Raw genomic sequence first — 72,089 nt, 5'->3', positions numbered from 1 at the left:
ATTATGCAAACAAGTAACTTAAATACTACCTGTGAGCTCAAGTCATTCTAATGAATTCAAAAGAATGCCACATATGAATCTAGTTGTGATGCCATTGCTCTGTCTACTTACAGTTACTGTTAAATAAAGATGACCAGTCGTTTCTGAGATCAATACTAATATGTATGATATATTTCAGTAACCATTTGGAACAATTTAGCATGATGTATAACAATAGAGAAATTGATTACAGTTTTTGCCCGTTGCTTGAACACATTTGGCAAAACGTCGCTCATTGTGCCAAAACTCTAAACACAAGTAAACACGACACAACACTGGGAAATATACCATACACATCTGTGCCAAAATGAAACTCCACTCCCAAAACCTAAACTCTGCTGTCAAAACCTAACATTCCTCTGTCAAAATGTAACTCTGTTGACAAAATGACACATACTTGCATCATATGCAAACACTTACAGATCAGGGGGAACACACTAGTCTTCTTTACATAAAACACTGCAGTCCTTGATTTCCATTGTTTATTCAGAAGGCACATTTACAGGAGACACATTTCCAAACAACCAAAAACGCAAATAGACCTACTCAATAGTGTACATCGCAGTACCATGAATTCAGATAAAGCAAAAAAAAAAAAAAACCACAACACAATAATACTGCAATAGAAAAAACACTATACTGTAAACACAAAAAACCATGACAATTGTGCATAAGTGGGCTCATGGATCCCGCCGTCTGTTGGGGTCTGGCCACAGGACCTCATCAACATCGCAAGCAATGTCCTCTCCCGCTAGGCACCGGGGAAAATATCCTCTTGCATGTCGAAACCATCCATGGATTGCTGTCACCTGAATGTCGCCGCAGGCCTGTTCCATTGCCTGCAGAAGAGGCATGCGGGCATGTGGTTGGCGGTCATATACACGTCATCTCCAAGCCTAAAAAAACCCTCAATAGGGTTTAAAAATGGTGAGTAAGGGGGCAAGTATACCACTTCAAATTGATTGTGGTTGGAGAACCAGGCCTGGACCAGAGCAGCCCGATGGAAACTGACATGATCCCATATCACCACAAACCTGGGCTGATCTGGTCTGTTCTGTACAACTATATCATGGAGAGCATCTAGAAATGTGAGTATGTGTTGGCTATTGTATGGACCTAGTATTGCATGATGGTGCAGAAGCCCTCGAAGGCATATGGCGGCACATAATGTGATGTTTCCCCCGCGCTGCCCTGGGACGTGCACAATTGCCCTTTGGCCAATTACATTACGACCCCGTCGTCTTGTTTTGCTCAGGTCGAATCCAGCTTCATCAATGAAAATGTATTCATGAGGCTGTGCAGCTCCATCCATGGCCAAGATTCTCTGAAAAAAAGGGGAACATGTCACTGTACTACAGTGCTACACATACGGCACCCTCACCCCATCACACAGGTACCTGTGTAGCTCTCAGAATAGATCCATGTGGTACTGATATGGTACATATTCAGCTGCTACTGGACTTCACCAATACTCTATTGTAAATGTAAGGGACAGTTACACGTACCCGTACATATTCAGCTCGAAGTCCTTTGACCCTGTCACTGTTCCTCTCGAATGGGACTCTGTAGAGCTGCTTCATGGTGATGCTGTGTTTACCCAAGATGCGTCTGATGGTGGTGATGCTCACATGGTCTATGTTGCTGAACACTCGCTTGTCTGCAAGTATTTTCCGTCGTAGCTGGTGGAGACGGATGGCATTGTCTGCCCTCACTAGGTCCACAACGGCAAGTTCCTGCTGTTGTGTGAACAGGCGTTGCCGTCCTCCCCCAGAAGGTCTTCGGGTCATTCTGGAGAAATACAACCACATATTGTCATCGGTTTGCTTATTTTTCTTACAGTACTTTACTGTATGTACTGTGTCATCCACTGTACAACACTGTACTTCAATATAAGGAATCAGCCACTTTGGCTGCAAAAGGAGCATTAGCACCCCGTACACTTGATATGGTAATGTGATATACTGTAGAACAGTGCTATGAAACCATCTGAGTAGAGCAGAAGGTATGGAGGTGAAGACATACCTGTTTTCTAGTCGGAATGTTCGTATTACAGATGCCACTGTGAAGCGGCTTAGATGTGGGTGGACTCTCTGCCCAGCTTCCCTCATAGTCAGGCCATGGTTGATGACATGGTCCACCAAAGTTGCTCTTATTTCATCAGAAATATGGGTCCGTTCATGGCCTCTTTGGCCTTCTCCTCCTCTTCCTCCTCCTCCTCTACCTCTTCCTCTTCCTCTTGCTCTCCCTCCATCCATGCTTGCAAAGTTCTTGAAATGGCTACGCTGAGGGCTTTTTGTAGTTGGCTAATTGGTGTTCGGTTTTGCAAGTACGTGCCTTCAGGTGTGTATTTGAGTGGTTGCAATTATCCGATGTGTTTTGTATTTTGGATACATGTGTTTTCCGAATGGCACCCTGAAATTTCATTTTGTGAGCGAAGTGTCTTATGTATGAAATAGAGTGTAGCATGCAGGACCATGTGTGTTGCATAAAGGGGTAGGTGTGTTGCATAAAGGAGTAGGAGTGTTGCATAATTGGTACTGGGGTGCAAAGCAGCGCTTTTGTTTAAGGTATGGGTACATGTGTTTGAGGTATGGTAACAAAAGCTTCATGTTGTGTTACTTTAGTCTGAGCATGGGTTTATAGTGTTCAAGCAACGGGCAAAAACTGTAATGTATTAGATTAGACACTGATGACCTATCATGGCAGAACAGAATCCCAGTGGTGATAGTATTTAGGATAAGTACACCCCAGAAATTAGATGCTGGTGGTGGTGAAGATAAAGACTGAAGCTTGGATGCAGCTCTGAGTGACTTGGGTGAGGTGGAGATGAGGAGGAGAAGGGAGAATGCCTGAGAGCACAGTTTTATAGAGTGGAAGCTGACTGGCTCAAAGAAGATGATTGAACAAGACTAATGATGTCAATATTGAGATTGACAGCGTGGGAAAATGTAAAGGAGCTAAAACCTGTGAAAGCAGGCAAATGAGTGATTTCTGATCTTTCTTACTGAACTTACGGATAAGCTTCATTTTAATAATGCAAAAGGCATGCAACTGGATGAATCACTGACATAAATTAAAAGTGTCAAACAGATAAATCGTGTTGTAGCCTGTTCATGAAAATAACAAGAGAAAGAGGAGAAACAGTGTTTCTTTTAGAATATAATATATCTATTGCAGGTGAGAAAACAGAATACCTTTTATCTTCTTAACATATTGGATATTGAACATGTACTGGCATGAGCTCCAGCACCCCCATGATCCTGAATTGGATAACCGGCAGTGGATGGATGGATGTTTAGCCTGAAAATAAATGCATTAAATAACGCAATCAAAGTCTGTATTTCTGCTGTCTTACCCTACCTGGCATGATTTCAACATACATTTATTAATTTTTTGTGGTCTCAGTATCAGAGTTTATTTGATTAATTTTTTTATTTTTATTTTTGTAAACTGGCAAAATAACACAAATTTTTACATGCACATGTAGTTTGCCTGCCTGCAGCGACAGATTGTGTGGAGCGAGGATGAGGACCCAAAAGCAGACATTGGAGGCAGGACTAGACTTAACAAAACTGAGCCATTTATTTTAGGCGGCACAAAAGCAAGCAAAAGTCAGCGGGAGTAGAAACACATGAGAACACAGCAGGAACAAATTAGACATAATGAGACAGGGGTTGGTAAAACTAAACACACTGAACACTGGACGAGAGACTATTAAAATAAAAGAGAACATGACACGCAGACTCAGACCAGGGCAAGGACATGTACGCTAGGCAACAGGACAGGGAACAGACGGACATGAAAGCACATTCTCCCTGCGTAAACTTGAACCTAAATGATCTTAAGAATCCAAAGAATTGTAAATTCATAAGAAAACTCAAAATGCTTGGTCAAATACCCAGAGCCATGCCAAAGTTACATCTTTCTAGTAATACAGTTCAACATCTGACTTGTTTTTCTGTGACTTACATTAATCGTTTTAAGAAATGTTTATGGTCACTGTTAAACTTAAAATATAGTGTGACTCTTTTACTTCAAAAACCTTTTGTTCCATACATTTAAAACAGAATTGATTTAAAAACTGGGCTTTGTCTATTCATTCATCCATTTACAAGATTACTATATATGTAATTAAATAAATGCCCACATTGTGTAATCACTTTGTTACAGTTTGAGTGATTAAAATATGCTGTTTTTTTCTTACCTGGTGGTATTTGAGCCATTGAGATTCTGTTTTTCATTTGCTCGGTCATTAGAATTTAGCTTGTGGTCCCAACAGCATTGATTCTTTTAATGCTGTAATGTTTGGATGAGTAGACTCCTCAATAGAATTGCAGCTGCTCAGTGTTGACCTTGTACCAATCAATCGTCACAAACGACCTCAGTGGTCACACTACTCATTGAGCAGCTCTCTGTTCTGGACAAGATGGCAGGGAAGAATAGTTCTGGTGATCTTGTATAATTGTCACAGATCTAATCACTAAAATAACCCTTTCTCCCCACAATATTTTTCATTTGAAATGTGTTTGAAATCTAAGTACTAAATGGACAAAAATATGCACATTTAAATAAGAAGTTTATTACTTTGACAGTGACATGTCTGAGTCCTGCGACAGACAGTTGATCTGTCCAGGGTGTACCCTCCCTCTGGTAGCTAGGATATGCTCCTGCCCCCCACCATGGATGGGTAATCTGATTACTTTTTTCAAGTAACAAGTAATGTAAGGGATTACTACTGCAAAAAGGGTAATTAGATTACTGTTGCTTTCCCGTAAGCACGCGTTACTAAAACCGTGATTTTTTTGTGGGAGTGTCTCATGACAATGACGTAAGCGAGTGTGACGTTCGTGGCAACAGCTGTGTGCAGATCAACAACAACTCGATAATAAATCGAGTGCAGGAGTGAGTATGAGGTGCAGCGTTTAAAGCATGGAAGTACTGACCTTACTTTGAGTTTGATTCTGTAAAAAGTGACGTGTGGGAAGAAAACTTCTTTTTACAGTGAAAAAAACCCTTAACTTCCGAGCAAACACCGAGTGCGCTACGACAGAACGTGAAATTCACAGAGAAACTCGCTGATTCTTCCACTGACCGCTGCGGCACACCTGCACCATTATTATTTATATAGCACTTTAAAAACACACCTGGTAGACCAAAGTGCTGTACAATACTAACTCCACACAGAAAGACCCCAGCCTGATGTTGGAGTTGAACTCAGGACCTTCTTGCTGTGCGGCAGCAGTGCTAACCACCGTGCCACCGTACTGCAGTAGGTTATATCACCACCTAAATGACACCGTACAAAATAATATTTCATTTTATGTGCTGGAATGTGCAGAAAAAATAGAATTGGGCTGAAAGATCTATCGCTTTATTACCTTTTCAGGTTGTAAATGGTGTTTTTAAAAAATAACTAAGTAATTAATTACTTTTGAAAATAAGTAATCAGTAAAGTAACGTGATTACTTTTGAAAATAAGTAATCAGTAATTAGTTACTATTACTTTTTTCAAGTAACTGGACCAACACAGCACCCCACCCCCCAAACCCCAACCCTGATAAGGACAAACAAAAGACAATGGATGTATAAATATCATATTCATGCATATTACAAGGGTAAAAATGAAAAATTTGATCCACATCAGAGTGAAATACAAGTTAATTTTCAAAAAGGATTTCTGAAGAGGTGAGCACTTAAGGGTTAAGTGGAAAAAATATTTTGAATCATTCTATGTGGAGTAGACATGTGCATCATATGGCTCTATTGTGTTTCTTTCATACAGTGTCTTTGTGCAACTCGTACATGTGTGAGGTTGTCTGTGGACGTCAGTCAAAATCAAGTGCCAGTATGAATTTGTAGACCTCCCCACAACAAACCCGTCAAACCAGCAGAGTCATCTGGCAATGGCGTGTCCAGCGGGGTGGCCTGGGGGGGCACAGGCCACCCCCCCAACCAGACTGGCCACCCCAGGTGCCACCCCAAAGGTAAAACAATAAAATTCAATCAAATGTACGATTATGACCTGCAGTCTATCTGGGTCAGATATAAACTAAGTTTAGGAGTAGTTTATTTTCGTTGTGCTGACTTTTTACCGTCAGTTGCAATAACTCGTACTGCGTACTAGCCAGCTTGATGGAGTTTTTAGGTGGGTGGGTTCTATGATGTTACTGATAGTGAACTTTATTTTATTCATAAGGTTAGTTAGTAGAGTTGCCAACGGCTCCTTAAAAAAATGGGATGGTCCCTCGTTCAGAGAAAATATTACACGTTTCATATTGAGCTGAGAAGAGACGCAGTTTGTCCCGAACTTTAGCTAGAATGAAAAAAGACACAAAGGTGGATTTATTCTGTCGTTACGCTGCACAGCTGCCTCTTCTTCTCTCATTCTCTCCCCCTGCCTCTCCTGTTTCTACTTCAATCATGAAACTGATCAATGATCAGCTGATCGGCTTTTCTCTCTCATTTATTTATCGCCCACTTTGCGCCAGAAAGAGGAAACCAGCAGATGTCGCACTAAACAACAGCAGCACGTTTAAGCTTGATCAGCTATTGTTAGAATTTATTTAATATTAATTTCTAGTATCAGCTGATGTTTGCTGGAGCCACAGCTGTAAAACTGCTGGTCATGATGTTGGTTTGTATATGTGGTGAGAGGGAAACATGAAGATGAAACCAGGAGATGTCCTTACTGAATCATCAGAGCTGAACAGGTGATGGAGAAACAGGTTTACCTTTTAGGTGACATGAATGAGTTGAAGGGAAGTTATGAACTGTTTCTGAGAGACAAATAACACCAGGATCCTTTTCTAAGCAGCTGAGCTGGTAACTGTGCAGAGGTGGATCTAGGAAATTTTTGCCAGGGGGCCAGGTAGGGCATTAACAAGGAAAGGGGGGCACAAAGAAATACTTTTCTTTCTTATTCTCATTTAAAATATCTCGCTTTTATTAAATAATTATCTAAATCTTACAACCAAAGTTTTTATCTGACGTAAAATGTATAGAAATCATACATATACCAACAAGACTGTACATCACTGTCACAACAGCATTTGTTTTCATTCAAAGTCTTTATGGCTTTAATACCTTTAATACCAGTCTCTAGTCAAAATGCCAGATTTTCTGTCCCGGTCCAGCCCTGCAGGTTAATACTGGCAGTGTCACCATGCCAGCTGACTATATTTCATCATCAGCCAGTGTTGTTCTTTATCAATATTACCAAAGTTTACCATAAGGCAGCATAGAAAGTATTTACTTGCTTTCAGGTTTTATTCAAATATTAGTCTTTTCAGTTGTTTCCCCACTTTTTTCCTGTTTCAAAATCAAACACCAGTTTGTGAGAAGATTATCTTCTTTTTTTAACAGGCAGATAAAGTTTTGCATTGGAACTGGCTAATTTGTCAATTGTTTGTTACAAATGTTCGTATTTTAATATTAAAAAATGTTTTTGCCAAAACATATGTGCACTACATGTCAGTAAAAATACTATGCAAATATTGATGTCCTTGAATGCTGAGTAAACACTGACAAAGCACTGATTGTATCTCTTGTACTTTATCAACGCAGTATCTAAAAACTTTGCACCGTAGTGGTTAAAATCTCATTCTAATAAGAGTTAAAAGCGCATTCGGTTATTAGGTTTATAGGGTTATTGAATTATGGTTAATGGTTGGTAGAATTTTTTTTAAACATTATCTGCCAATTACATCTGCCACCCTTCTCCAAATCTGTGCCCCTACCTGGCCCCCCCAACAAAAATTTTCTAGACACGCCACTGTCATCTGGATTAAGATCAAGCTCCACAGCTCCAAAGCTTCACAGCTCTATTGTACTTTTAACATTTCTAGTTTAAAAGAAGAGTTAGACACAAAGAATTACACTGGAATTGCAGTAAAACTAAGAAAGATTGAGTCTTTTTAAGAGCTACAGGGGCTCTTTTGCACCATCAGTTTTTTTTAATGGGTGATTTGAACTGCTACTCATGAGAAAACATATGTTGAAAAGCAGCATATGCTGTCTTGCCAATTTGTCATTTTTGATTTGAGGCAGCTATGGAGGATTAAAGGAAAAGAAAATGCAGTTTCACCAACAGTGAAAGAAGAAAACGAGATTAACGGAGCTGTGCAGTCAGCACAACATCAAACTGTCATGCAGCTGAAATGAAAAAATACATCAAACCAACTGGGTCCTCCACTGAAAATAGTACTATACAGTAACGTAATTATGAATGTTGTTGGAGAGGATTCACGTACAGCTGGCTGGTGTACAAAGCAGCAGTGCTGACCGTTTGGGAACCTTTTGGGGGATGAAGTACCCAAAAACTGTAATGGCTCAAATGACAGCTTGAGGCTGTCAAGCCAATCCAGAAATCACTCTCTTCTCCATCTTCCAGAGACCCTGTGTCTTCATTAGGGAAATTACATTTTGGATTTTCTGAATATTATTATATGTGTTTTATTCCTTGCAATAGTGGCTTTATTAAGCTATAAATTGAACCCATTGTACCTTTTAAAAAAAAAAAATTAGTTTCTCTTCAAAATGTAATGCTTAGGTTTTTTAATTATCAGATCCAATGTGTGCACCACAAACTACTGTTTACAATCCTGTACAAACTATCAGAGCAATGTGACCCAATTTTGAACTCGTAACAGTGTATATAAAGGTGAAAAGATTCAGCTGATGAAGAACCTCAACTTGGCACATAGAATACAGACCATTAGACAATCAGAGGAGTTCCCAGTAAAGGTGAACTTGCAAGTTCTAGATTTAAATGGAAAAACACAAACTGGAAGCCATGACAACCAAGTGAAAACAAATGTGGCAAGACAAAGCAAACCAGAGATGAAAAGCCAAGTCAAGTCAAGTCAAGTTGGCTTTATTGTCACTTCAACCATATACAGTTTAACAGTACACAGTGAGGCGAAACAACGTTCCTCCAGGAACCAAGGTGCTGCATGCAACATAAATTTACAACATAAATTAACAGAAAACACTAAACTAGCTAACTAAGAGGCCTAGTTAGCTGGCTAGCAGAGACAAGACAGACTGACCTAACATAAATTACAACATAAATTAACAAAAAAACTAACAAAAAAAAACTAACTATCTAACTATCTAAGGAAGACTTTTTTTTTTGTTATCAGACAGCAGACAACAAAGTGCACGTGCAAATGTGCAAACAAGAGCAGCAAAATGACAGAATGATACAAAAACACAATGTAACATAATACAGTTTTTGCCCGTTGCTTGAACACCATGAACCCATGCCTAGACTAAAGTAACACAAGTTGAAGCTTTTGTTACCATACCTCAAACACATGTACCCCTACCTTAAACAAAAGCGCTGCTTTGCACCCCAGTTCCAATTATGCAACACACCTACTCCTTTATGCAACACACCTACCCCTTTATGCAACACACATGGTCCTGCATGCTACACTCCATTTCATATATAAGACACTTCGCTCACAAAATGAAATTTCAGGGTGCCATTCGGAAAACACATGTATCCAAAATACAAAACACATCGGGTAATTGCAACCACTCAAATACACACCTGAAGGCACTTACTTGCAAAACCGAACACCAATTAGCCAACTACAAAAAGCCCTCAGCGTAGCCATTTCAAGAACTTTGCAAGCATGGATGGAGGGAGAGCAAGAGGAAGAGGAAGAGGTAGAGGAGGAGGAGGAAGAGGAGGAGGAGGCCGAAGAGGCCATGCACGGACCCATATTTCTGATGAAATAAGAGCAACTTTGGTGGACCATGTCATCAACCATGGCCTGACTATGAGGGAAGCTGGGCAGAGAGTCCACCCACATCTAAGCCGCTTCACAGTGGCATCTGTAATACGAACATTCCGACTAGAAAACAGGTATGTCTTCACCTCCATACCTTCTGCTCTACTCAGATGGTTTTATAGCACTGTTCTACAGTATATCACATTACCATATCAAGTGTACGGGGTGCTAATGCTCCTTTTGCAGCCAAAGTGGCTGATTCCTTATATTGAAGTACAGTGTTGTACAGTGGATGACACAGTACATACAGTAAAGTACTGTAAGAAAAATAAGCAAACCGATGACAATATGTGGTTGTATTTCTCCAGAATGACTCGAAGACCTTCTGGGGGAGGACGGCAACGCCTGTTCACACAACAGCAGGAACTTGCCGTTGTGGACCTAGTGAGGGCAGACAATGCCATCCGTCTCCACCAGCTACGACGGAAAATACTTGCAGGCAGGCGAGTGTTCAGCAACATAGACCATGTGAGCATCACCACCATCAGACGCATCTTGGGTAAACACAGCATCACCATGAAGCAGCTCTACAGAGTCCCATTCGAGAGGAACAGTGACAGGGTCAAAGGACTTCGAGCTGAATATGTACGGGTACGTGTAACTGTCCCTTACATTTACAATAGAGTATTGGTGAAGTCCAGTAGCAGCTGAATATGTACCATATCAGTACCACATGGATCTATTCTGAGAGCTACACAGGTACCTGTGTGATGGGGTGAGGGTGCCGTATGTGTAGCACTGTAGTACAGTGATATGTTCCCCTTTTTTTCAGAGAATCTTGGCCATGGATGGAGCTGCACAGCCTCATGAATACATTTTCATTGATGAAGCTGGATTCGACCTGAGCAAAACAAGACGACGGGGTCGTAATGTAATTGGCCAAAGGGCAATTGTGCACGTCCCAGGGCAGCGCGGGGGAAACATCACATTATGTGCCGCCATATGCCTTCGAGGGCTTCTGCACCATCATGCAATACTAGGTCCATACAATAGCCAACACATACTCACATTTCTAGATGCTCTCCATGATATAGTTGTACAGAACAGACCAGATCAGCCCAGGTTTGTGGTGATATGGGATAATGTCAGTTTCCATCGGGCTGCTCTGGTCCAGGCCTGGTTCTCCAACCACAATCAATTTGAAGTGGTATACTTGCCCCCTTACTCACCATTTTTGAACCCTATAGAGGAATTTTTTTCGGCTTGGAGATGGCGAGTATATGACCGCCAACCACATGCCCGCATGCCTCTTCTGCAGGCAATGGAACAGGCCTGCGGCGACATTCAGGTGACAGCAATCCATGGATGGTTTCGACATGCAAGAGGATATTTTCCCCGGTGCCTAGCGGGAGAGGACATTGCTTGCGATGTTGATGAGGTCCTGTGGCCAGACCCCAACAGACGGCGGGATCCATGAGCCCACTTATGCACAATTGTCATGGTTTTTTGTGTTTACAGTATAGTGTTTTTTCTATTGCAGTATTATTGTGTTGTTGTTTTTTTTTTTTGCTTTATCTGAATTCATGGTACTGCAATGTACAATATTGAGTAGGTCTATTTGCGTTTTTGGTTGTTTGAAAATGTGTCTCCTGTAAATGTGCCTTCTGAATAAACAATGGAAATCAAGGACTGCAGTGTTTTATATAAAGAAGACTAGTGTGTTCCCCCTGATCTGTCAGTGTTTGCATATGATGCAAGTATGTGTCATTTTGTCAACAGAGTTACATTTTGACAAAGGAATGTCAGGTTTTGACAGCAGAGTTTAGGTTTTGGGAGTAGAGTTTCAATTTGGCACAGATGTGAATGGTATATTTCCCAGTGTTGTGTCATGTGTACTTGTGTGTACAGTTTTGGCACAGAGAGCGGAGTTTTGCAAAATGTGTTCAAGCAGTGGGCAAAAACTGTAATAAGGTTTTGTGATGATGAGTTGAGGTAGTGGAGGAACAGTAAACATTCCTTAGTGTAGCAGCAAAAATTAGGAAGTACAGAAGTTAGTGCAAAAAGTCCAGTAATAATATTGTGCAAAAGAGCATTTACAGGTTGGTGTGTACGATGGTTTGGTGGTGTAGGTCAGTGTGTTTGCGCTTGTGTTGATTAGTCAGTCCAGTCTCAATGTTTTGAGGTAGTTGAGTTAACCTGAGTGATAATGTTTGTGTGTGTGTGTGTGTGTGTGTGTGTGTGTGTGTGTGTGTGTGTGTGTTTATCAGTCAGTCCCTTTTTGCTGAGGAGACGGATGGCTTGTGGAAAAAAGCTGTTGCACAGTCTGGATGTGTGTGCCCGAATGCTTCGGTACCTTTTTCCAGATGGCAGGAGTGTGAAGAGTGTGTGAGAGGGGTGTGTCCGATCAGCCACAGTGCTGGTGGCTTTGCGAATGCAGCGTGTGGTGTAGATGTCCTCAATAGAGGGGAGAGAGACCCCGATGATCTTCTCTGCTGTTCCCACTATCCGCTGTAGGGTCTTGTGGTCCGATATGGCACAGTTCCCAAACCAGACAGTGATGCAGCCGCTCAGGATGCTCTCGATAGTTCCTCTATAGAAGGTGGTCAGGATCGGTGGTGGAAGCCGGGCCTTTCTCAGTCTTCTCAGAAAGAAGAGACGTTGTTGGGCTTTCTTGTGCAGGGAGCTGGTGTTGAGGGACCAGCCGAGATCCTTCTCCAGGTGGACGCCCAGGAATTTGGTGCTGTCGACGATCTCCACAGAGGAGCCGTTGATGCTCAGCGGTGAGTGGTCGCCTCGTGTCCTCCTAAAGTCAACAACCATCTCTTTTGTCTTGTCAACATTCAGAGACAGGTTGTTGTCTTTACACCAGTCCGTTAGTCTCTGCACTTCCTCTCTGTACGCTGACTCGTCGTTCTTGCTAATGAGACCCACCACGGTCGTGTCATCAGCAAACTTAATGATGTGATTTGAACTGGGTGTTGCTACACAGTCATGAGTCAGCAGTGTGAACAGCAGAGGACTGAGCACACAGCCTTGTGGGGCCCCAGTGCTCAGTGTGGTGGTGCTGGAGGTGCAGTTCCCGATCCATACTGACTGAGGCCTTCCAGTCAGAAAGTCCAGGATCCAGTTGCAGAGGGAGGTGTTCAGGCCCAACAGGCTCAGCTTTCCGATCAGTTGTTGGGGGATGATCGTGTTGAATGCTGAGCTGAAATCTATGTACAGCATTCGGACGTGTGAGTCCTTCTTGTCCAAGTGTGTCAGGGCAAGATGGAGTGCAGTGGAGATGGCGTCGTCCGTTGAGCGGTTATGGCGGTATGCAAATTGAAGTGGATCCAGTGAGGGGGGCAGTAATCCACAGTTTCTGGTTGGGTCGTGAGATGATGGTCTTGGAGACAGTGACGTCATCGGTGCACTTGTTGATGTAGCTGGACACTGATGACGTGTACTCCTCCAAGTCAGTGAAGTCGCCGTAAGTTGCAGCCTCCCTAAACATGTTCCACTCAGTGCTCTCGAAGCAGTCCTGAAGAGCAGAGATGGCTCCTGCTGGCCAGGTTTTCACCTGCTTCAGAACCGGTTTTGATCGCCCTGAAGTGCCCTGAAGTGAAAGCTTCATATGACAATTGTCTCAAAATGGGACCCTGAGCCACAGTGTGTCGTAAAAGCAGGTCAGTGAATGAGGCCACTGAGACTGAGAAGGGTGGGCAGACCTCATAATTTGTGGGTTTGGTGTTTGATGTGAATGAGAGAAATGAAGCATGGACTGTGCAACTAAATGTACACAGCAAATTCAAAAGTGTTAAATTTTTTGGTGTTAATAGTCTCCTTGCAAAAGTAGAGTTAATTTTACTCTAAGTAGAGTCACATTCTTTTAATGTAACTCTGAGGTGTAAAATGATAGTAGTTAAAATCGAGTGTTAAAAATGAGTGTTTCGCTGTCAAATCTGGAGGTGTTAAAATGGAAACATTAACTCTTGACCTCTTAACTCTGAACTCCTAGAGGGGCTATGACACCAACAGAGTAAATTCACAGACTCCGCCCCCAGCACGGCTCCAATCGAAGCTGAAGTGAAGCCGTTTCAGAACATTTTGCTCTACATATTTGAGTTGTTTGCCATGCTTGGTAAGTCATTTTTTCAAAGATTGTTTCAATTGTTATTAGCTTTTACTTCTGTGGCTCTTTGGAGTTGAGACAAAGCTGTGTGAAAGGCATTAGCCATGTTGCTCGGTGATAGCATAATATTCTGTTTTAGCTAGCTGAAAAGTATTGTTTGCAGGCAAATACCACAGCCTTGAAAAAAAGCTTGCATGTGAATTTTCAGTCAAATCTTTGGTCAAATACACCTAAAACAATGTCTAGAATGTGAAATGTTGGTATAATGGTGCTACTTGAAGCCTGAAAACGATCGCCCATAAAAAACAAACAAACGAGCAAACAGCAGTAGCAGACGTCCTGACTGGGTTCTACGTTAGCATAGATCCCTCCAGAGTTTTGTGCACACGGTTTAGGTAAAAATGAAAAAGGTTGAGGTTTTACATTTAGTTCAGTATTACCTGTTGCCTGTGTCCTTGTCTTTTGGGAAAATACTTTACACAAGTAATGGCTCAAAGAGGATTCCTTTTTTTTTTTTTTACTGTGCTGCAATTGTTTACTGGATTATTTGTGCCATTAATTAATGTCAACTAATTTTTATTCGATCTCCGCACAGGATATGCTTGTGAAGATGGAATATGGGGGAGAGCAGAAGTGCGTTGAAGTTCCACAAAGTGATGAATGAAGGACATGCATATTGTATTGAAGAAATAAGTGATGAGAATGCTGTTATTTGCATTTACCATGTCAGACCTTTTGATAAACAAAATTCTAATGAAAGTGAGAACATGTATACTGTTACATCTTTCAGAAAATGTTTTGAAATTGTGGTGCACAGTTCAGAATAAATGTTTTTCAACAACCATTGCATCTTTTTAGTAAATGTTTATTTCCAAAAGAAATATCTAGAAGTTCAGAACAGTAAAATTCCCACTTTTTAGAATGAATTAGAAGATAACTCTTACGTAGTTAAACTAAAATACTCTTTGAGAGTTAATATATAAACTCTTAACACCAAGTGTTAAATGATCAACTCCAGACAGATTTGGTGTTTAACACTAAATCAGAGTTAACGTACCAACTCTCCAAAAAGAGTTAAATTAACACTCTCTGGTGTGGACCCATATAGACACTTTAATAGTGTTGAAATCAAATCCGACAGTGTTAATTTGGACATGCTGGATTTGCTGTGTAGATTCCATCCCAGTAGAATTTAAGATCAACACAGGGGCTGATGGTGTTGTGATCTAGAAATTTCCTTCCCACTGTTGCCAAAGTGCTTGCTCATAGGGGGTCATATGATTGTTGGGTTTTTCTCTGTATCTATGAAGCGCCTTGAGGCGACTTATGTTGTGATTTGGCGCTATATAAATAAAATTGAATTGAATTGAATTGAAATGTTTGAAATTATTTGCATTTCATTAATCCGTGGAAAAGATTTGAGGTTTCAGAAAGGAGTATTCTAATTGTATTTTTGTTTTGGACATTTTCTGTGAGTTATTCTAGTTATACTATCCCCAAAAGGTTCAAGTTCAGACTGGCTTGTGATGTCACGAGTGAGCATGAGTGAAAATGTGAGGAGTAGAAACGAATATGAGCAGTGTGAGATGAGAGAACGTGTTAGCTATGGGATGCTATGCTTCATTAAACTCCAAAACTCAAAAGAGGGTAATAAAGTTGCCAACAGGAGAATGGAGTCATGTCTCTTTGAGAAGGACAATTAAAACCATCTGACCTCCATCAGGAGGGGAGCTGTTGTGTCTCAGCTCTTTTATTGTCACAATATGATACAGGGGCAAAGACTATCCTTTTAAAGACTTTGTAGTCCATGAACACAAAGTCAACAACCTATTCAGCCATTTCCTGTCAGTTAAGATGAATCTGATGAGGCGTGTGAGGTGTATATCAAGACAAGTGTATATTAGCAGCCTTACGGGGAGCACGGCACTGCCCACCTGGTGCCTTATTCCATGCTGCTGAAAGTAGAAGAGGAACTACAAAGGATGGAGATCAATCATGTCATTGAGGTGGTGATATAACCTACTGAATGGTTAAAAAAACTGCACTACATCCTGCCTACCCCTGATTAAAGAACCTAAGTGGCACAACAATATACCGTATTTTCCGCACTATAAGGCACACTTAAAATCCTTTAATTTTCTCAAAAATCGACAGTGCACCTTATAATCCGGTGCACCTTATGTATGAATTCTGGTTGTGCTTACAGACCTCGAATGGATTTTATGTGGTACACCGCGCTCAAATGTTGTAGTACAACTTTGGTAAGCTACGAAGCCGCACCGCTTGATGGATTGTCGGAGCATTACGGCTACCGTAGTCAGGAGCCTCGTGGAGTACTCTGGGTCCAAAACTCTCTCCGGTCCCAAAGTCAAACGAACACTGCGTTTGTTCGTCACTGAGAGGTAACTGAGAGGTAAAAACTGTCTAAGTTCTTTCATCTTTAATGAAATGATCAGCGTAGTTGCTTTACGAGGTGTAACAATTAAGTTTAACATCCAGGAATCCATGAAAACAGAGTTTTCTTTGCGGAATCAAACTCAAAGTAATGTCAGTACTTCAAAGCTTTAAACACTGCATGGTCATAATCTCTCCACACTCCATATTATTCATTGCAGACCCTAGAAGCCTTGCAGATGCAGAAAATATAATCTCAGCTGCCAGTCAGGATTTTCTGTGAGACAGTTGGAGGTGCATTACAAGCTGCTTTCTGCTAGAATTCCCCTCACCTAATCAGACTTACAGAACCATACCAGTTGACCAGGTTTGGAAGGATTTCTGTTTATTAATTAGAGCTTAATTACAGCTTCCTGTGTTGTGAATTGTTCTGACTTAATGCCCACCGAATTGACCATTTTCTTGAATCATGAAACTTGAACTTGTTTGTGTTGTCCCATGGCTGTCTTTTGTCCCGTCTTCCTTCTCTTACCCCAACCGATCATGGCAGATGGCCGCCCCTCCCTTAGCCTGGTTCTGCCAGAGGTTTCTTCCTGTTTAAAGGGAGTTTTCCCTTCCCACTGTCGCCAAAGTGCTTGCTCATAGGGGGTCATATGATTGTTGGGTTTTTCTCTGCATGTATTGTAGGGTCTACCTTACAATATAAAGTGCCTTGAAGAGGCTGTTGTTGTGATTTGGCGCTGTATAAATAAAATTGAATTGCAAATTAAATTGAATTGTTGTCATTGTTTTTATGCAGCCTTTGCAGGGCTTTTTTAAGCACTAATAATTCTTAACTAATTTATCTTTTTCCAGTGGATGAAGCAAGTCAAAGGTCTGAAGTTGCTTCCAATGCAAAATTGCATTCAAAAGTCCCCTGTAAGAATCCACAACATGCAGAGAAGAAAGCGCGTCAGTAGACTGCCAAAAGAAAACATATTCAATAGAGAGAGAGCAACAACATTAGTTGTATCGGGTCACACTCTGACCACACACACACACACACACACACACACACACACACACACACACACACACACACACACACACACACACACACACACACAGAAAATGCTGAAATGTAAAAAGGCCTGCACGGCAATAATGAGAAGACAAAATTGGTGGATGATTGCGGGATCCTTATGGAAAGGAAAAACATCTTCAGACCTGGCAGTAAAGTACAGAACACTTTCCATGAAGTTGGCATATTATTATCCTACCATAAAGAGAGGAATTCACAAGAGTAAATAGAGAGGGCCCATCACAACTCACTGTGCAAATCATTCGCCTGCTTCAAAAAAGGCAGGCTATATTAGGCTTTGTCCTAAAACTGACCTGTAACAGCATGACAGGAATAAAACAAAAGAAGAAAAATTTAAATATTGTCATGATCCTAGGTTTTTTTGTGTTTGTATGTATTTATTCTTACTCTATTTTCTATTTTATCTTAGTTGTTCTTGATTCTGTTATTGATTGAATTTTGATCTATATTTATTCTTGAGTATTTTTTAAGCACTTTGTATAATTTAACATAGTTATAGAGTTGAATTCCATCAGTGTTTGCTGTCTCATTCTTCTGTATCAATTTCCTTATGGTCAGTTTATTTATGTGTCTACATTTCCCATGGTAGTTCTTACTTCCTGTTTTATTTTGGTAGTAATTTGTATCCTATGTCTTGCTTTTAGTATTACTTCCCCTCACTTGTGTCTCATTGCCTTGAACATCCTCAGCTGTTGCTCTTTACCCTCCACTTTACTCTTGTATATAAATAGTGCTGTCTTCCCTAAGTGTTTCATTCAGTTCCTCTAAACCTGTCCCATGGATTTAGTTTCACTTCACTCTGTGGACTTCATGTTTTGCTTTCTGGACACAGAAGGGAGGCCAGCAGAAATCCTACTGGCACCCTGTATCTACATATCCTCAACCTTTTACACTCCATGAAGTCAACAAACAAGCAGCATGTACATGAGTTCCAGATAGGGCTGCATGCTTATGGTCAAGATTAGAATCAATAAAATTCTAAAATAAGGATCATCAAAGACTCCAGTCACCCCAGACATAAACTGTTCAAATTACTATACTACTATAAACTGTTCAAACTACTTCCATCAGGCAGGAGGTACTGCAGTATCTGGTCCCGAACCAGCAGACTGAGAGGCAGCTTTTTTCATCAGGCCATCAGACTGCTGAACACTTCATAGACATCTCACCTTCACTTACTGGAACTTCGACATTATGCACTCCATACTGTACATAAATACCATTTCTTTTGCACAATATCCAACTGCTAACCTCTGTACATATAAGGCTACAGTGATAGATGGAGCTGTACAACCACATGAGGAAGAAGAAACAAGAGAAGCTTGAGAAAACCAAGGGTTGAGAGAGGAGCTAGAGAAAATGGGTTAAGGCAACGATGGTTTCTGTGTGAATTGTAGCACTTGGGGCAGTGACCCTCAAACTGGGTGAGTGGCTCCAGCAGAAGCTGTTCAGAAGAGCGCAGTTCATGGAACAACAAAGATACTACACAGAACCCTAAAGCTCTCAGGCCTTTGGTAGAGGACCCGAGCTCAAAGGATAAAGACCACCCGGAGGGCGCTTGGGATTTTTTTTTTAATATTTATATATATTTTGACTATTCTCCAAAACATTTGTTACTTGCTGTGTTTAATGGCCACATACCATTGGCCAAATGAAATATGATGATGCGCTGTACAGGGTCGCCTTTTATGGGCATCTGAGCTGATGTTAGGACAGTTCATGCTAGCTACCATTGCATTGTTTTTCCTGGCCTTCATTCATTAATTATACTGGAGTTTGTCATGTCTTTTCAAGCGGTTGAATAAATTATTTGTGTTGCCTTGCAATGCAGACACAATTCTGCAACACTCTTCACATTTGATTTGTTCTTGGTTAACATCAGTTGCGGTAAACCCAAAGAATTTACAAACAACAAATGACGATCCACTTCTAGGAACATGCTCTTCATCGTGCCAGACATTTGATTTTCATTGTATATCTGTGTTTTAACGTAGCGTTATTCATCCAGACTAGTCCAGGAAACTTCGAGCTGCATGGTGTAGCTCACAGCTCTGATGGGTTCGTGCAGGTACGTCAGGTGCTTGATTTGCTTTTTCTTTGCTTTTTACATAATGGAATTGTATGTAAAATTAAATCTTGCTCGATCATGCCGATTAGTGGGAAGCCAAAATTGTGATTGAGATTAAAATGTAATTAATTTTTATCTCAATCACTATTGTCTATAGGATTTTTAGAAAATTATTGAAAGTTAATGTTATTTGATTTTTTTTATTTGTCCAATTATATTTGAGCTCTCTAAAAGAGAACCTAAAATAAAACATGGATGCAGTTGCTATTGAATGAATTAATGAGTTCATAGGAGAACCTGAACTTTAATTGCATGAAAAATTATGAAAATTATGTCACAGTCCAAACATTTACTGTCCTCATTGTATCGCATGCAGATAAACCTAAAAAATCACAGTAGGAAAGAATGATGGTAGCGTTCCATTAAGTGGCATGATACGCCATCATATTGAAACCTTGCAGCTTGTATCTACTTTCAAAATAAAGAGAAGCATAAATAAACACTAATCTGTATATGTGAAAGAACTGCTCTCTGAATTTGCTCTTTTATTTCTGCCAGAAAAACCACAAGATAATTTTATTCACAAATGTAATGCATTCTGTCTAATGTGTCTCTTCTGTTGAAATAAATAGTTAAAATTGGGTCATGAATAACAGCTATATAAATACATGTCTTGCATGGTAGATAATTGACAGAGGATTAGGAAAAAGATACAATTTAACTGTGTTTATAAGAAATAACAACCACAAATTAGCCCATTCTTTTATTTTATTTTTGGTTATATTTCTTGGTTCACAATAAAACAGCTAACTTTTCTAATCTTTGTATACGTCTTTACATAACTGCAAACCTTAACATGTACTCCCCGCGACAGTAACTACATTACCGATTGAACTTTATTACACTGTTGAGTTTCCTCATCTCACGTAAGACTTAACTCACAAAGAAGTCTTTTATTCACATTCCTAGGCTCTAATTAAGTGTTTAAGAGGCTCCTCAAGAGAATACAACTTAAGCTAAACATTGCTTAAGAGTTAATCAGTAGATCCAAGCACTTTTTCCAACAGTATCCAGAGAATCACTTGAATTTTTGACTGTCTGCATACAGATAAACAAACTTAAAATTTCCCCTTAACAGTGTTTTATCCATTAGTTCTTGTGACTGCAGGGGCACAGGGAATGGAATGAAGCCATTATTTAACCTATTAGTCACAGCTTTGTTTGACAACTCAAAATATCTCACAATACTCCTTGCCCTGCCACACAAAAGGATTTTGCACGGAACATTCTGATATTGCAAACATCTTAGATCAAACCACAGGAGAACACTCACAGATTTATCAAGTTAATCTTCACTGGCCGGAGTTCCAGTCAGGCGATGCTAGGTCTCCAGGCTCATAATTTGTCACATAACTCCTAGTTCAGGCCTGGCAAGTTCACAACCTGGTGCCTATCTCAAACCTTGCCTGTTGTCTGACATTTCTCTAGTGCAGCTGTGTAAGCTTTTCTGAATGAGGTTAATCTCTGGGGGTGTTTGAAAGTCAGTGTGTAAGAAAATGTAAACTTTAAGTACTCATTTTCACTGATATTTTTTAACTTCAACAACTAGACTACGGTGCAAAGACAAAATTTTAAACTGATTCTTGAGAATGAGGCAGATCACTGGAATCTTTTCTAGCTCAGAGTGAGCAACCTATGAGACACTCAATAACCAGTTGATTACTTACACCTGCTTGTTAACACAAATACTAATGGACAGCCTGTTAGGGTATGGGTAGACTAGCTCTGGTTTTGTGTTGTATCTTGTTTCATGTTTTGTTTTTTGCGAGCAGGTGTGTCTGGGGTGGAGCTGGGTGACAGATTATTTTACTACCTATGTGGTAACACTTACTGGCCTCTGTGCGATACTTACTGTCTGCATTCCTTGCATTCATTTAACCTTTCTCCAGCGTCTGTTTCCACCGACTCACCTCTCCTTCCAATTGTGTCTCAGTCTGAAATCGCAGCTCCTTTGGTCTGTTTCAGATTTCACAGTGAAAGCCTTTCCTGTTTTGTTATTTAGCACTGTCTCTGTAAATAAAGGTTACATTAACTCAAACATTGTTCTTTTGAGTCTGGTTTTTTGGTCCACCTTTTGGCTCAACCTGATATAGCCACTTATAATGGTAGTGACTCATTGCACTTAAACATGTAGATATGGTGATGGCAACCTGCTGAAGTTCAAACTGAGCTTCAGAACTGGGAGGAAAGGTGATTGAAGTAACTTTAAACGTAGCATTGTTCTTGGTGTCAGATGAGCTGGACTGAAACTGCTGCAGACAATGATCCATAAAAGAGAAAATATCCAGTGAGTGATCGTTCTCAGTGTGTCTGAAAATGACAGCAGGTGCTGCTACTGTCAAGTGAGAGCAGGAAATCTAGACTACAATTTGCATGGCCTCTGCAAAATTGGACATTAGAAGATTGTAAAACCATTGCCTGGTCTGATGCGTCTTGACTTGTGCTGTGACATTCAGATGGTACGGTCAGAATTTGGTGTAGATCAAAGGATTCATCTCACCAACTATTGGTGGTTCAGGCTGATGGTGGCAGTGACGTAATGATGTCAGAACTATTTCCTCAGCTCCGTTAGAACCAACTGAGCCCACAAGAGAATCATTCCTGATCATTTCCATCTCTTTATGACCACAGTGTACCTATTTTCCATCTGTTCCACGTCACAAAGCTCAGATCATCTAAAGTTGGTTTCACGAACATGACAATGAGTTTGTTTTACTGTAATGGTCTCCACACCCACCAGATTTAAATCCAGTTTAGCCCCTTTGAGATGTGATGGAACAGATTTGCATCATGAATGCACAGCTGACAAATCTGCAGCAACAACATCCTAAAAATTTAATGATCCCTTCTTGGTTCGGACCCATGTTTGAGGACTGTATTGCATTTTTTAGAATCAGTCTAAGCATTTAACTCTTGCCAGCTAATATTACAGTGGCCTGTATGTCAACCCTGCCACTTACATAGGACAGAATGGCAATCCTGGGGTGAGATATATTTTCTATGAGAGCAAACTGTAAACAATTTGACAGAGATCTGCAAAACAGAACCCTAATGACCACCTACCAAATGCCATTTGTCATCATTTAAAACACAGGTAATTTAAACTTATGTTAGAAAAAGAAGGTGGACAGGGTGCACAAAAGGTAAAGCTTACATGATTAAGTTGCCAGAAACCCACACAGGGCACCATTAAGAAGTATAATGCAGGTTTTACAAAATGAAAACAAGCTAATGTTTGTGTTTGTTGCTGGTTGCTGTGTGTTGGAGTCTTTGCTAAGTTTATCCCTTTAGCTTCATAGAACCCAATCTATTCATTCAGCTATTAATTATGTCTGACAGGATCAGGATCAAAATCTTTTTCAGTTTTCTAAACCCTAGACAAATGAAAAGTCACAGGGCTGACTTTTGAGCCTTGCCAGTTGTGGGAAAAATTATTTATTGTACCGTTATTAAAAGCTTGATCTGTTTAAAGTCAAAAGTATTTTTGTCCATTTTGTTTTATCTATATTTGCGTTACATCCCGTCTGTGTTTTGGGGCTATTTAAGGAGAGAGTGAATCAAATGAGTCAAATGTTCTGGAAATGACTATTTTTCCAAAAATCCTCCACCACTTGGTTATCTGTTAATCCATTAATGTGGGATGAAAGCGTTCAATTTGGATGCACTTTTGGGGTGTCGTAATAGCATTTAAAATTGTATTGTTAAAGTGCCACATAGCCTTTAAAGTGTAAGTGAAACAGAACTAGGAAACTAAGGTAGGTAGGTAGATGCCTGCAGAGTTTAAACATCACACTGTTTATGCCTCTGTTTGCCTACTGCGGAGTGTCAAAATGTAACAAAAGGCAAATGCGGCAATCTTCAGACAGCCCAGAAATTAGCCTGTCACCCCCGGCTGTTTTCAATCAGGCTAATTAAGAAAGTGCTGAAAAACTTTTTCCACACATTTGTCAAATAAAGAAAATTGCTGCAGCATGCCATGATAAGGATATTGAGTGTAAATTATTTTGTTCTGCAGTCACAAGTCAGAATATTTAAGCAAATATTAAAATATTTGCAAGTTTTTAAAAATAGATTGTAAGAAGTGTGCATTGTTTTTAGCACATTTCGTGTGAGTTACATTGTGGGCCCAACAATGTAGGTTTATTCCTTCAGACTGGGAGTATAAGCAAAATGTTTTGAACTGCCCAACGGATATGTGCAATTTTTTTTTCATGACTTTCTTTCATCTTGAGAAGCATTGGATTCTTTGTGGGGAGCAAGATATTAACGCTGATAAGCACAACTGTGTGCTTATAGGACTGCATTTTTCACACATCATTTGCTAGCCTTCTTGCAAGGTGGGGCAAAAAGGGTTTGAGTGTTCTCTGCTGCCATAAAAGCAACATTAATTGCAGTCACTGAAACAGAATCATTCAGTGTTTTAGCAACATTAAAATCAGTTTCCAGAGCAATTAAAAATATATTTTCTTCAACACAGGAAGGCAAATAAGTTATTGTGCATTAAATGTCCACTTTGATAGGAAGCTTTATACCACACTGGTGGGTAAGATGCCACACTGCAAAAAAAGGAATGACCTGCCAAACGATCTGACACAGACCAGCAGACCAGCACTCCTAAACCGAATGCACTAGACATGGACTACTGCACAGCAATTTCCTTATTTAGTGTTGCAGATCCATGCTTGTACCTGATGTATCACCCTAATATGTATTGACTCAAGATTCAGTGCTTTGCAGTATTTCATGTTTCAGCTCTGTGTTCTGACACAAATGCAAATATTTAGGTTGTAAATTGAAAGATTTGGGTCTAAAAATCATCCCTTGATGGAGTTAAATGTGATAGAGTGTATTTTTAAGGAGCATTAGATTTACTGCAGATTTGCATGAACACTGTGAGGATGTTTCCCTGCTGGTCCTAATTATCATGCTATCTGAGAGGCCAGTCAGTGTATCAAACTACACCCCCAGATATTTACATGTTGTACTACTATCAGTCATTAAAGTCTTGTTGTACCCACTGTCTCTTTCAGCCTTTGTAATCTGCTTCATCTCCAGATGATCGTTTGTTTGCACTCCCTGCCTACGATGTAAAAAAAAAAAAAAAAAAACCTCCTGTTTTTAAACTGTGAGATTATGATCCGATCAACAGAGAGATACCACCACAGACAAAAAAAGTATCAGCTGTCTGATGAGTTTAACTCACTTTTCATGTAGACAGGTTTTTCTTTTTACTTGACTGCTGATCGTCGCATCAAATGCTGCAGCCGAAATACTGAAGACTAAGTAACAAGAAAGAAATAATCAAGGAAAGTTATCTCAAATGTTCTGCTTTGATGACAAAACAACCGGAAGCTAAAAGCTCCTGCTAAGCACATAAATTTCAAAGCATTTTTTAGATTAGACAAGCCATGCGGTAATGATGCTTTGAGGCAGCAGAGAGATGAAACATATCCAAGCGGCACAGCTTGTAACTGAAAATTTTAGGGGATTGAGACAGCAGCAGATAGAATTTCATTTACTCATTCTCAAAACAGCTAAACACTATTAGCCAGCTCCCTGTGAAAACTCAATAAGCTACCTCAAAGCTGTTTTTTTGTCACCTTCAAGTTGCCTTAATACTGTTATTTTTTTTCCCCTTTAGCCAAACTCATACAGACTTTACTACGCCCACAAGGCCTATCACATTTACTCCCCTGTGATATCTGTCATGAAGGCAGTTTGTAGACCCATTTATAGGTTTATATCATTTTGAAAAATTGCATCAACAGCTTTGAATGGTCCCCTTGAGAGATAGAAGGCAGATGAGTACCTGGCACTGAACCCCCTTTCCCCCCCACTGTAATAAATTTGTCTGGTTTGTTAAACACTTCTATATAACAAGACAGAGGACACAACACACACTGGCTGTTTATTAAAGTTGAATTTAATGTTAAAATCTGTAACATTGTGCTGTCGATTTTTCCTTTCATAGGGACTGATCTTTGCACTGGATTTCACCATCAGACAGAAGCTGCTAAACCACAAAATAGATGTGAATTATTGTTTAGTAGCTGCAGGCACCAAAACTGACATAATGACAGAGAGTAGAATTAAGGTCTGTGCTGTGCAGCGATTATGTCTGCAGAGAGTAATGTTTAGCATTACACATGCATACATCAAATATAGTTTGACGTGTTTTTTAATCTCTGATTGCCAGCAAGTACATTGTTTCTCGTTTATTTTTTGTGCACTTCTCAAAACTGAGTAAGCTAATTTTTTACAAAAGGACATGTTTAAATTATTGAAACACTCGGGCTTACGTCAACACAGAAATTCATCACAATAATGAAAAGATAACGCAAGATGAGTAATAAAGCGCAAACAATCTTGTAACTGCAAAATCAAATGTTGCAATGTACTGTATGTGGCAAAGCAAACTGCACAAAACATTATTCTTGGATGCAGCACAGCACAGTAATAATCTTTTGTATAAACGAACAGTAATACTGAAAAGTTTTCTGGCTATCTTTTGTAGTGTTTTTTTTTTTTTTTTTTACATTTAACGTCTTTTTAAAAATTGCAATAAGTCACAGCTACATTTCATCATAAGCATATTCTGTCACTTGTAAACACTCATAATGCGACGAAGAAGATCAATATACAATAAAGCTACAACCAAATATATTAGTACTCACAGAGCAGAGCAATGAGAAATCTTTTGGAGGCCTTTATATAAGAAATGTGATATCGAATTAGAAAGTTATTCATTCTCATATTAACAAATTACTTGACATTTACCAGGAATAATAATTAAGTGTTTAAAATATAGTATACTGCTTTTACACCAAGAAGAAAGAAAGAGACCCATGCTGAAAGAAACTTTAAAGACACAACAAACAATTTAGTCACCGCTGAACAGAGAGAGGCACACACCGTGCTGTACATTCAAACAAACACATTATTTACACACAGAAACAGCAAAATACTTTGATTAATACGTCTCAATATTTAACCAACCTCAATAAAAATGATTGGACAACTTAAAAATGCAAAACACTAAAATGCACAGCATATATGTTTTCACATTCTTTGAAAATACTTTCATGAGTCTATTAACATTCAAATCTCTTTAGGATAATTAAGAACATTTGTGTTGTGTTTGTATGGCTGTACCTTCTGGTTGATTTACAAAAAAAAAAAAGTTGGTTTTTTTTTTCTATACTATGTGACAGCTGAATATCTGTTCGCTATGTGTTAATCAACATGGAATATAAATGACAAAATACCAAAACTGTATTTAGCTTTGATCACAAAATCTTTTTTTTTTATTCCAAAGCTCGGTATGTTCAATAGGAAACCAAAACTATGATTATGCTTGATTACCAAAACAAGTGACAAATCTAATCTCTTAACAGCAAAATCTATGAATAGACCAAAAATATGAAAATTTTCATGTCTGAGACTTGATGAATGCTGAGTCATTGAGGATCTGCCACAGTATGCTTCCACTGTAAACTGTAAATTCAACACAACAGAGGTTGACGTACTGCCTGGTGCCATCTCAGCACTTGATGTTCACACAAGCAACAATTTCCATGCAACACAGGGAAACAGCGTTAAAACAGCAGTGGCACCGGTAGCGGAACAACGCTATCCTTATATATTGCACGTCACCATGCAACTTCCTGTATTGTTTTCCTTTCACTTGACTGAAAAATATAAATAAAACAATGACGCCCTAGCTCCTAGATGGCTAGTTTGCGTTCAGTAAGCTCATTGAGCTGCCTGTTTATTGACATGGTGGAAATGAACTGGATTTCTCCTCTGGCTTATTGTAGGTCACCAGGAAACAGTTGCATAACCAAGAGTTACACACAGAGCCATGTAGTGCTAGAAAGAATTCCATCAGCAGCTGTTCCGCTGGTGACTCTCTGCAGCCACTCGTTCATGGCTTCTCCTGAAGCCATTAACGCCCATCCTTTGTGAAGTTCACAGCTGTTATGGGGTGAAATAAAAAACAGGCTTTTGATCTGATCTCCATCAGAACTGAATAATTTTATCATCAACTGAATGAGCTGTAGGACAGATGGCTGTGTTTAAATGCTTCTTACAGTGATTTGTATCAAAGGGTGAACTTGAATGAACAAGAGTTAAACTTTTTGCTCTCAGTATTTCTATTTCTAAGCTAACCAAGCACCGTGCGCACTTTTTTGTACATCTGCGGTGTAAGAATGCATGCGTATAAAGCTTTACACATGGAAATGTTTTGTGTACACACACATCTGGAAATGCTCATGTTCAAGGGAATTCTTCAGGCTGAGCGCTGGGAGCGCTTCCATTTTGTGTTTTCACAGCGGTGTCGCTGCAACCAGCAATCTCTGTGTGCCGAGAAGTGACGTAGCTTCTCTTCCTACCAGGCAGGGAATGCTTCCTTCCGGTGCCACCTACAGCGCTGCCATCACCTTCAGCAGGGTCATAAACTACCACCATGGTGTTATCCATCCGTGTCAGTGTGTACATACTGCTCTGGCGTGTTTGGGTTAGCCGTGTAGAGCGTAGTTCCAGCTCGTCGTAGCTGGACACCTTAATAAAAGGGCACCAACGAAATGCTTGCTTGAAGCCTGCTCGAAACCTGTTGTAGTGAGAGAAAAACACATGACAAAAAAATGAGTTCATTTGTCATTTAATTGGCCTTTATTTCTGTTAAATCTTGCATAATTTCTTCTAATTGAAAAAGCAAGTGTTCCCCTCCTTGGCTTGTAAATGAACCACCGTATGAGGTGAGGAAGGCATACAGCAAACTGCTTTCTGTATCACTTGGTTATTGTTGTTCTCATAAGCCAATTTGTGTCTCTGTGTTTTGAATGTTCTATTCTCAGTGACCATGGTGGCAGGCTGGTCTGCAATGCATGAAGGAAATTGTTTTTCTGCATAGTGAGGTGCAGAACAGCTGGCTCTGTATCATCCACTCATCCATCCATCTGGAGAATGCTATCACTCTCTGAAGTCATCAAAACCTTTTATAGAAATGCCTTTTTGGTCTATTTTTCATTTTTGAATTCATCTTTGGCAGAGTGGTGGCACCGTTGAGACAACTGTTTCTGTTTCTGGCACTTGAAAGTATCTCCACTTTTGACTGGGAGAAACTAGTATCAGCATCAGTATATGTGCTGTGCAGATTTAAATACCCTGTCATTTGAGTGGTAGGGCTTGTGGAGACAGCTGCTCCAAAGAGCCTCTGAGAAAACTACCAAGAAGGTCATTTTTCTCCTTGGTGAAGAGAGTAATGAGGCCACTGAATTTGTACCTGAGAACTATAACTGTCCCAAGCCTGGACTGAGTGGTGGTAACACAAACATCCTCTAGTCCAACCCTCAGGTACCCAATGACCTATCACTTGCCGAAGCTGCTCTTGAGGCCTGTGGCCACGACTCAATGTGGCCACAAGTGGATCATGGTCATCAGTGATGAGAAGATCCGACAAACACATCATCACCCACCAATCTACACTGATGAGTTGCTTGCCCCAAGTTATGTGTCTAGAATGCCAAGGCTCACACTGGGTAAATGCAGGACAAGGTTGTCTGAGAGGCCAGTCAGTGTTGAAGCACCTTAGGACAGTGTCTGCAGTTGGCTTAAGATTCAAGGGCAATTCTGATGAGTTTCAAGACACATATTATGAGTACACTCTGTATCTTATCGACACAGACACAGGGTCATGTCTTCATTTTCACCTTTGCCTTTAGTGGGAAGTGAAGTGGTGTCTGTCATTATTAGTAGGGATGCTAGATGTGAAGCTGCAACGTAGTTGTCTGTTCTGCATTGTTGACCAAGTGTGGCTAGCATAGCAAATGTTATTTTGGAGGTAGCATTCCCCCAGGCAATAGTATTGCAACTGATATATTACTACTGAAACACAGCTACTTGAGTTAGCTAACAGTTAAGCATTAGCTGACTTCTTTATGATTCATTTTTCATTCATTCATTCATTTATTTATTCATTTTCAGGCACAACAAATACCTCTATTGAACATAAAATACACAAAACAAAAAACAAAACTTGCCTGAAAAAGGAGTGGGACGAAGAAAACTTATTAAATCCCACCCCTATACTCACTCATCAACAAAAAAAAACAATAAACTTCCCGCAGCTACGCCCATCATTGCATACAGACCCATCAACAGCCCCGGGCAGATACAAGCATCTAAGCGGCAGCTCGCAACCAACAATTAGAGCCTTCATAACTGAATACAGAATATATAAATTATAAATTGCATTACCACAGGTAACAGGCAGTAATAACTACAAGTAACAGACACACATACATATACATACATATATATCTACACACACAAGTACATATATGTACATACATACGCACACTTTATTTTTTATTTTTTATTTTGGAATCCATACCAGCAATGGTAAGAGGACAGACATTACAGAGCACACTAAAACCCATCATTGAGTATACTGTGACCAGACCAACTGTTTGTAGAGAAATTTAAATCTATGAATATTTTTGCATTGTTTCAATTGTAAACTCAGACTGTTCCAGATTTTCACACCACATACAGACACACAAAAGCCTTTACGGGTTGTTCGAGTTCTGGGTAATTTGAATTCTCCAAAGCCTCTCACATTATAAACCTTTTCTCGAATTTCAAATCTAGTTTGTAAATTTGCCGGTAAAAGTTTAGTAAAAGCTTTATACAAAATTATGGATGTATTGTAATTAACCAGATCCTGGAATTTAAGTAACTTTGCCTGAAGAAAGAATTTGTGAGTATGATCTAGATAACCAGCCTTGTGAATAATACGCAGTGCTCGTTTCTGTACTGTGACTAATGGATTAGTTGTATTTTTATATGTATTTCCCCACACTTCCACACAATATGTAAGATATGGAAGAACCAGGGTACAGTACAGAGTACGAAGTGCATCTTTATCAAGGAATTGTTTCACTTTGTTCAAAACTGCGAGGCTTCTGGAAATTTTGGTTTTTATGTGTCTGACGTGGGGTTTCCATGAAATTTTGTTATCAATTATAACTCCCAAAAATTTGTTTTCACTCACATTATCAATTGGTACACCTTCAATGATAATTGGTAATTCTATATTATATTTTAAATTACCAAAAAACATTGCTTTAGTTTTATTTATATTTAATGATAATTTATTTATGTCCATCCATTTTTTTATTAATTTTAGCTCCCTGTTTACAGTCATTACAAGATCAGTATAATCATCGCTACTGAAAAATATGTTGGTGTCATCTGCGAACAGTATGAGTTTAAGTACTTGAGAAACATCAAAAATATCATTTATGTATACATTGAAAAGTTTTGGTCCCAACACTGACCCTTGGGGAACACCACATGTAATACCAAGTTTCTCTGAATGGTAATGCCCTATGCTAACATATTGTTCCCGACCTGTTAGGTAACTTTTTAACCAGTTACCAGCTTTCCCTCGAATACCATATCTTTCCAATTTATCCAGTAAAATTGAGTGATTGATTGTGTCGAAGGCCTTTTTGAGGTCAACAAAAATACCAACTGCATATTTATTTTTATCCAGTGTATCAGTAATTTCTTCTACTGCCTCAATTATCGCCATTGAAGTGGTTCTTTGCGTTCTGAAACCATACTGACCAACATTTATTATTTGATGTTTTTCAAGGAATTTTTCTAATCTTGAATTAAAAAGTTTTTCTAGAATTTTTGAGAATTGAGGCAGTAGAGAAATAGGCCTATAATTGGTAAAACTGTGTTTGTCATTACTTTTATATAGTGGTATTACTTTCGCAATTTTCATTTTTTTTGGAAAACAACCGGACTGAAATGATAAATTACAGATATATGTTAAGGGACTAGCAATATTCAGAATAACCTGTTTAACTACAGACATATTTATGTCATGATAATCCATTGAAGACTTACTTTTACATTTTAATGTGATATTTATTACTTCTTGCTCATTTGTAGCTGAGAGGAACAGTGAAAAGGGATTTGATTTTATATTACTGATATTTTCATTTTTATGACACGGGATGTCCGCTGCTAGTTCTGGGCCAACATTTATGAAGAATTTATTGAACCCATCGACAATATTACTCATGTTGTGATTTTCACCATTTGCATCAGTAAAATATTCAGGATATGATGTTCCAGAAGATCCTTGTTTAATTAAGTTGTTTAACACATCCCAAGTTCCTTTTATATTGTTTTTATTTTCATATAATCTTCTTCTATAATAAAGTTGTTTGCTCGTTCTTATAATATCAGTCAATTTATTTCTATATGCTTTATATCTTTGTTCCACTTCTTTTGTTTTTACTTTGATAAACTGTTTATACAGATTGTTTTTCTTTTTGCAAGCATTAATAATTCCTTTTGTGAGCCAAGGACTTTTTATCTTTTTTTTCTTTGTCATGTGTTCGTTTACAGGACAATGTTTATTGTACCACATAGTAAAAATATCTAGAAAATTATCATAAGCCTTGTCCACATCTGACTCTTCATACACCGAACTCCAATCTTGTTGTGCTAAATCGAAATTGAAGGCATGAATTGCTTCTTCATTTATTGTTCGCTTTGCTATCATGATCTTGGTATCTATTTTTTTTAAATCACAGTCACACAAAGTAAAAACTGGTAAGTGGTCAGTTATATCACAGACAAGCAGACCACTATTAATTTGGAAATCCATGACATTAGTAAAAATGTTGTCAATAATAGTGGCGCTATGTGATGTTATTCTGCTTGGCTTTGTTATTGTTGGATATAGTGATAAGCTGTACATCGTGTCAGTAAAGTCATCAATGGCTTTTAACCTTGTTGGGTTTAGCAAATCAATATTAAAGTCACCACAGATAAATAGTAATTTTTGGTTCACCGAAGCAAACGTTTTTTCTATCCATTCATTAAAAGTGTCAATACTTGAACTGGGTGTCCGATATATGCAACTTATTATAACATTTCTCTTTTTTTCATTCATAATCTCAATAGTCAAACATTCCAAAATTCCATCAATAGCCATAGACATAGTTGTTACAACATTATATTTTATAGAGTTATAAACATATATAGCAACCCCGCCGCCCGCCTTATTTAATCTATTCATGTATTTTAAATCATATCCATTCAAACAAAAATCTATTCCTTTATCGACATTGAACCAAGTTTCAGTGATGGCTATAACACTAAAGGGGCGAGAAAATTGTTGCAAATAGTCCTTAATGAAATCAAAATTAGAGTACATACTTCTGCTGTTAAAGTGAATTAATGAGAGCTTCCCGTCTAGGTTAATTTCTTTTTCATATTGTTCCTGAGTGAAATAATTACAATTTTTAACAAAAGAAGAGAGAAAGTTACTTTCAGAATCTATTTCTGGATCTATTATATTATGCTCCTTATATTCACAATCTAGATCAATTACTTTCTGTTGAAGAACTAATTTCAACGTGTCCATGTCATTTCCTGGTGTAATTGATACATTGGTGTCAGTTATACTTGTCCAGATCCTCCATGTTCCTCACTATCAGTACTTTTGCCTCTTCTGGTGTCCCGTTTAGCTTAATGAAAATCTTACAGTTTGTTACCCATGTATGTTGTATTTTACCGTTCTTCTTCAGTTGCCTTGCCTTCCTCGCGATGTCTGCGTTTTTTCGTGTCAGATGCTCATTAATGAAAACGTCCGTGCCTTTCAGTTTGCGTCCTTGTTTCAGCAGTGCGACCTTGTTCTTCCGATTGACAAATCTCATAATGATGGCCGGCAGTCTGTCACTCCTCCTGGGCAGTGAGTGACATGCTTCTATGTGCTCCAGGTCCATCTCTATCCCCTTGCTTTGGAGGAAGGACGCCACCTGTTGCTCTACCGAGCGGGTCTCCTCGTCGCTGGGCTCCCCGACGTTCCCGGCCACCGCGCGCTCGTACGCGCGCGCGGCTTGATTTTAATACCGCTGATGACCACGTCGTTCGTACGGGTGTACTGCTCCAGCTCATCCACCCGCCGCTCGAGATCCATGATCCGTCTGTCCTTCTCGGCATTTTGGAGGCGTAGCTGTTTTACCTCCTCCAGAAGCCCCAGAAGCAGCTCCTGCTGTGCCCTGACTGCGGCCACGTCTCCGCACAGCGCTCCGAGGGAGGTTTTAATGTCCTCAACCTCCTCTGGTGTTGGGCCTTTCTTGGGTGGCATACTGAAGCGAGAGCACGAGGCGGCCACCACGAGGGACCCGGAAGCGGAATTTCTGATGATGGCGCCTGGCTAGGCCTGCTGGCTGATGGTGGAGCCTGGCTGTGGCCTGCTGGCTGATGGTGGAGCCTGGCTGGGTCTGCTGGCTGTGGCCTGCTGGCTGATGGTGGAGCCTGGCTGTGGCCTGCTGGCTGATGGTGGAGCCTGGCTGGGTCTGCTGGATGTGGCCTGCTGGCTGATGGTGGAGCCTGGCTGTGGCCTACTGGCTGATGGTGGAGCCTGGCTGTGGCCTGCTGGCTGATGGTGGAGCCTGGCTGTGGCCTGCTGAGCCTGGCTGTGGCCTGCTGGCTGATGGTGGAGCCTGGCTGTGGCCTGCTGGCTGATGGTGGAGCCTGGCTGGGTCTGCTGGCTGTGGCCTGCTGGCTGATGGTGGAGCCTGGCTGTGGCCTGCTGGCTGATGGTGGAGCCTGGCTGGGTCTGCTGGCTGTGGCCTGCTGGCTGATGGTGGAGCCTGGAAGCGATGCTTTTTTAACGCAAACTCCTCGTTTGCTCCCATTTGATCTGGAAATTGTTTCGCACCAGTCCAGCAGAGGGCGCCTGCTCCAAAATACCGGAAGTGATTGGATGATAAGTAGCTTATGATACTTCTTGGATAGAGAAGCTTACTTTGCACAGCTAACATTAGATAACACTGTAGGCCTTCCTAGTCATCATACAAATGCACTGAGGGAATGACAATCCCTTAACTGCTTTCATCTCAATATAAACAACAATCATTATGGGCGCCGGTTTAGCTCAGTCGGATGAGCAGGTGACCATATGCCGCGTGCCTTAAAGCGGCCACCCCGAGTTTGAGTCCGACCCGTGGCCTCTTGCTGCATGCCTTCCCCTCTGTCTTTCCCTCCGCTTTCCTGTCAGTCTTCGCTGTGTCTATCCAATAAAGCCAATAAAGTTAAAATGCCAAAAAATATATTGAAAAATCAAATCATTATGTAATACAGGTGTAAAAGACCTTGAATGAATTCCCTCATGCATCAGGTGCCTTTGCAAAATTAGTTGCACATTTGTTGTCTCGTTAAGTAGCAATGCTAAATTAGCAACACTGTTGTTACCCACCTGCTGTTGAGGCAGCAGTAGATGATGGGGTTGTACATAGTGGAACTCATTGCAAGCCACATGATCGACAGGTATACCTGCTGGATGTACTTCCATTTGCTCAGAAACTTGTTGAGACCTGTTGCAATGAAGTAAACATGGTATGGCAGCCAGCAGAGGGCAAACGTCACCACTACAACAATCATCATCTTAACCACCTGAAACAGAGAGAGTGCAAAATGATGAAAAGCATAGATAAATGACAATCATTTGAAAGAAGAATACGGTGCACATAACTTCAGTCCAAAAGCAGGCAAATTATACTTTTATTACTGTAATGCTGTAATAGGACTATCACACAAATACGTGAAACACCAAATAATTAGTACCAAAAATAACTCTTCTGCCAACTCTGTTATGGGAAAAGAGATGCTAAAATTAACGTTAAATGTCCCTGGATCAGACTGAGGCAATAACAATTCCTTAATTGGCCTTACTTCTGCTTTTTATACATGGAAATGGAGTAATGCTAATAATAATAATAACAATGATAATGTAATTCAGAATTTTTTCAACTGAAACATTTCATAAAATCATTTTGAATTGAATGACATTTGAAGAAAATCTGGAGAAATCTGTCATGAAGATCATTACATGGACTCAAGAACACTGTCTGTGAGTCTGTGGTCAAACAAATCATAATTTTCTTCTTCTTCTTTTTTGAAAAATAGACTCTGCATCCTCCAGACTAAAAACAAGAGACTCGTTATGACCATTCAGTTCAAAAGTCGTAATGGAATTGACGGCTTAATAGGCACCATCAATGCTGAGAGGTATTTATAGGTTTCAGAATAACAGCACAACTTCATAGAAGAACAGTCCAGGTGCTGAACTGCCTTGCCTGCAGTTCAATTCTTTCACAAACTGAAAACATTTGGAGCATCACAAAAATTTAAACAAATGAGAAAGAAGACCCAGGACCACTGAGCATCTAGGATTCTGTATCAGTCAAGTGTTTTAGCATGTTTATATTTCCCCCAGCATTCCAGTTTTTCTTTTCTCTTTTCTCTATCTCTGTTTTGTTGATGTGTTACTTCCCTTGCCTTCCTTGTTTCTACTTCCTGTTTTATTTTGGTAATTGCGCTTCTTTGTGTGTTTGTCCTGTCTTTTTTCCAGATAACTTCAGATCATTGAGCTATTGTTTTTGTTTTGTTTTTTCATTTTACCTAAAGCTTCGGTATGAATGCACTGTTTTATCTTTTGTAAGTTTATTAAATTCCCTTTGTTAACTGCATGCCTTTCCACTTTTGCGACATCCTGCATTTGGAACCATTTAAGAATTGAATCAAACCATATCAATATGCCCATTTTAAACACGCTACATTTATTGAAAAATAAAGGTTAATAAAAATCAAGTCAGAGGAAAACCTACTTTTTTGCCTGACTGATGGCAGTTCAGGCAATTCTGAACTGCAGTGGATTGTATCTGGGTGGTTACCAGGAACAAAATCTCCAATACTTTGTTTCTCCAGAGAGAGGCTAGAGAGGCACCATGAGCAGAAAGCTTTGCAGATACAAAACAGACATGTCTGAGTCCTCCCTGAAATCTAAACAAAGTCTTGGAACCCTTTGTTTTGAGTATATGTTTTAAAAAGAAGTTTATGGCATAATACAAACTATGTGGTAAACCTTACTAGGTGGCTGCTGAACAGGGTTGAAACACTTAGTTGCTGTTTTATTTAATGACAGTGTCTACATTAAATGAAGGATGATACCCAAAAGATATAATACAACTTAAACAAGTCAAAAGACCAATAAAAGACCAGGAACGCCTTGTGTGTGTAAGTATAAATGTTTCCATTGCATGTACAATGATCTGTAGCAAAAGAATCCTCCAGCGGTGTAATTTATGGGGAAAAGCTGAGGGGAAGGTTTTGACTCCAAAGTTTATTTTACACTAGATTATTTGTAGGACCTCTCTACATTTATAAAAGGCTGGACATTTTGTTTGTGTGTCACAGAGCCTTGAAAGGATGACAGAAGATAAAAGAGCAAGACATAGTGGCAACCATTGCTTGTATCCATTTTGATTTCGAAGGTGTTAACTGATGGTAACTACTACCATTTATATCTTATGGTCTATGCTGTTATTTATTTATTATTCTTGTCCATCTTTTAGTTGTGTTTGACTTTCTTGCATTGCCTATGGAGCCAATTTTCAAACCTATTTTCTTCCTTTAAAGATCTTTAAAACATACAGTCTTTTAGAATCATTGTCAATCTCTCTGTGTTTACCAGCATGCCTTCTGCCCCTCATCTCGAACTGGTTTGAGTTGGCAGATGGGTGCCCCTTCCTGAGCCTGGTTTTGTCAGAGATTTCTTCCTGTTAAAAGGAAGTTTTTCCTTGTCACTGTCTCCAACTTCTTGCTCACAGGAGGTCATGTGATCGTTGAGGTTTTCCCTGTATCATTTTAGGATCTTTACTTTACAATATAAAACACCTTGAGGTGGCTGCATTTGTGATTTGGTGTTATATTAATTATATATATGAAGTAATTCACTTGAACTCGATTGAGCTGAATTGAAATGCTTTCAGTGAACACTACAGGAACAGCTGTTAAAAATCTTGCTGCACTTTTTGATTTCTTGCAAATATACCTTGGAAGGCAAAGCCAAACAGGCACTTCCTCTTCAGGCTAAACATGCTCATAACTTAACAGAACGACAGACACATTTGCTAAATTCTCTTATTTTGTTTAAATGGTCCATATTTGGACGGCCAGAAAACGTAATCACACAAACTTAAATATTTACTTTAAGAAGTATGCTTTAAATAATAATAATGAACTATTATGTTAACAAACATAATATTAAAGGGGGAACAGAATATAAAGCATTTCTTTGAAGATTAGGTATCTGTACCATTGGGCATCAAACAAAAGTACAAAAAAGCACCTTTTTGGTAAATGAGTATAGGACAGAGTTTGTTTTTCAAGCTTTTACAGTAAAATGTAGTCCACAGTGGTCAACATTTTGTGTGCAGTAAAAATAACCCACAGTCCCTTCCTTATGCAACTATGGTCCATAAACAATATTAAAAAGGATATTCTGTGACGCACAAGAGACTGAAACAAATAATGGCTAGAGTGCAAAAGGTTTATTTCTACATACTCTACCTTGGGTGTTTTGGAGGTTATTGAAAGGAAAGAGAATATATGGGGACAAAGGGCTTATTCTGTCTAGCAGTGTACTCAAATGAGCTTTGAATTCAAAGTGACATCAGACAATATTAGAATGAAAAATTGAGGACAAACAGGGGCTCATACCTAAAATCATATGCTTTGTAACAGTCATGTTAAATTTAAGTGAAATCCAGCGAAAACAATAAGTAAGATGTAACAACAATTATTTAAAACCGAGCTCACAGTATTGGCAGTAATTTAGCACCAGGCTACTTATAAAGGCAGCAACTGCAAGAGTAAAGTATTCAGTCTAATATTCAAGCAAGCACTTTGACAAGAGTGGGAAGGAAAAACTCCCTTTTAACAGAAAGGAACTGCTGGCAGAACTAGGATCAGGGAGGAGCATTTGGGGTGAGGGGAGGAAGACAAGACACATTTTCCTAAAGAAAAAAGGATTTCAGTCTAATACCAGTATTAAAAAAAATCATCTAAAACACACACACACACACACACACACACACACACACACACACACACACACACACACACACACACACACACACACACACACACACACACACAACATAAACAACAACAAAAAACAAACAAACACACTTAGCACTATGAGAAATTAGAGGCAGTAGTTCCATATTATTGTGTTCTACGTGCTTGGTTTGATCCCAGGAGGAGACACAAATCCATCTGCACTGGAGGCCTACACTACGAAGCAGCATTTCATCTTATCCAGGTGACTCTTGGGATTAATCCTGGGGCTTCTGTAACATGAAGGTGGCTTACCTCGCCATGTACATGGATATGTAATTTATGCTTGGAACAGGTTAAGTTCCAGATTAAAGATATTTTTAACCCTACAAAAAAAAGAAAGAAAGAAATACAGTTTTGTTATTCTACTGTACAAGCAGTGACATTCAACTATTTGTACTTGTGGACTTTGTATCACAGGTAGACTAAGCCTTTGAATTCTGTCTTTGTATTTATTCTTTACTCCCTCTCAGATCATTAAATAGCAGTATAAGTAACCTTAAATTTTTGTCCCCCCAGCCTCTGCTTTTTGCTGTCTTGGCTCAACACTGAGGCGTGCCCATGCCATCTCAGAGACATGATCTCACCAGCATGTCTTGGAAATGCCTGAATGAGTCATTCTATATACAGTTGTGGTCAAAAGTTTACATACACTTGTAAAGAATATAATATAATGGCTCTACCGAGTGTCCCGTTATTTCTAAAACTCTAATTTTTCTCTGATAGAGTGATTGGAACAGATACTTCTTTGTCACAAAAAACATTCATGAAGTTTGGTTCTTTTATGACTTTATTATGGGTTAACAGAAAAAAGTGATCACATCTGCTGGGTCAAAAATATACATACAGCAGTGCTAATATTTGGTTACATGTCCCTTAGCCATTTTCACTTCAATTAGGCGCTTTTGGTAGCCATCCACAAGCTTCTGGTTGAATCTTTGACCACTCCTCTTGACAGAATTAGTGCAGTTCAGTTAAATTTTATGGCTTTCTGACATGGACTTGTTTCTTCAGCATTGTCCACATGTTTTCAATGGGGTTTAAGTCAGGACTTTGGGAAGGCCATTCTAAAACCCTTATTCTAGCCTGACTTAGCCATTCCTTTACCACTTTTGATGTGTGTTTGGGATCATTGTCCTGTTGGAACACCCAACTGTGCCCAAGACCCAACCTTCGTGCTGATGATTTTAGGTTATGTTGAAGAATGTGAAGGTAATCCTCCTTCTTCATTGTCCCATTTACTCTCTGTAAAGCACCAGTTCCATTGGCAGCAAAACAGCCCCACAGCATAATACTCCCACCACCATGCTTGATTGTAGGCATGGTGTTCTTGGGGTTAAAGGCCTCACCTTTTCTCCTCCAAACATATCGCTGGGCATTGTGGCCAAAAAGCTCGATTTTTGTTTCGTCTGACCACAGAACTTTCCTCCAGAAGGTCTTATCTTTGTCCATGTGATCAGCAGCAAACTTCAGTCGAGCCTTAAGGTGCCGCTTTTGGAACTAGGGCTTCCTTCTTGCACGGCAGCCTCTCAGTCCATGGAGATGCAAAACACGTATGACTGTGGACAATAACACCTGTGTTCCAGCAGCTTCTAATTCTTGGCAGATCTGCTTTTTGGTGATTCTTGGTTGACTCTTCACCCTCCTGACCAATTTTCTCTCAGCAGCAGGTGATAGCTTGCGTTTTCTTCCTGATCTTGGCAGTGACGAAACAGTGCCATGCACTTTATACTTACAAACAATTGTTTGCACTGTTGCTCTTGGGACATGCAGCTGCTTTGAAATGGCCCCAAGTGACTTTCCTGACTTGTTCAAGTTAATAATTCGCTTTTTCAGATCCATGCTAAGCTCCTTTGACTTTCCCATTGTAGCGTTTGTGGGCGTTTGTATCCAATGAGCCCTATTTAACTGGCCTAAGAGAAGTCAGCAGCTGTAGTCACTCATAATCACTCACAAGAAGTTAAGAGGCCATGCTATGAAGCTCAGTTCACTGACAACTTTGTAAGTCACCAAAATTGCTAATTCATGTTGCTGTATGTATATTTTTGACCCAGCAAATGTGATCACTTTTTTCTGTTAACCCATAATAAAGTCATTAAAGAACCAAACTTCATGAATGTTTTTTGTGACAAAGAAGTATCTGTTCCAATCACTCTATCAGAGAAAAATCAGAGTTTTAGAAATAACGGGACACTCGGTAGAGCCATTATATTATATTCTTTACAAGTGTATGTAAACTTTTGACCACAACTGTAGATGCCTAAACCACCTGAAATGACTACTTTTGATCCGGAAGAGCGGCTGCTCATCTCTGCTCCTTAGTGACTGAGCCTCACCTTATCTCTCAGGGTGAGAACAGACACTCTTGAGAGGAATCTCATTTCCGCCACTTGTATCTGTGATTTCATTCTTTATATCACTATCCACAGCTTATGGCTGCACATCAGCCAGTAAATTGACAGCTTTGCTTTCATGCTCTGCTCTGCAGTCACCGTGACAAACAAGTCGCTCACCGACGAACTGAGGTGCTTGTTGTCAATCATCTGCTCAACACTTTCCGCACTTGTGATCAAGGCTCCTAAATACTTGAACTCCTCTTGACATCCAATCTAAAGCGCATATATATGTATTATTTTATATTAAATATATAGATAGATAGATATAGCCTCTTAACAACTAACAGCTTATTGCAGTAAATCTACCCCATGCAAAACATAATTGAGAAATGTGTGTGAAAGACTGAGTGAATTCAGTTCAATTTAAAGAAAATTGTTTTTATGGGTACGATCATTTTCCTTTAACAGCAGGGTAGCAGGAAGGCAGATGACAAAACATAGGAAAAATCTAAGGAAAATCATAATATGATTTAATCAGTGTCTAAGATTTGGACTCAACATATTTTCTCTGGTTTATCTTGAGAAAAGATACTAAATACTTTTGAGACAGCTACAAAAGACAGTCTGACACCTGCAGTTACTATCCTGTAGGGCCCTTTTGTCTGAAGAGCCCAGTGCAACACTCAAGTCATCAAATCCTCATGGTCAGGACCTTGATTGGTTGATGCTGGCTTCAAAAGCCCCCTCACTGTGCTAATGAAGAAAATCAGCGTTTGATAATGGGAAGACTGCATTTTAACCCATATCTTGATCTTTTACTAACGCGATTCAATAGCGTTTTCTTCTACAACTAACCAAAACTGCTAATTATTGCTAACAGGAGCTAGCCTTCGCTGGACAAAAATACTTTTCTTTTTAATCATAGTTAAGACTTTTTGTCCAGTGATTTTCCCAACTTAACCTAACCTAACCTCAGTAAAATGCTATTCTAGATTATTTCCAAACACACTAAGAGTGCAGAATAGTACTCCTCTATATTGAAATGAACCAACTGAGGTGGTTTCAACATTTACCTCGGATGCCTCCTAGGCAATGTGCTTTGGTCTAACTGAAGGAGGCCCTGGGGAAGACATGAGTGGACATGGAGTGGTTATATCTGTTGGTTGGTTTGGGAATATCTCAGATTTCCCAGGAACACCAGAGTAGAACGGAACCGGCTGTTCAAACCCCCCCAAGGCTGCCCGCTGGAATCGCAATGGAACGAGGCGCAACCTCTCACAACGAACGTAATATGGTCAACACCTTGGAGATGCTTACAGCTGCTGTGAAGGCTCAAAACAACACCATTGAGCGTATGGGGGGATACATCAGAGAGAGGCCTGCTCAAAATGAGACCCTTGAGCGACAGTTGGAAGACATCGCGGAACGGATCACTGCAGTTGTGAGGTCTCAGAATCAAAAGAATGACAACACCATGGAACAGAAGTTTGATACCATCATGGGGAGGCTCGCGACTCTCCAACGGAAGATTGAGAGACCAGCGTCGGAGTGTTAAAGAGCAGCCTGAAAATTCTCCTGGGCTGCTCGCATGGAAATTAACAAAATCAACATGAACATTGCGGATCCCCATCACGGCGCCAGCTGCAGGCCCAAGGCTGGAGCCGAACAATCACTCCCTGATAACGACTGTGCTACGGCTATTCTTCCCATCCCATGCAAGGACACCTGGATTGGCTGGAGGACTGTTTACTTAGCCTGATAGGCCGAAGGACACTGTCTCAGCTGAACTATGGACACGCACACACATACACTTACACTGATAGGCACTCACTCATCCCCCCTCCCTTTCCAACGCCTTCAATGCTTGTTTACACGGCGGGTCTGTGTGCCACGCTGGAATGGTAGCGCTGTGCAGGGCGGCTGCTGTGTTCGCTTCGGATTACTCCTCACCCCCCACCCACCCCTGTGGCTTGTCATGTCTTCACAATGTTGTGCTGTGGACATTTATGTGCTTTTTTTGTGCAGAGGAGGTTTTTTGTTTCCTGTTCTCATGCTGTCCCATGGAAGCATAGCATGAGTAGGGGTCTCTTTTTTTCCTCTTGTACTTTCCCCATTGTAGTGTACATTTCAATGTTTTTTCTCTGATTCTACCAATCTCCGACCTGTATCCCCATGTAATGTTTGTGCTATATGTGTAAGGTCGGGGGGGGGGGTCCCATTTCACTGCAGGGCAACCTGCATGTGACGAATAAAGCTTTGATTGATTGATTGAGTAGGTTGTTGCAAGCCAGACGCAGATGAGCTGCAGAAGACGAATATCTGGATGGATGTAAAAGGAACCCAGTGTGTTCAAATATGACACTAAAGCCTTCTGACCAAACATGTGTTTGTCTAAGAGTAGAATCTCAAGTGTTTGTATTCAGTATTACATCTTAAAAACATTGTGTTAGTCAAGCCTAAATTGGCGTACAGTAGCATTCCTGTGAAACCTTTAAGCTATTTTATATCAAGACATGTAAAAGGGACTAAATGAAAGTGGTCCTTTCTCACTGAATATTACATTACATGCTGTATTGCAGGCGTGTACTTGGTCCCCTGTTGGTGTGAAGCTTGTAGAGGAAGAAAAGCACAAAAATATGTTGCTTGCAATGTGGAAATCAGCCTGAGGAGCACAGAGTGGGAATCAAATGTAGCACACAGTCCAGCACCAACATTCAATTCATATATATTTATATCACATATATAGGTTATATACATAATTTAACTGCAAAAACAAAATTAAGCCAAAGTGAACATACTAACTGAACCTTTCTTTAAAAATCTCCATTACCACAATATTTCACATCTAAATAAAATGAAAAGTGGGAAATGTGCAAAAAAAAATGGGACATTTTGATTTAATGCTCAGTTCCTTTTGAAAAACCCCAAAAAGTAATAAAGCTAGTGAGATATGAATAATTTAGAGTTAGACCGTAAACCACCAAAACAGTCTTGGGGTTTGCCCTAACACTGGACTTCATTAAGCTAGTAAATAACCACACATTACTGAGCATGAAACTAAAATGAGTTATGCTTCGTGTGGAACAGATATCGCCAAATAGTGAGTTTGAATAAAACACAATATTGATTAACTGATTAAGCAACAGAGAAACTCATTCAATAAAATGAAAAAATGAACGAGAAAATAATGATTACTAATGACCTAGAATGAAGTTTAGATATTAGCAGCTGTGAGAACTATTAGTATATAAACAGTAAAGCTTTAAAGCAACAATATTCATAGAATAATGTAATAATATATTTAATTACAATAATAATAATAAACGATATTTTGAGAGCAGACAAAATGTAGATAAAAGAAAGGGAGACTCAAGGTACCACAGGCACATGATTTGTGCCTGCAGTGAGGGCTTCAGCTGGAGTCCTTGTCAAGGTGTGAGGCCGATATTTAATTGCTGTTTTGATCAGTCACTGACGAGAAGAAAGAGTGTGACACACCTTAAGGTCAGCATGCACTCAAAAAAACAAAAAACAAAACAAAGCAGCAAAGTTATATGGTATTATTAATGACCTTTAATAAAGCTTTTGTAGCATAACCCTCCACACTGACTGATGCTTGTATGACTGTCTCTCTCAGGCCATGGATGAACCCAGATGGGATTAAAACATTTCATTATTGCTGATGTTAGTGTTACACTTGCACACGATACAGGTTAACACTGCTGTACTGAATATCTACAAATAACTCATCTTGTAATGTAATCCACACCGATCTTTACCTTCTCACGTATCATTCTCAAGACTCTACCAAGAAAGAAAAACTGAGCACAAACTACCTTAAAGGACTGCACAGCGGTCTTGCGACAGGTCACTAGTGTTTCATGTGTCAGACTGACATTTTCAATGCACAGCCCCAGGCATGAGCTTAAAATAGAGTACCCATGGTGCTGTGATTGCAGAAGAATGGATTAACTCAAAACAATGCAGCAGTGTGAATCCACTTTTCATCACAACGATGAGAAATGATGCACACAATCAAGATTTCTTTTATTGCTTTGTCTCATCTCGCAGACCTGTTGCACAGGAAATCTATTATTAGGATGAAAAATTACAAAACTGAGCTTAAATGTGTCTTTTTTATGATTGGTTCAAACAAACAAGACACTGTCAAATCATTTCTGTATTTATTAGGTATTTTTATTGCAGTTTGTTTCTCTGGTCCAGACTAAAATATACACTTGTATTTGACTTATGTGAGGTCCCCCTCAGGTTTTGCATGAAGCATAATTAATATTTGTTACACATTTCTTTCACTGAGTTTGGACATTAAGTTTCTAGATGATAGCATTAACATGTAGCTAAATTTTTAATATGTCAAAGCTTTACAGAGCTAATATTAGTAGATATACCTTGTCTTTAGTACTAAATAGCAGATCTTGCTGACCTAACAAACAAATTAGATTGTAAACATGGAAAAAAAAATCATACCTACAAACAACTTTCATATTAGCTTTGTCATTTATCATGTTAATTAGCATGCTGATTGGCGCTCAGGCAGAAGACCCACTGAAGGCAGTTTGGCATTAGAAAGATGTGAGCAAATCATGTCATGAGATGCTCCAGAAATGCGGTGAAAAAGAAAGACGTGATTCGGCAGTTCAAAGTATTAAGATTCATTCAAGCGAAGGTATAATGTTAAGTCTAATTGTTGAATGTCGCCATTGTGTTTCTTAAATTTGTACAGTCTTAGTTTAAGCAGTAGGATCAAAGCCATTCCTTTGATTCTGACCACCTCTCCAGCCACTCTGTGCTGGGGGAGGTTTTATTGTAGATACATCCTATCTGAAAGATCTGTTTCTTTTGATGTAAGCTTCCTGGGTTTATGACCCTTTGGTCAGCAGGAGGTCACACACACACACACACACACACACATCTGGGATGATTGACGTAAAGCCCTGGTGTTTTTGGCTTGCCACCAGGCCGGGAAGTTTGCGCCTGACCTCCCCTCGGGATGGATGACGATTGACGGGATCCAGAGGCTCTTCCCATGAACGTAAACAAACAGTGAGTACAGAAGGCCTTAGAGAGCGTCTCTATAACCGTGTGAATGAATGTGGGATCCTAGAAACGCGTCACCGTGATTCTGCGTGAAACGTTTGAGTCCCGGGGAGCGCTGGTCACGAGAGCGCACGTGGACCCAAAACAATAGAGAGCGGCTACGGGCTGTGCGTTAAACGTGAGTCCGGGAGCGCGCTAGCCGCGTGAGAGAGACGCAGGCTTCTCCGCCGTTTGGGGCGTAGAGAGTTCTCCGCCATTTGGGGCGTGGAGAGAACCTAGGTTCAGAGTCCGGAATCTCCGCCATTTGGGGCGTTGGAGAGTGTCCGAAGGTTGAATTCTCCGCCATATGGGGCGTTTGAGAGTTTTCAACAGAGAGCGCTAGCTGTGCGTGCAGACGCAAGCGATAGGCCTATGTTGTGTGTATGGCTGATTGGATGAATGTTTGAGATTAAACTGGCTGTTTGATTTGTCTTTTATTACTAAAGTTGAACCTGCCAATTGGGTTGTTACGATTTATCCCCCTGGCATGAAGAACACGTGTCATGATTTAAACAAGGCCTATCTTTCCTTTATTTTCTTTGATTTCTTTTATTTTCTTTCTTTTATTTTGTTACTTTCATGGTGCACTGAAAGTTTTGTTTGATGATCTCTGTTTGAGCAGATCTGCACGATTAGAATCGAAGCGTCGTCGAGAAAACTGTTGCAAAGTGAGCTTCCCCAAAATTAAAATGGGCTCTTATTTGGGACAATCAGGAAACAAATTCCTGTCCAAAAGGATTCAACGAGGAAATCCAGTCTAAATTATTTTTCTTTTTGAAATGACGTTGTTTTGCTGAGCGTGGAAACGAATGCGACGATAATTTCCACAATTAGCAAAAGAAGGAATCACTGAGTGAATGAGTAAGAATTTTAAAATAAATGGGGAACTGACTGACTGACAAAAGCTGACAAGACTGACTGACTTAACACCATTGTGTGAAGTTAACCCCCACCTGACAAAGGTGTGGATGTATCTCTGTGTGTGTCTCTGTTACAGGAGCAGAAAGATGATAGCAACATCTGAGGTTGCGTGATGGTTTAACCTTTTAAATGCCATTTTTATGTTTGTGAATCTATCAGAGGTGTGTTATTCATGGGCTTGTGGTACTCACAGAAGTTACTGTGAGAAAGTGTGTACACACCTGCGCAGCGCTAACATTTGCATTTTTTCTTACAGCATTGCAGTTTTTCATGTGATTTGATGATGTGGTTTTTAGCAGAACAACTGGTGGATGTTTGTTTCTTTATTTCAGGTTTTGTTTTCTTTAAGAGTGCATGTAGCATTCAGCAGAAGTGGACAAGTGACATGAGTAAAACAAATAAGAGATTACGATATTTATGGAATAGTTTATTATGGGCTCATTTGCTGGCCACTTTTGGACCCATAATAATATATGAGTGGAGTGACTTTGCTTAAGGGAAGTCACCGATTACATTAATGTTAACTGAGCACATGGGATGATCCATGTTTGAGGCGAATTATGGTAACAATAGTGATTTAATGATTTGAGAAAACCTGCACATGACACTTGTCTTGCTGATGCTGAATGCTTGTTACCCTTGTGATATACTTGTTTATAAGTGTGAAGTTTGATTTTACTTCCAGATCTTGTTTTCCAGGCCATGATGGTGAGTATGCAGGCTCCTGGTGGAGCCAGTTTTTAAGGCAGGGATCCAGGTTTGGTGAGTTGACGCATGAGAGTGTCCATGCGTCAAGAGGTGGGGTCCAGAAGTAACATTAAACAATGTTTTCTATTATTGTTGCAGTGATTTGTGTGATTAGCTGTTTATTTACAAGTATTAAACCTATGCAAGTGGTGCATCCATGTTCAGATGAGGCTTTGATGGCCTATAAGTGAAGTTCACTGATTATAATGTGGAATGACGTTGAGATGTTAAATAATTTGGAACAAATTATGGGAAAAAGTAGAAGTTTAATGAGTTTAGAATAAACCCGCAATGATACTTGTCTCTGTGATGCTGAATACTTTATTACTCTTATGATCTACAGTTGGTTGCAAATGTGAAGTTGTTTAAATTTAAGACTTTGTCTTCTGTGATACAGGAGCTGGGAGTTAAACAAGCTGAACATTTAAGTGCTGATTAATGTTCTTACACAGGGTTACAGCTTGGAGTGAAGCTGCTCCAAGGGACAAACCCTGGAGATTGTTTTAGGGAGACTGTGCAACACTCTTGTACATGTCTCATTGGGGAGTTGACACATGGCGAAAGCCGTGTGGCGAGAGGAGTGTCATTTTTTCAATTTGTAGATGTCATGAGGTGCCATGATGAGAAGGAGTGACTGAGAGGATCGCCCACAAAATGGAACCTGAGGGAGCGTGCCAAGCTCCAAAAAGTGACAGCGCAGAGGAGGTCCAGCGATGGACTTGTGGTTCTGTGAACAGCACAAATGCCAGGTGACTGTAAAATAACTAACAGCACTTTTTCCACAAGTGAAGCCAGTAACTTACTATCCTAAAAGATTAGCTCTAGTTGCTCGTGCTTTACCTCCATGCGTGAGACCAGTATGTGCAGCAGCTTAAGCTGTACAATGTTTCAATAGTTTATTTCACCCTTTGACACTGTTAGTTCCACACGAGGTAGATGTTTACTATTGCAGACTAAACTTACATTTCTGTCACCTACAAGACACTTGTCTTTAATGTTACTCTCACAACCACACATATTACCATAAAGTGGTGCAGAATTCTGAATCTGCCAAACCCTTTTTGCCAACGGAGGAGGGCACTTCTCATGAGAGTAGAGAGCGCGAGGAGAAGAAGTGTAAGCTGAGGGATGACTTAATAGATGTGCCACTCGTTGAGGAAAAGGTTTGGTTTGTTGATGATTTGAGTTTTACAACAGCAGAGGGACAGACTAGAACACGTTTTACTGTAGCAGACAGTGAGAGAGAGTTATCTATGTAGGACAACTAGCATGTTTCATATTTGCTTGAGCAGCAGAGATGCTAGCTTTAACGGAAGCGTGTGAAGCTGTAGAGAGACAATATACACTGATAGGTAGTATACATTTGCTACTGTACATTTCTTTGTAGTGCAGTGAGTGAGACGAGGTGTGACAACCTCTACAGGGAAACCTGCAGAACACACCAAACTCTTGCAAATTCTGCTGGATGCAGCGTTATTAACCAGTGGAATTGCCGTTTGTAAATGTGCAGCACACATGTGAGGGAAAGATCCAGTTGCATTAGGAAAAGTTTTTGCAGATAAGATCACAAAAGAAGCAGCTGTAGTTAAACATGGTGTTAACCTTTTATCAGTACAGCATCAGCAGACATGCAGGCCCACTCACCTACAGCAGGAAAACAGTTGTGACTTACAGAGGGAGCAAGCTTGCAGGATGATTTTTTATCTGTGTGATAAACCAGTACTGCCTAATAATTTGTATAAGACTGCTGCTATTTTGAGCCATTGGCTATACCATGTCTCAAACAGGAGGGAGATGAGCAGTCGTTATACTCACTCTAGGATTATTAAATACTTTTAAAAAAAACTTTTTTGCAGAGAGAACTAATGGAACAGTAAAGTTAAGATTTAGGAAGACAGGCAGGACATGGTTAGACTGTATAGAATAAGTACACGAGGATTACTCCAACAGAGAATGGTCTGACTCTTTGAGATTACACATGTTAGAGGATTTAGAGTTAGAGTTCCAGTCTTCTGTAGTGATGATAGAAAAGCAGAAGAGAGAACATATTAGCAGATTAGATGCTTGAAAATGTTTAAAAGTAAAGTAGTCATGAGAACAAATGATCTGCCAGATGATTCTGTTTCTTCGCAGGAGCAGAGCCTGAAGTCTGGAGATTGGATGATGATAAGGCCATGGAGAGGAAGTGCTGGTCCAGTCCACGATGGGAAGGTCCATATCGGATGCTGCTGACGACGACCACAGCAGTGAAGATTGCCGGAAGGAACACTTGGATATATCAAGCGCACTGCAAGAAGGTGACACGCATCCAGGCCAGCTCGGAGTAAGTGGCAGGAAGACCGGGAACAAAGGGGGGGGAAAGCCTCCAGGGCCCCTCGTCTCAATCCGGTGAAGAAACCAACTGAGCCACAGGTACTCATCAGAATGGCTGGGAATGTGCTGTGCATCTTCTTGTGCTTGTGGACCCTGAGTGGGATGACAGGAGCGCATTGGGACAGAGCAAATCACACCCAGTACCCGCATGGGTTTTCAACCAACTACTGGTGGCAGTTTAAGAACACAACCGGATAGCATCACTTGGAGCGAGACAGTTTGTTTGGTTGCTTTAGCAACACATCCAGGAACACTGCCAACTTTTCAACTGCTCTGAACCTGAATGGAAGGTTGATTCACCAGTAGCTGGGAAGGTGAACTGCTCTGGTGAGACAGACCTGCTCGTCTGACTCAAAGAATATGACTTGTTGCAGGACATTATACAGTTAAACGAACTGGAAACAGGCCAATTGCCTATGTGTACGAAGGACAATGGATTAGCCCAAGTTGGAGATTAACCATGGAACATGGCAACATCACTTATTCTTTTGTCTTTTGCAAGAAGGATGTAAACAGAGAAGCCTTTTGTCTACATTTACATCATGAACACTTGAGGTTTTGAGCCAAGAAGATCAAAACAGCTTGATCCAATTTCCTTTACAAAGCTTTTTCTGTGGTGACAACAGGACAGGAGAAGAGTTGTAAATGCAGATAATTCACAAGTTGACTCTAACCCCCACAGGATGCCTACAGTGAGAAGATTTGGGGGGTTGATAGGAGTCATAAAGAAGGGTGTTGACTTGCTGCAGCTTTGAAGTTAGCTGAGAGCCACATGGACAAACAATAAAGTCAACTGATGCGTTTAAATACCTATGTCTGTATACAGTTGGATTGTAGAGACATATGATTTTTGAGAATGATGATTCTTCTTGTTTGACCTTTGACATTCAGTTGTTTACTTGAAGAAATACATAATGAATTGCACGACAGGAGTAGATCCGCCACAAGGCTGGATAGCTTGGTTACCGTCTGGTCCTTGGTGGCATCTTCTTTTGAAAAAATTAATTCCTGTTTTTGAACTGTTGATACTGATTTGCTTATGTATAGGATGTAGTTTACTGTGCATGAATGAAATCTACACTGACACTGTCTAAACAAAGGGTGCATAAGTTGAAATTTAAGTATACAATGACAAAAAGGAGGGAAATGTTAAGTCTAATTGTTGAATGTCGCCATTGTGTTTCTTAAATTTGTACAGTCTTAGTTTAAGCAGTAGGATCAAAGCCATTCCTTTGATTCTGACCACCTCTCCAGCCACTCTGTGCTGGGGGAGGTTTTATTGTAGATACATCCTATCTGAAAGATCTGTTTCTTTTGATGTAAGCTTCCTGGGTTTATGACCCTTTGGTCAGCAGGAGGTCACACACACACACACACACACACACACACACACACACACACACACACACACACACACACACACACACACACACACACACACACACACTCAGTGTATACATTTACATACAGTGCCTTGTCTTTGTAACCAAAGGGGGGTTGCAAGGGGAGGTGCTTTGTAAACTATTGTTTGAAGTTTGTCAATAAAAGGCAGCGAGAGGAGGCCACCATTTTGGGGTTCTTTGTCGTGCTGGACACAGACGAGGCCTCCCTTGTGCAAGTAATGGATCGATCGACTGTCTTGTTTTCTTCATGATGAATAAGTCTCTAGAATTAGCGGGGTTTGTGGAAACACAGACCCAACATATAATTTGGCTGATGATGAGGACATTGTTTTGCTAGATACTTTTGAGTAAGTGAGCAATTTATCAGGTAGTAGGTATTCTCCTTTTACCTCTGCTTTAAAGATGATATATTGAGTTACACATTCAAGGTCACTGGTTCAGTTCCAGCCAGAGGAACAACTCCACTTTATGGGTGTGTAAAAACTCTGCCAAAGCAAACCTGCAGAGCTAGTCCGCTGCAAAAGAACCGTCTTGTAAAAGCTGAGGAGTTGACAGCAATGAGCAAGATGCAGCAGCTGCGTTGTTGTCTGTACGGTACTATAACACCCTGCTGTTTGTGAAATTATGATGAAAAAGGAATCTATGTTCATGTCAATTAATATAAATTTATAAGTAATATATGTAAGTAATAAGAATTTTTTTTCTGAGTAAAGAGGAAAGTGTTACCAATAACAACAAGGAAAATAACGTTTTTTTCCTTTCTGAGATAAGATACTACACATAGTTCCTGTGGTAGTTTACTTAATCAGTCTCATCCAGATTCAGTGAAACGTCTTGGACAAAACAGGGAAAAGACATACATGCTTACGTTATGATCTTTGTAGTAAGATGTCACTATAATTTCTTTTTGCACTGAAACATTCTCTCAGATTAAGCCTGATTAATTGTAAGATTACATTAAATCTGCAGACTGTATAACAAACAAACAAAATAAATTCAATCTGTGTTGTTGGTTTATGAGCAAAATGACAGAAACATGGTTACAGGCTTGCAACTTCCCAGTCGCACAGTAGACCAGCCCTGACACATACTTTTTTCACTCTAATTACAAAACAAATATTAAGGGCCATAAATTGGCTTGAATTTTTTCCCTGGCCTGTCTGAAAATAACGTTTTAAATTTGTATTTCCCCTTCATGATTTCTTTCTTTTTTTCTTTGCTTTTTTTCATATTTGTCACACCTACATGTTTCAGATCACCAAATAAAATTTGGTATTACAGACAAAGTTAACCCAAGAAAATGCAAAAGGTACTTTGTAAATGAGGATTTTTTTTTTTACTAAGGAAAAAAAGCTTTCCAAACCTGCCTGGCATTATGTGACGAAATTAATTGACCTCTGTTATTAAATCATGAATTAACTGTGATTAACAACATTATATTTGGAAAGTTGAATCCACTTTCACTAGCCAGGCTCAGGCCAGACCTGTTGATTTAAGAAATCACTTAATTAGATGCTGTCTAAGAAAGTGAAATAGGCTAAATGCAATAAGCTGCCAAGCTTTGCACAGTCATTTATATGGTTTAAGGGGCAAATACTTTTTCATACAGGAAGGTTTTTCTCCTTAACAAATGAAATTATCATTTTTTAAAAATCGATTTTATATTTACTCTAGTTATCTTTGGCTATAGTTAGAATTCTGTTTCACTGTGGTCAAAGTGAGCTGATATGACTGAAAAGCTCTGACAACAGGATGTTTTTACTTGCTCGTTCGTCTAAGAAGTTAGAGGGACATTTATTTGGTGTAACATTTAGAAAAAAGCTTTTATTTTATTTTACTTATCATAACATAACTTGTTATGTCGAATCAGTCACATATTATTTAACCTCAGTCTCCACATACACAACTGTAACTGTAAATAACAGCAGTTTGCAGACTAATGATTGAAATAAGAGCAGTGCAAATAACATAAGTTCATTTTTTACACTGTATTCATCCTGGGTCTGTTTTCATTTATTATTTCATTTTTAAATTCCAACAATTAAGTAAAATTGTATTCTTGGATGTATCTATTTATTAGATTTTATGTTACAAAGTTAGGAAAGCTTAAGTCGAGCTAAGTTGTGCTTGATGTTTCCTTACACATAAAACAATCCCAGTTTCTTTCTCACAGTGACGGCCACAGTTGATTATTTTAACACTAGTTTTGGTCCAGCACGATGGCCATGTGGCAGACAACGCAGAGGGCATCAATCAGAAAAAGAAAATTGTGAGTGATTCCAGAAAATATTGAACTGATTCTACCTGATGTTTTTGTATTTGCTTTCATTTTTTAGCACGTTTATGGAGCTAATCATGTTTATTGTGTGTGACAGGTTGAATGACTATTGCATATAAAACTGTTCAGTTAATACTAATTCATATCAGTTGATATAAGGACGAAAATAATGTAAATATGGTAAGAAAATGGTTAAGAGTTTATTATTTTTCATGTTATATTAATGACTTTCATGTTACTTAAGAGAACTGCAATCTATACATCAGTGATCGGCTAGTAAGCCTTTTCTGGGATCGATTAGTAGTGTCTCTATTCTCCACTAGGGGGCTTTCGCGCGTTCTCCTCACTGCAATAAACTACTGCATGAGAGACGCAAGTCATAATCACTCTCGTGATTCTTTTCCCCCTGTTTTCAGGTAAAAGTGTTTAAAAGTTGATATATTTCCAATGTGTACACTGTTAAGATATTTAAGAGGTAATCCTTCATTGTTTTGTAAGCGTTAAAAGCATTACATTGCAGTTTTGTGCACATATACGTGGCGGTTTTGAGCTGTGTTTTGTACTGTGTAATGGCCATTAAGATAACGGCAGGAGCTAAAAACACCGCGATTGTCAGCCATTTTGTCAGGAAACCTGCTCAAGTATATGTATGATAAGCACTTTAGTATTTCGGTTTATTATTTAGTGTTTTTCTTCCACCATGTGACATTTAGCAGTACAGAATGTGAAACGTTTCTGCTCATTTTCACTGCAATAAACTACTGCATGAGAGACGCAAGTCATAATCACTCTCGTGATTCTTTTCCCCCTGTTTTCAGGGGTGTAACATGTGCAGTGAACTGACTGCAAAGCTCATGGTCAGCATGCTCAAAAAAAAGTTAAACTCAATGCGTACTGACAAGCCTTTCCACTGTGAACCCATTAAATTTAATTTGCTCAGAATTAATAAGTAAAACTAAACTGGGACACAGCTAATGAGCCATAGCTTTGTTCACTAATACCATGAAGAGCTGAAAGCAATTTAAGGTCAACTTGGAGTTGAGTTTCCTTTAAAATGGGTTCACAATGCACAGTTTGACATCTTCTATGTACATTGTCTATAACACTTTCATAAAGGCGACACAATCCTTTAAAACATGAAAAAAACATGAAGTCATCTTAGGAACAGGAACCCTGACACCATCTGCATTTACTTACTCAAATGAGTTATAGTTATAGTGTCTATTTAGCTGTAGACACAACAATATTTCCATCAGATTCATTTACATTTCTGTGCCAGTCACCAAGCTGATTTTTTTTTTATGAGTTTTCAAATTGATTCGGCTCACTGAGCTGAATATATATATTTATTTATTTAGTATGTTTTGCCTGGAGTACCATAAAAACATTAGCTTGTAAGCCTGGTGCTGTTCTCTCCTTTGTGTAATCTATTCTGACCAGAGACTCAGAGCACTGTACTCTCAACCTGCATGACATTCATGTGCTCAGATAAACACACTGTACCATGTAAACCAGCAATGAGAACAGAACAGTGCTTCATCAATTACAAAAAACAAAAAAATTAAATGGTAAAATTAAGATTTAAACAATTCTGCTCTAAAACAAGTGAACAAAATATATGTCTGGGGTCAAATCTGAATATGTCTATGTACAAAACCCCGTACAGACATATCTATCTATCTATCTATCTATCTATCTATCTATCTATCTATATATATATATATATATATATATATATATATATAATTACAAGCACATCATTTAGTAAATGTAATGTTCTACTGTTGAGTGGACCTTACATCTCCTCCAGTGATTTCTAATCTATCCAATATATTTACCTTTATTAGTGTTGTCTGAGAAAAGTAAATATGATTTGTTCTTTCATAGATATAATTTTGCTGGCACCGTGAAGACACCGTGAAAGGCATTAATAACAGATCATGCCTGTTAGCAAATAGACATTTTATTTGAAGAAGAATTAAATGTTTTTGACAAAATTAGAAAAAGGTCCAAAGCTAAACCAAAGCATAATCGGTGTGCAGCAGCATTAGCTAGATAATAGTTGTGGGTGAGCCAACAATGGTTGCTTTTTTAAAATGCCTTTGTAGTGGGGCGTGGTCTGCGGTGCCGCTGCAGGGAAGGCAGACGCAGGGAAGGCAGACGCACCTTCCCTGTCGCATAAAATGGAAACTGGGTCCTGTCTTTAAATTGTTGTTGTTGGTGTTTGGCTGGCGCCTGGACTTCGACACTGCCGCCACCCCCACCGGCGTTCCCCAACAGTGTAGGAGAGGGGGCCAGCAGAGTGGGGCCAGCCAGGACGCAGCCTGCCTTTGCGCCCATACCCACTTCTTGGGTGGGAGCACCTGGAGCCTTGCAGGTGCCTGCACCTGCTCCAGCTCCCCGGAGGAGGGCCGCAGAGGAACCATTGTGTCCTCAACCTGTGCAGCCAGAGCTGGAGGTGGAGGATGAGGCACGCAAGCAACCTCACCAGCCGGAGGTGGAGGATGAGGCGAAGGATGAGGCGAACGGGGGACCAGTTCGGCCTGAGCCCAGAGGTCCGGGTGGCGGAGGGACTGGCCGTGCCACCCGGTACAGCGGTGCCACCTGGTACAGCGGCGTTCTCACTGGAGTCTGTTGCACCTGCAGGACCTGCCAAGCTGGAGACAGAGGTCAAAGTGTGCGGGAGTCCTGCCAAGCCCAAGGTTGGCATGCTGTTTGATCCGGCCTCTCTTCCATCAGAGGCCGGCGTGTTGTGTGGTCCTGCGTGCCGGCTGCCTGCCGAGCTGCCAGGCTCTACATCTGTCTAACTGGGTCCCCAAAAAAACCACCCAAAGTACAGCCAATACAAACTTATTGAAGTGAGACTAGAGCAGACTAGCAGATATTTAAAAAAAACAAACAAAAAAAACATAGAACTATGAAACGTATACATAGTCCAAGTTTAAATTGCATTAAAGTACAATTTCCAATAATATTTATTTTATAAATAACTGAATATATCCATATGCATACACACATTTGTTATACAAATATGGGTCTATGTGGGTCCTTCTAACCTAGCTGTAATCTGTACTTTAAAAATATTATGACAAACCTAATTTATCACAATCACCTCTACAGCAGTTTGAAGATCTGCTTTGTGTTATTTTCTCTCTCTCTCTCTCTTTTCTTTTTGTGTGCATTTTTTTCAGTATTTTAGGCAATTGAAGTGAATGACGTTTTCAAAATTAATACCCACTGGTTGGTTGGACAGTCACTGGAGCTACAGTCATTAGAAGAAAAGTGCTACATCAATAGCCTTACAGCAGTAATCCATTATTTTTGACAGCAGGCAGCAGAACAAGCTACCTGTGAAATATGGTGTGTTTTAACAACAGCTGCATTCTCACAACTTTAAATTGTCTAATGGAGACTACAAGGTTAAAATTATTTGTCATCCACTTCCACTGGATGTTTATTCCAAGGCAACGCTACACTAACCATAGCATGTCCAAAGAAGTACACAAAATAGGCCCAGAGAAAATAATTAAGTTTGGTGGCAGTCTGAGAGTCTTCCCCTCATTCAACAATAAACGTTTCATCTACAGTGACTATATCATTAAAAAAAACAAAAGTTTAAATACAAATCCTAAATGTATGTGCACTGCTGCATAATTCCTCTGCCTTGGTGCATGCTGAAATGGTTTCTAGCTTGAGCAAAGTAAAGACAAATATACGCAGCAGGGTTTGCTGTCCTTATCCTGGCTTACTTTAGATTATAAAACAGAAGCAAGATGAAAGTACTCTGAAGCTTCAGGATTCTCAGTGGCAGAAAAATACTTATTCCCATTTCTCTGCCTTTAAGCATTCAACAGTTATCACATTCACAGTTGCAAATTGGGTTCCCATAGGTCATATCTTGATTTTTCAGATGCTGGTGTATTATTTCCCCTGTAAGCCCGCTTACCTTCCTTTTAGCCCGGAGCTGTCCATGATAGTTATCAGACGAATCTCCAGGGATCTCACCACCCCATAGTGTCAGCCCCACTATGGTGTAAGTAATGCCCATCACCACTAAGGGCAGCAAGTACACCAGCACTGTTACTATGATATGATACCTAAGAAGAAGGTATAAAAATTGTCAAAGAAGTGGGAACACTTAAAAAATAATCATACATAACTCACACATAGTATATGTTTCATGCTGTATAAACATGTCCACCTCTGTGCTCTTAGTTCCTGTTGCAACTGATAAATGTAACATTCTGGGAACACTTGCACTATAATCCCAAATGACTGCATTTGGTGCTACCTTCCAGAAAAAATAACAAAAGACAATAAATTAACAAATTGTTTTGGTGTGTTTACTATATTTTGCATTTTTTGAATGCTTCTCTATTCTTATTTACCTCTGAAAAAAAACATAATTTCTCTGGAATGCTATTTTTTACTCTCATAATGCTAATGAATACGACAGTAAACACTGCAATATTTCATATTTTGCCATTTTTCTGACAATGGCACAAGTTTTCATCAGATGTAGTCATAGGGTTTATGTTTTCCAAATACTTGCAATGTCTTTACCTTTTAAACAAAACTACCACTGTACAACTATATACTTACAAAAATTAAATCAATATGTTGTAAAATCGCTATTTTTTGCTGAGCTTAGCACACATAATGCTCAAACGGGAACACTACCCTGTAGTGTTTCCAACAATACTGCTCTGCTCTACTTTGTTTAAATGTACTGAGTGATGTTTAAAATGAAGGATGGGATTTATTAGTTTATTTCATCTTGCTTGTATTATTTGTATAAGTACATCCAACACATTCAAACATCAGACATAGCAGAAAAAACAGATAAATCTTTCTCACATGAAGGAGTCATCCTTCCTGTTGGGCCAGGCCACATAGCAGACAGTCCTTTGGGGTATGCTTCGGATGGTTTGGATGGTTGAGAAGTAGCAGAGGGGGAAAGCCAAAACTATAGCTAGACTCCAGATACAAACAATAACCCCTGTGGTGACCTTCGCTGACAGTCGAGGCTTAAGAGGATGGATGATGGCCATGTACCTACAGCAAAGAGGTTAAAAAGAGAATTCTGTGTTTCTATTTAATTGCTGACGTACATGTCAGAGTTAACACATCCTTAATGTTATTATTTTGTCTTTATTGCAGTTACTTTTTACAGATCGTAACATCTCAAAATTTGTCTTCAAATCAGTGGTCGTTATACACTCTGAAGTTGTTTCATGTCAAGGATTTTAAGAGGACTCAAGAGGCAAACATGAAACAATATTTCACAGTTCAAAAGTAATTATTTGAGAAAGTGTGAAATTTAAAAGATAGCATCAAGTCTATTTGCTGTATGCAATAAAGAAAAAAAAATTCTCTTACCTAAGCATTTAACTTCAACAAGCTGCTGGAATATAAAGTATAATTTTAAAGTGGAAAATGTCACTAATGCACAAGTGGAATTGACTGAATCGCCCATTAATTCAACTTATGATTCAACGACATTTTCAACATTAAAAATATACCTCATTTTCTACAAGGCAGTCTTGTATAAGTCCAATTACATGGGGGTGTTTGAATTTCGGGGAAGCTGATGGATTATTCATTCCTAAAAAGCTGTGATGAGATTTTGTTTGACTGACACAGTGAAACACTGACAGGAGATTACCATCTTCATGAACTCAGCTCAGGATGTTACATGATTTTCAATAGGCAATCACAGGGGCTTAGAGCTGCTAATTCAATCTTCCTAGGATGGTAAAAAAAAAAAAAATAGGCCTTGTCCTTTCACTCCAGTGACCACAACCCTCTCGGGGATAACAGCAAATTCACCAGTAATTGTTTGGAACTTATTGCTTCTCACTGGACCTTGTTAAATGTGGAATCAAGTATGTTCCAGAGCACAATGTCAGCTGATGGAATGGACTTGCAGTGAGCAAACATGAAAAACCTAAATAAAATAACACAAGTGTACACCTTTTTGATATCTATCGAAGAACATTTAGGGAGACAACAGAACTGGGTGTGACTCGGAAGCCTGTCATGCCTGAAGCTACACAGGACAGCTTTTGGAAAGCATATTGTTTTGAAGCTATGTCACAACACTGTTTTATTACCAAGTAAACATTCACTCAATCACCAGCATGTGCTTAACTAGCAGAGATTACCTCAGATGAAGAGTCCAGACCAAAAATAATGTACAGAGGTACATTTCAAGTGCTCTCTCAAAAGTCCTCAAGGGAAAGAAAAATGTTTAATCAGTCTGCAAACCTCACTTTAGAGTATCACAAAGGAATCATTAATTGTTATTTGTACTTAATCCTTACTAGCCATGGTTTTCTATTCATTTTTTCTTTATATTGTTATCATTTGAACAACATTGCATTTTCTTTAGTAAAAGCTATGTTAAGTGTTCCCAATTAAAGCTATTTAAACAAAGAAAATTAAATTGTACATAAGCTTTTAAGAAATTAATTTCTGTTACAATATTGACCTCCAAAATATAATTAAATCAAGTATGTTCCAGAGCACAATGTCAGCTGATGGAATGGACTTGCAGTGAGCAAACATGAAAAACCTAAATAAAATAACACAAGTGTACACCTTTTTGATATCTATCGAAGAACATTTAGGGAGACAACAGAAAAGGGTTGGCGTAATAAGCAAATGCTTCAGCCAATACCTTTTGATTAGCCTTGTCTCATGCTTTCTTTCTTTATGGTAGATTTTTGTTCTGTTTTCACTGTTTTTTTTTTCTCACTGTTTTCACTGAGATTTGAATTTGAATGCTAATCAATAAAATCAATAATCAATAATCAAATAATTATATGAGGTATAAAAAATTGTTTAAAAAAATGACCACAGGGACATTGTAAAATCTTCAGTGGTGTTACCTTTCACACAGAAACCTGTTTTCTTTTCTTTCCGCTGCCCAAGGAAACACACTTGGCAGCTGAGAGACTCAGCAGGAAGGACAAATTCACAGATGATCATGAACTGTGGCCTCATGCCATTTCAAGACATCAGAGCGGAGACAGCACCATACTGGGGTTACGAAAAGCATGACCGGAGGTTACATCTACATCATCTAGGTCATGCCGATGTTCTCTTTCTCTGTACACAGATGACAAATTGAATGGACATTGTGGACCATAAATATAAAGGCATGTAAGTCGTTGTTGAGAGAAGCCAAAATGAGCACGGCCTGAGGAATTACATTGTTTCATTTGAGCGACAAGAAGAAGCACTGGAGGAAGAAAACACCTCAGACAATAACACAACGCACTGTGACACGTGAACACTAGCTGTAGACACACACTGCACTTGCTTGCAGCTTTCACATGATTTTGTCTTTTCATTATGTTCAGCCTGTGGCTACATCTTTCATCAGTTTAATCCCTTTATTCAAACATTATGATGTATGATGGTCCACTGATCAGTTTCAAAGCCCTGGTGATAGTGTTGACTGCATCCTCACATTAATGGAAAGCACAAGGGTTGTCAGAGAGAAAGACTGCAAACGAACCAACGGAGAAAAGAGGACGTGTGAATGAGCAAAAAAAAAAGAAAAAAAGGAAAAGATGTGCATGTGGCAGAAAGCAAGAGAGCCAGAGCGTGTAGGAGGAAAGGGCAATCTTTTCTAGGGTGTTGGCATACACAGAGTCATTCACTGCAGCACAGACTCTGTCCAAAACAACTGTTTCAGTCTGATTCACTTGCATTGAAATGTAAAACTAAATCTATGAAACAGGCTCAAGGTGTATGAGATGGCAGTCACCCCCCTGAGGAACTGCCTTTCCAATACAATTATGCAAATCACGACTTGACTACTCCATTGGGAATTGGGGAAAAAACAAACAAAAAAAACGTGTAACAGCAGGGACAGAGAGTGGGAACAAAAAAGGACAAAGATGAAGTTGATAACAGAGGCATCAGACTAAACTGGTGAGGACTCCAAATCAATTTCTATAAGGGAACAAGTTAATACATTCATTTGCCTTGCAAAACGCATTTTGACTTGAAGCAAGACACTGATTTTAATTCACATTCCCACAAGTGCTGCTTGAACTCAGGGTTGAAATAAAATGATCCAGATTAAAGTGTCAAGGTTATCTTTCATCCTGTGTGTTTTCTAATATTCTATTTTTCTGATTATTAGTTGCATTTAATAAGACTGTGCACATAAGTGGGATATATTCCCATTGCTGAATGAAGGGTCTGAACTCTAGTGTTTGTATAACATCCTCACACTGAGTGATTATTTGTTCCAATATTGAAAAAAAAAAATGACAGAAACTGATTAAAGGCTGTTGGTAAACCTAAAATAAGACCTTAATCAATTTACCCGGTGACCAATAAAAAACGAATTGGTGTATGAGGTGCATGTGGAGCAACAGAACATTATCTGTTTAACTTTTTTTTTTTTTTTTACTGCATTTTATAAAACCCACCTGTCCACAGCTATTGCCGCCATTGAGTAGATGCTTGCAAACACAGATGTGACTGGAAAGAAATTGTGGAATTTGCAGTAGGCTTCCCCGAAGTACCACTCCCCGTGAGCGGCATAGATAAAGTTTATTGAAGTATTGAAAGCAGCCATTGACGCATCCGAAAACGCCAGGTTCAGCAGAAAGTAGTTTGTCACTGTCCTCATGCGCTTGTGCGCAAGAATGATCCATATCACAATTAGGTTTCCAAACACCGCCACCGCCAGCACGAAGCTGTAGGCAACAGACCAGAGAGCGATGCGCCATGGCGGCTGGACGAACTGGTTGGTGTGATTCGTCGTTATGTTGGATCCGTTATATGAAGCCGTCATCCTCTTCTCCGTTTCCCCTGATGTTGTAAAGGTTTCAGTTGTTTCGCCAATATGTTCTAGGCGCACAGCTGGATTGGCAAGAAGGATTTGCTTACATGCGCCATAGCGCGCAACTTAAACACCCCTAACAAGATCCCCGTTTGTTTGATCCGACATGCACGTCTCTGCGCACAACTAATAAAACGCAGTGAAACTGTGTGTGGAACAAGTAAATCCCAGTGTCTGATTGTGCCTATGAATGCGCAGCCTCTCCTCCAGCAGCAGGACGCCGTGCGCGCTCAGTGACGCACAAGTGGCACAAAGTGAAAAAAGATTGATTGATTCTAGTGGCGGCTGTTTTACACTTCATGAATAATGCGCTCTCTCTCTCTCTCTCTCTCTCTGCGGTGTAGAATCAGTCCGTGTTTAGTGTGCACCTTTATCTACACTGACCCGTCAGATGATGTTGTTTGCAGTATTTCCAACGAAGCTACAAACAGGATATTACATTTCATTCATTCAGTCTTTCTCTCTAACACTTGTTGTTCCAACTATGTCAATGAATTCATCAGTGCCATTTCCTGCTGTTGGGTTCTCCAGATATATTAAATTTTGTGCTGCTGCTTATTATTATTATTATTATTATTATTATTATTATTATTATTATTATTATTAAGTTGTACTGGAGAGAAAGTGAAAGTGTGCAGTGTCCTGTGTCACCTTTACTTTTGGTATAGTTGTGATTTTTCTCATTTCTCCTTTTCCTGTCAGACCCATGCAGCATTTACAACTGACAGGCTGAAGTTCCCTCCAGACATCCAACAGCTCACATCGCTTTTTTCCCCATACAGTGCTATACAAACCTCTATCCGGGCTGCATTTACATGTTTTATACAGCTAATAAAATCCAATTGAGTTCAGCAAAGCTTTCTGACAGACAATAACATGCACTCACCAGTACAACTTGTTTGACATGGTTTGAGCTTTGTGACATGTTTTCATGCTGGAAGCTGCCATCAGAAGATGGGCACAGTGTCAGTCTGAAAAAAATCCCTTATGTAATGGCAACAGCAACAATCATCAACAACAATTGTGGTGTTAAACAATGCTCGGATGTGAAAGTGTGCCAAGAAAATATCCCCTCAATATTGCACCAGCAGCTTGAACCGGTGATAGAAGGCAGGATGGAACCATGCACTCAGGATGTTTATGCCAAATTTTGACCCTACTATCTGTAGTTCGCAGCAGAAAACAGCCCTCATTAGACCAGGAAACATATTTCCAGTGTTTGATTGTTTAATTTTGGTGAGCCTGTTATAATTGTAGCCTCATTTTCCTGTTCTTAGCTGACAGGAGTGACACCCAGTGTGGTCTTCTGCTGCTGCAGTCCAATGTTTTCAATGTTTAACACGTTGAGAGATGCTCTTCTCCTTACCTTGGCTGTACAAAGTGATGATTTGAGTTAGTGTTGCCTTCCTCTAAGCTTAAAGCAGTCTTGCTATTCTCCTCTGACATCAGCCATCAACAAGGTATTTTCTCCCAGGCAACTGCCACTCACTGGGTGTTTTCTGTTTTTCAGACTATTCCCTGCAAACACTAGAGATGTGTGTGAGAAAATCCCAGCAGATCTGTAGTTTCTGAGATACTCAGACACACTGCACTGGCACCAACGATCACACCACTTTCAAAGTGTCTTAAATCACCTTTTTTCTTAATTCTGATTCGAACATTGGCAGGTTGTCTTGACCATGCCTAAGTACATGTGAGTTACTGCCATGTGATTTGCTGACTAGATATTTGCATCAATGAGCAGTTGATGAATAAAGTAGCTGGTGAGTGTATCCCACTGTACTGTGGCAGCTGCTCAGTGTCATTTTTCCTCATTGAAACAATACATCCCCAGTTATCAGGTATGGTTCCACAGTAGGTCTTCCTCAAACTAAAACTTTTAACTCAGTTCAATGTGTGCATTCAAACAAAAGAAAAAAGTAAGCTTTGTTTTGAATTCTGACTCAGCAGAACATTTAATGCTGCATTTAAATGTGAGAGGACGTTTATTAGACATTTTCACTCTGCTAGGCACAATTACACTGCAGTGACTGCAGCCTGCGTCTATAGGCTGTGTCATATAAAAGTAAGACAATGTTTCCTGACACAAAGACATTGTTTGCAGCTTCTGAAATTCATCTTAATTATACTGTTTACCAAGAGATACAGGTGCATAAAAAGATGCAAATAGTTACAAACAAACGCTACACCTGTCAACTATTGCTACCCTGCAATCTGAAGCATAATGGTTTTACTCTCACTGTTAACATAATACATTGTAATGGCTATAGAGTAAGAAACTGTGCAGAAGTAATTAAATGGTTTTGTGGTGCAGGAACAAAACCTAAATTACCAGTAATTTAAAAAAAAAAAGTAAATACATTTGCAAAATGTTCAAATGATTGATGATGTAGTCGATAAGACAAGAAATGTTATGTATTGAAGGATTTACATAATAAGTATTTTGTTCTGCTTTGCAATCCTGCATATTAATGTCGGTTAAAATGAATATCAGATCCTTATTGTATAATATAACAGCATAATGTATACTGTGTGTATACATATTATTAAAGCAGGGTAAGATTTCCATTCATATCTGTCAGCAAACACAGTTTCTTAACAGCAGCATCAATGTTGGAAAAAAACAACAACAACAACTTCTTTTGTATGTGACGCATACCAACTTGAAATTGACTCCTGTCTGTTTTCCCCTTGGATCACGTTGAGAACAGCTGTGTAATGAGCCACCATGGACTTATTGTTTGGTCACTGCTTCTTTGCTGTGTTGTTGTTGTAAAGCTTGATAGGCTTGATTGTCATTGGGAAGCTCCATTTTCTGACTTAATGTGTCATTTGCTTAGCTATTTAGATAACAGTACCTTTTATAAACATGCCAGGACAGCTGATGTGTAGCTCTTTTCACTGCTGGTGCTGTGGTGTTTCAAACTGGGGTTAGAGCTCGGGGCTATTTGGTTTGATCAGTTCAAAATGTGGACAGCAACCATGGACAGCAATTTATTTGCTAATGAATGTGCATCGCTCTTCAATTATTTCCTAATTAGTCCATATCTCAGACATTAACAGCTGAAAATTGAATTCCTAAGAAGACTGTCATGTGAGGAATTCATTGTATTGTTCGTTCAGTTCAGTTTTTGCTGTCAAAGTGCAACTATTGACCAACAACAGACTGCCACACACTAATCAATTAAATGTTATCAGCAGCCATGCTTGCACTGCTGAAACATTTGGACTCAAATTTAGAAGCAAGGGAGTTTTTTCAGTGTTACCTCAACTAAAATGAGAATAATGAGGTAGGACTGTCAAACTCTAGTTTGTTGCTATAGATATACACCTACCAGAGCAAAGATTAACTGTCTTCAATCAAACCAGCTTCAGTGCAGTTACAGCAGCTGTCAAGGTCTGCTGCACTGATAAGAATAAAGCACCATTGCTTGGAATAATCATCATGGATGGTGGTGATATGCTAAAGTAAAGTATATTTTGTACATTCATGTTAGATTTCAATTTTAATTAAATTCAGTTTATTTATATGGCGCCAAATCACAACAGCAGTCACCTCAAAGTGCTTTATATTGTAAGACTCTAACAAAATATAGAGAAAAGTTCAATAATCCAAAGAATCCCTATGAGAAAGAACTTGGCAACAGTGGGAAGGAAAAAAGGCTTTTGAACAGGAAGAAATATCTGGCAGAAGCAAACTAGAGAAGAGACAGCCATCTGCCATGAGTGGTTGGGTTTAAGGGAGGGAGAAAGGACAAAAGAAAGACAAAGAAATGTGGTTGTCTTCTCATCTAGCACTTCAAGATTTCTATTAACATTTCACTTTGCTCATACATACTTGCATTCATCAGAGGTAAGATAAAGGTTGCATTTTCTGTGAGATCTGTGGAAATGACCTGGGTGGGATATTGGCAGCTTTTGACCATTTGTCGATTTCTTTCAGCTTTTAAAGACCAACACTATTAGATATGAGATAGACTATAGATAGACTGTGGTACGAAACAAATTCAAAAAGGTCCATTTTATTCATGTAAAAGTAGAAGTCCAGTGATCCCAGTCTTTTCCCCCTAAATGTGATAAAAATGTCAGCAAAATATTAACAGCTGGTTGAACTGAAGACAGTTTAAATAATGACTCAGACTCTTAAGCCACACAGTCTATACAGCACATAAAATTACAAAATGATAACACAGACTGGGCTATTTGGAGGAGGGCCTCAGAGTGAGAGAAGCTAAAATTAGGCTTTTAAACAAATGATGAAAATAGGTGTTATATCAGTAACATTGTTACAGTTGTACACAGCTAAGGGGTCAGAAATTGGTCAACTGAAACACTGTAACCATCATCAAACATTTAAAAAAAATTGTGACATGCTGGTCTTTCTCTTTGGAGCTCTTGTGAGCTGTCCCCGAGGCAGCTTTGGATATCATCCAGTATGACATACAATTAGAAATAAAGCGGTCAGCTGTCATGGACAGCACCACATTCATTCGCCCTTCTGTGTGTTGTGGATTGGACAACAGTTGGGCTGACATCATGTTGCCTGAGCATGGAATAAGATCTAAAGTAAAAAGTTTGTTTCCCCAAACAAATGGCTTGAATGCCCAAATAAAATGAGACAATAAAGTGATGCATGTTCAGAGTCAAAGTCCTTAAAACAGACCAAAATCACACTGACTTCCACGTCTGTAATCACTAGGAGAAGCTGTTGTGTTTAATAACAATACACCTCTTTTGTCTTCTGATAATGTTTTTTACATCCGTACAGGAGATATTTTGTTGCATTTATTGTGATAAGTATAAACCCGTGCTCATCATAGGCAAAGCTTAAACCTATATGTGGAAACTTGATTTTTGTTTTGGATGGAGTACTGCAACATAAGGCTTGTGGGCCAGAATCAGCCTGGCAAAGACCCCAAAGTTGGACAGCTTTGGGAAATATAATGGAGAGCATACATTTCTGAACCTTTAACTGTATTTTTGTACATTTTGCAACATTTCTTCCAAATAAATACCTCCCCAGGGACATTGAAACTACAATAAAGTAGTTCAGTAATAGATAAACATTTAAATGACAGAAACATTCCTGTACTTGATGTAAAATGAGTTTAAAATCCCTGGTGTAGATCAAACAAACACAAGACCTGGACCAAATCAGCTAAGTTCACTTTCAAAGTTTCTTTTTTTTCTTCTCACAACCATGTAATTGATCTCACCATTACTGATTACTGTTGTTACAGTTTTGTGGCTTTGGAAACCATTTCTCAACCAGAGATACTCCATAGCCGATGCAGGGTTGATGAGAGAAGTAACAACACATTCATATTTAGAGAAATTAAAATTCTCATTAAAAGGACAGGAGGTTAAAATCTGCTAAATAGTGCTGCCTAAGAGTTTAATTCTGATCGTTCATAATAACTCACAGACTGCTTCTGCATTTTCGTGCCTTTGCATAAATTGCCATCTGCCAGGGAAGCAACAAATGGGCTGGTCAGAAAGGGGTTTTGAGGTCAACTCCTCCCTGTGACATCTCCTTGGACAGGGGACCTCAGTTCACTTCCATCATCTGGAAAAGCTTCCGCTCTGCCAGCATTCTGATTTTATCTTTAGAGTACTAGTAAAGCAGAGAACAACAGAACAAAGAGTTGGCAACTATATCTACTCTCTGCCACCCTATTCTTCTGTAACTCCAAACTCCCATGGGTTGGGTATGCTAGAACATCAGGCTGAGTGTCACAGTCCGCGTGGCAGACTGTGGGGATGTGGAGGAAAATAGGACCCAAAACACAGGACTCTTAGATGAAGGCAGTGCATTTATTTACAGAGATGTAACAATCCAAACAACAATAAATCCCCAGTGCGATCCCGACTCCCGTTCCGTGTCTTCTCCCTTCTCCAGTGCGCCGTGCTCTGTCTCCGTTCCTTGTGTACAGTCCGTCTGCTGCTTCCTTGTTTCCACAAATCCTCCTGGGGAAACACACATACAAAGGCAGCCGTGAGTACCTTTACACAACGGCAGACTGGCACTTACTTCACACATTTACTGAGAACTGACGGGAAGTCACAAAACGATCCAGTGTCGAGGAGCTCTCAGCCACACTGCTTTGTAGCTCCCCCGACGATGTTTGATCAGCTGCAGGTGTGCGATCATTTTTTTAAGGTGTGGCCAGCCACCTGGCCAGGCCTGGAGATGGCAAAGACTCCAATCCGGGCCTGAAGATGCCTGTAAACAGGTGCTCCCAGACACACCTGTATCCACACACACACACCCACACATACCTGCCAATACACAAGCATGGAACACCTGCCGAGGCGGGCAATCGGAGTCTAACCGCCAACGCCTAACAGGCCTAGCCTATGCAGATCCAGTTGCTTGTGCCAGGACTAGTGATTTAAAAAATATGAATATGAATATGAATGAATAGTTTTCTTCAATCTTTTAACACAGGTTCTCTCCTGTGAAATACAACTTTTTAAAAAACCTATATACTAATAGGTAAGTATACACTAATATATAATATAAATGAGTGCTGTCAAACAATTAAAACCTTACAGGGTTACAGTGGATTAATTTTGATTAATCACGATTAAATATCATTTATTTGTATTCTATATTAATCGCATTTAATTTTGCATGAGCAAACAGACTCGAGAAAAAAGGGAAAATATACGCACTACCTGATCAACTGCCCATTTGCCCATGTGCAAAGGTAACTCTACTTGCAAAAATTGCCCAAAATGCATTGACAGAAACATTTCAGGGATTTTGAGTCATTCTGCACTCCAGATGCATTAATTGCGTTAAAATTTTTTTTATCACATTGACCATGATGGCGGATTAATTTGCGTTAACGCGTTAATTTTGACAGTCACTAGGACACTTGTCAGTGTGCCTAACTTGGTTATCCTCTAGACCAGGGGTAGGCAACCTTTCTGATGGCGAGTGCCATTTAAAATTTCCTCAGAAGTCAGTGTGCCATATGATTGCTTTAGCAATAAATTTAATAATGCTCTATATGAACAGTTACACAATATAAACAAAAAAAGACACATTTTATCCACAACAAGAACTTCATAACAGCAAATGGACTGTACAACAGAAAATACAAATGCTATTTATGGTGTCCTCACAACAATGATAAGAAAAATAAACTAAGCCAATATGGCATGTCTGTTAATACAGAGACACACATGTTAATGTCATCTCTGGTCTCCCACTCAGCACTCCAGCATTCAGACGGCTACCTGAGGACACGCTTCGTGTAGGAGAAAATGTGCTCACACAGATATTAGAGCCAAATACTGTCAATAATTGATGCAATGTTCTGAAGACAGTTAAACTTGTCAGGTGGTGATGTCCAGCAGGTGAAAATGCAAGCTCCATGAACACGCACAGCTGTGGATACCAGCTGCTTCGATGTTGCATTAACTGGCATTAACTTAGCCAGTTAATGCGAGACAAATCTAGCTGCTCATTAAAGATTTCTGGTTTGATCAGAAAATAAAACATTGGTCCATACACCTGAAAGTCCCAAAAATGCATTGTGTCTCCCTAACCTCATTGGCACTCAGACATCCTCTTCAGAGAGCCTTAATGTTTGGCATGATTGTAGCTAAAAGACTTATTCTTAGAGCCTGGAAATCACCATCTCCTCCATTGTTCAGGGTTTGGCTACATGAGATGATTGCTTGTTTGTATATTGAAGAGGTTCGTTATCGTTTGGCTGACACCCATTTTAAGTTTGTCGAAATCTGGGGCCCTTTTCTCAATCATATTAATGGGAATTCAACATAAACTTTAACCCATTTGACTGCACTTTGTGTTTGTGTGAAACTGCACTTCTGCCGGACCCTGATTCCTTCCTGGACTTGTTTCCCACATCTTTTGGTCTTGGTGAACTCTCTGTTGCCCTGTCTAAACTCACGCAGAAGATCATCTTCTTTGAACAATGGTGTTTCTTTTGAACTTTTGATTTGTACTGGCTAACTGGTGTATTTTTATTTTTTTTATTTTTTATTTTTTTTCATTTATTAATAAATTTTTTATTTATTTAATTTTTTTTCCTTTTCTTTCCTGTTTTCCTGTTTGGGTTTTTTTTGTTGTGTGTTTGGTTTCTGGTTTTTTTTTTTTTTTTTTGTGCTTAAATGTTATTGTTTTTGAATCTTATGTCCTTTGTCTGGTGTGACGTTATGTAACTTTGAACTTAAAATCTTATAAATAACATTTTAAAAAAAATGCATTGTGTCTCGAGTCTACGGATGTATCTGTGTATTTCCGTAGTGCTGATGCTGTGCTGAGCGGAAAGCTCCTGAAGCTTTTGAAGTGTCGGATTGTGGAAAACTAACAACGTCCCTCTTACCAGTAGGCTAAATTATTTTTAGCCAATTACAAGTTGAATCTGGTAGTTGGGGTTGTTAGCTAAGATACCATCATTCATTATGAAGAGGCACAACTAATGTGTCTATGCGAGCTGATTTGTGATATGCACTGCTGGCCCGGCCATTTATTTTTTGATGCACCCTCTCAGATTAATTCACTGCGTGTCGTGCCCAGGGCTGGACTGGGACAAAAAAACAGCCCGGGCTTGACTAAAGACCGGCCCACCAGGTATTAAAGCCATATAGCCTTTGAATGAAAACAAACACTGTTGTGACAGTGATGTACACAGTCTTGTTGGTATATGTATGATTTCTATACATTTTACATCAGATAAAAACTTTGGTTGTAAGCTTCAGATAATTATTTAATAACAGCCAGACATTTTAAATGAAAATAAGAAAGTATTTCTTTGTGCCCCCCTTTCCCTGTTAATGCCCCCCTTGGCCCCCTGGCAAAACTTTGCTAGATCCGCCCAGTTACCAGCTGTCAGCTACATAGAAAAGGATCCTGGTGTTATTTGTCTCTCAGAAACAGTTCATAACTTCCCTTTAACTCATTCATGTTAACTAAAAGGTAAACCTGTTTCTCCATCACAGCTCTGATGATCCAGTAAGGACATCTCCTGGTTTCATCTTCATGTTTCCCTCTCACCAGATAACCAAACCATATCATGACCAGCAGCTTTTACAGCTGTGGCTCCAGCAAACATCAGCTGATACTAGAAAGTAATATGAAATAAATTCTAACAACAGCTGATCAAGCTTAAACGTGCTGCTGTTGTTTAGCGCGACATCCGCTGGTTTCCTCTTTCTGGCGCAAAGTGGACGATAAACAAACAAGAGAAAAGCCGATCAGCTGATCATTGATCAGTTTCATGATTAAAGTAGCAACAGGAGAGAGAGGGGAGAGAATCAGAGAAGAAGAGGCAGCTGTGCAGCGTAACAACAGAATAACTCCACCTTTGTGTCTTTTTTCATTCTAGATGAAGTCCGGGACAAACTGCGTCCCCTCTCAGCTCAACACGAAACGTGTAATAATTTCTCTGAATGCGGGACGATTCCGTCTTTTTACGGGATGGTTGGCAACTCTACTAACTAACCTTATGAATAAAATAAAGTTCACTATCAGTAACATCACAGCACCGACCCAGCTGTATAGAAACTCTGTCATGCTAGCTAGTACGCAGTAGGAGTTATTGTAACTGA

At 39.6% G+C, this 72,089-nt stretch overlaps 1 protein-coding gene across 1 annotated transcript; it reads right to left on the bottom strand.

Moving 5' to 3' along the window:
• Positions 1-27,763: 27,763 nt before the first annotated feature.
• On the bottom strand, positions 27,764-62,561 carry tacr3a (tachykinin receptor 3a). Its single transcript, XM_085356960.1, has 5 exons — positions 62,089-62,561; positions 58,499-58,696; positions 57,588-57,738; positions 34,783-34,979; positions 27,764-28,101 (listed from the first exon to the last, which is right to left on the bottom strand). Exons 1-5 carry the CDS (start codon positions 62,454-62,456, stop codon positions 27,768-27,770), a joined length of 1,248 nt encoding a protein of 415 aa, XP_085213086.1. The 5' UTR covers positions 62,457-62,561; the 3' UTR covers positions 27,764-27,767.
• Between the last annotated feature and the right edge of the window lie 9,528 nt (positions 62,562-72,089).

The sequence above is a fragment of the Diplotaxodon limnothrissa genome, linkage group LG6 (genome assembly GCF_057381915.1).
Source record: "Diplotaxodon limnothrissa isolate DT_005_m linkage group LG6, D_limnothrissa_male_GT1.1, whole genome shotgun sequence".
NCBI classification, from domain to species: Eukaryota; Metazoa; Chordata; class Actinopteri; order Cichliformes; family Cichlidae; genus Diplotaxodon; species Diplotaxodon limnothrissa.
Note: the sequence above shows the minus strand (reverse complement) of the source record. Positions and strands in the feature narration are given on the sequence as shown.

Coding starts and splice junctions, on each gene's coding strand:
- tacr3a (XM_085356960.1), bottom strand. CDS start 62,456: ATGACGGCTTCATATAACGGATCCAACATAACGACGAATCACACCAAC. Junction 57,739..58,498: donor AGGAAGGATGACTCCTTCAT/GTGAGAAAGATT, acceptor CCTTCTTCTTAG/GTATCATATCATAGTAACAG. Junction 34,980..57,587: donor AGCTCCGGGCTAAAAGGAAG/GTAAGCGGGCTT, acceptor TCTCTGTTTCAG/GTGGTTAAGATGATGATTGT.